Source organism: Spermophilus citellus, assembly GCF_964194105.1.
Source record: "Spermophilus citellus genome assembly, chromosome: 16".
In the NCBI taxonomy this organism is placed as follows: domain Eukaryota; kingdom Metazoa; phylum Chordata; class Mammalia; order Rodentia; family Sciuridae; genus Spermophilus; species Spermophilus citellus.
Genome location: NC_138196.1, coordinates 66,912,933 through 66,985,021, shown reverse-complemented (window position 1 = coordinate 66,985,021; position 72,089 = coordinate 66,912,933).

The window sequence follows — 72,089 nt, the reverse complement described above, 5'->3', positions numbered from 1 at the left end:
ATGGAAGGAGACCCTCATTGTTACACAAAATTACATATAAGAGTTTGTGAGGGGAAAGGGGAAAAAAACCAAGGGAGAGAATTAAACAATAGCAGATGGGGTAGAGAGGGAAAATGAGAGGGAAAGGGAGGGGGGATAGTAGGGGATAGGAAAGGTAGCAAAATACAACAGTCATTAATATGGTACTATGTAAAAATGTGGATGTGTAACCGATGTGATTCTGCAACTTGTATTTGGGGTAAAAAATGGGAGTTCATAACCCACTTGAATCAAATGTATGGAAGATGATATGTCATGAGCTTTGTAATGTTTTGAACAACCAATAATAAAACGAAAAAAAAGAAAAGAAAAAAAAGATAAAAAAACAAAAAACAAAACTGTTGAATCCATCTTAAATGGGAATGTCAGAGGAGCTGAAATGGCATCTTATTTAATGACTGAAAGACTAAAGAAAAATGTTGTGCAAGATGAAAAAAAAATGACATGAAAAGATGATAGAAAAGAGAAAAACATTTGGAGAATGAATCTACAAACGTAACACTCAAAATAATAAGCTTTGCCCAGGTTTCAAGAAAGACCAATGTTAAAAATGAAAAGACTGAAATGACTAATTCACCTAGTTAAAAAGGCACAAAGGAGATAAGCAATAAAGATTTGCATTTTCTGTTCCCACACTGGCTTAATTTATCATTTTGACTTCTAAATATAATGTGTTCTTCAGGTTGTAACAGAGGTACTTTACAGAAATCACAAGAAAGTATTGTCTACAATTCTAGACAGATAAATTTTAAAACCGACATGAAATTAATAAACCTCTAAGAAAATAATGTTTACCCAAACTGATTACAGTAGAGAGAAAATACCTAAAGAGTGCAGTTTCTGTAGATAAATTATAATTCATAAAAAGCTGCTAAAACTCCATCCTGTATTTGAAGGATTGGAGTAGGAAATGGTAAAAAAGTACCAGGTTGGAATGTATTCTCAAATGATTTCTACCAGATTTTAAAGTCACTGATGTTATGCTTGCTTTAGAAAATTAATTGAATTCTTTTTCAGAGAGATGAAATAAAATAATATCACTAAAGCACATAAAGGTGAAGAAAACCTTTACAATTACTATCACTTATGAATAGTGACACAAATATTCTTAATTAAACAACAGCAATACCAATCTGAAGGTACTGGGTGCAGGACTCTTTAGATTCCATTTAGATCAAGTTCTTCAACATTGGTGACCAATTCCAGACATAAATGATATATTTGGACTGCTTGTTTTCTAATTTGATGAGTGTAAAATTCTGCTCTAGTGATTGTAGTTGTGTTCATTTATTTTTATTTCATGAATTTAAAAGCTCTGTTATATGAATACAAATAACTCATTGTTTGTCTTCTTGAGAAAGTGATTCTTTTTGCCCCATGATATACCCCTCTTGTTTTATTTGAACACTGTGTGTTGAACTCTATTTTCCTTATGTTAACGTAGGCACACCAGCTTGCTGCTTATTGTCTGCTTTGTCTGCTTTCCCATTCATTTATTTTTAAGATTCTCCATAGGAGAACAATGATTGTTTGTCTCTGAAATTCTAATCATAAAATCGAGTGGAAGAATGATTATACATATATATCTGACAAACTTCAATATATTTTCCATACACAGCTGAGGCTTTAATGTATGCATCACCCTAGACTTATCCTAATGAATAATGAAATTACTGACTGCCAAGAATTATTTGAAGAAAAGAAGCTTACAAGTTTCCAGATAAAAGGTTCAGATTTTGGGTTACAGATTGGTATTACAAATTACACATTATATCAAAATATACCCCAAATTCATTTAATAAAATTTAGCATCCTTTTATTGAAAACCCTTTAAATAGAAAAACTAATAAAATAAAGTATCCTCCAAACCAACAGGGGAATGTTGAAATCATTTTCAATGAATGCCCATCAGTAAATAGGAAGTATTGATAAGAGGTGAGGATTTATTTATAGTAGCAGAAAATGGGAATCACTGTTAGAGAAAGAATCAAATTATAAAATTTAGGAGACAGAGTGGCAATCTGCCATGGTGTTCTGGGTAGAAACAATGCATGCTGCTACTGCTTGCATTTCATCCCTGCACTAATATTATTTTGGAAGTATGATCACAAATGCAGAGTGTGGTAGCAGAGACAGCATACGAAGGGAGTTAATATCACCATCATGGGTCAATGCTACTTGGAGATTCTAGTTAAAAAGAGGACATGATTATAAGCAAAATTAAAAAGAAGAGAAAACTCACTGCAAATAGAATTACATATATAAAAAAGGTCTTTGCAATTATAAAATAATATTGAAGAATGGCTGAGTAATATAAATTCATGGAAATCAAAAAACATGTATGCCAGCTATAGAAATTAAATTAGAAATAAAAATAACTTTAATTTTTTAAAAAAAAGATTTGTAAAAATATTTTTTGGTATGTCAAGCTAAAATGTGAAAAGAGGAAAAAAATATATAAGGCTGTTTCAGCATGATTTCCACTCCAGATTCACCTTTGTTTTCATTGGTGGATCCCACCTGGTCTCTGAGGATTTGGTGGTCCCCACAACTTATTGCCAGGTGCTCTTCATTCTAACCAAGGGATCACTGACAGGGCTTCCAGGGCCCTGAAACGTGTTTTAGGGAAATGTCTGACCTTCTGAATTTGAGAATGTTTAACTTTCTGCTACATCTCTTATTTTGGCATAAATTTCACAATTTGCCAGATACTCTTTGGTAATTATGGTTTGTATTTGTTACCGGTTGTTCCTTTCCATTCATTTATAAAGATACTTTCATTGCATTTCAATTTGGGAATGTTACAATGAAATTATTGAGGAATCTTTTGCTTTTATTTTGATTCAAAGGCAGATATATTATAGAATTAAAATAATGTTGGTGTTTTTGCTGTTTTGTTTAGTTTCTACACTAACTTTCAGTGTCTTCTGCTCCATTTGGCTGCTTGATTAATAAGAAATATGTGGTTTAATGAGCCTTATGATTTTAATCACCGTGGTTTAGTGTTAAATGCAAGTATTCAGAGAACGTTCAAGAGATATGTGCTATTTGACTTCATAATGGCTGCCAATCTTACTGGAGTGAGATGGTATCTTAGGGTGGTTTTGATTTGCATTTCTCTGATTGCTAGAGATGGTGAGCATTTTTTCATGTACTTGTTGATTGATTGTATGTCCTCCTCTGAGAAGTGTCTGTTGAGGTCCTTGGCCCATTTGTTAATTGGGTTATTTGTTATCTTATTGTTTAATTTTTTGAGTTCTTTGTACATTCTGGATATTAGGGCTCTATCGGAGGTGTGGGGGGTAAAGATTTGTTCCCAGGATGTAGGCTCTCTATTTACCTCTTTTATTGTTTCTCTTGCTGAGAAAAAACTTTTTAGTTTAATTAAGTCCCATTTGTTTATTCTTGTTGTTAACTCTTGGGCTATGGGTGTCCTATTGAGGAATTTGGAGCCTGACCCCACAATTTGTAGATCGTAGCCAACTTTTTCTTCTATCAGACGCAGTGTCTCTGATTTGATACCTAGCTCCCTGATCCATTTTGAGTTAATTTTTGTGGATGGCGAGAGAAAGGGATTCAATTTCATTTTGTTGCATATGGATTTCCAATTTTCCCAGCACCAAGTGTTGGCGGGGATGTGGGGAAAAGGGTACACTTGTACACTGCTGGTGGGACTGCAAAATGGTGAGGCCAATTTGGAAAGCAGTATGGAGATTCCTGGGAAAGCTGGGAATGGAACCACCATTTGACCCAGCTATCGCACTTCTCGGACTATTCCCTGAGGACCTTAAAAGAGCGCACTATAGGGATACGGCTGCATCAATGATTATAGCGGCACAATTCACAATAGCTAGACTGTGGAACCAACCTAGATGCCCTTCAATTGATGAATGGATAAAAAAAATGTGGCATCTATACACAATGGAGTATTATGCAGCACTAAGAAATGACAAAATCATAGAATTTGCGGGGAAATGGATGGCATTAGAGCAGATTATGCTAAGCGAAGCTAGCCAAGCCCTAAAAAACAAATGCCAAATGTCTGCTTTGATATAAAGAGAAAAACTAAGAACAGAACAGGAAGAAAGAGCATGAGGAAAAGACTACAGTAAACAAAGACGAATGGGGGGAGAGAAACGGAGAGAGAAGGGAAAGCATATGGAAATGGTAGGAGACCTTCAAGGATACATAAAATTATAAGAGGTTATGAGGGGCAAGGGGGAGGGAAAAAAAAAAGGGAGAGAATTGAACAACAGCAGGGGAGGTAGAGAGGGAAGATGGGAGGGGAGGGGAGGGGAGGGGGGATAGTAGGGGATAGGAAAGGTAGCAGAATACAACAGTCACTAATATGGCATTATGTAAAAATGCGAATATGTAACAGATGTGATTCTGCAATCTGTATTTGGGGTGAAAATGGGAGTTCAAAGCACAATTTGAGTCTAATGTATGAAAGATGATATATCATGAACTATGTAATGCGATAAATAATCAATAAAAAAAAAAAGAGATATGTGCTACAATTTTGATCCAGCAAATGGAGCACTTTAAATACAAAGATACTGATAAGAGTAAAAAGAAAACAAAATGTTTATATAAATATCAAAGTCGTTGTGAAAAATAAAGAAGCACTTGTGATAATGATGACGTCAATTGATGAAAATGACATAGCAACCCTAGTATACCTAATTAATAATGATCCAATATACCTAAAAACTGGTAGGAATGAGAAGCAGACAACTCACAATTATGGTTTGATTATTACTTCTCTTCAGTTAATTAGTACAATGTAGAAATAGTAAAGTAATAGGAATGCAAAACACTTACAGAAGTGAATTAACTTGCCTTAACTCATAACTTCCTAAATTATTATATCCATTTCTCTGCTCATAGCCAATTTCTCTACTTCTATTCCAGTCCCCTGAAGTTTCCTGGGAAGGGGTGAAACCATCATTGTCATACACATTTGGAATTCACATTGTCTAATCTCAGCCATGAATTCAGTACTTTTTGGAAATCTATTAATTTAACTTTTAATTTTTCTATATCCCATCTCTTGGAGCAACATCCTCAAACTTTGTTCATACCATTTTAGGCTGGCTTTATTATGGTGCATGAACAGAAAGGGCTGGGGACTTAGCTCAGGAACAGAGCACTTGCCTACCATGCATGATACAGGTATTCTTATTTAATTTGCCACTTTATTGCAAGTTCGTCAAAGATAGAGAATTTGTATGCTATCCTTTTTTTTTTTTTGTAATAGTCACAATGTCTCACACAAAAGAAGCACTGAGATTAGATGCTAATTTGAATTTATTTGCACTTAAGCCAATCCAAATTGTTCTGAATGGATCTGTGGAACTTCACTAATTTAAGGGCCTCTTTACCTATATATTCTTTCCAATCAAAAATTATCTCTCAAGAATATAGGAAAACCATACTCATGTCCACAAAGTTGAAATTTTATGTACAGAATTTATAGCAAAAAAAGCAATGTTTCTATCCACTGACTGTGTGTGTGTGTGTGTTTGTTAACCATGAGGATTCAAAATAATATACATATGCCCTACTACATCATCCATCTCATCATTTAAATTAAGAGGAATGAGAGTCAGTAACTCAAAATCATGTGTACAATGTGTCAAAATGAATCCTACTGTTATGTACTATTTAGAAAAAAAATTTAAAATAAAAAAATAAGTTAAAAAAGAGTATAGTCTTTGGAACCTAGTTACTTGGTTACCAACCCCAGATGTACTATCTACTACATGTGTTGACTTGGATAAATTTCTTACCTATTTTCCAATGAGTCAATTTCTTTGTTAAAAGAACAAACAACAGTACCTACCTAGGAATTATTAGAATTAAATATGATATTTGGAATATAGGCTGAGGTGAACATTACAAAGATGATAAAATTAATAACAATGTACTGTGTCATGACATGCAACTGAATCAGTCAGGGTCACTCCAGGTGAATTGGGCTGGCTAATAAATAGCCATACAGAGAGAGAAAATACTTTTTTGGGGAGTTCAATCTTGGCTCCTCAAACTCATATCCCACAAGGGATACCAGAGAAGCAGGCAAAAGAGAGAGAACACGCCCTGGACCCTGTTTTTTTATTGGGGAGAGCTGTTCAAAAGAACTTTCCATTAAAATAGAAAGGTTTGGGTTTCAGAGGATGGAGTCGTGCTTGGTGATATCTTGTGGTCAGCAATTTGATTGACATCTTGGATAGCCACACCTGTCTCAGGTGCTGTGTGGGGATCATAAGCAGAGCAGAGCCAGGGAAAAGGACACATAGGTTGCACAACCAGTCAGAGCAGCAATGTCAATATAGTCCCCTCACGTGCTCAAATGCACATGGCTCACACACACAGCCAGTGGCTGGCTGGCTACAATACTGCTTTTTACTTCCCACACATGTATCTTTAATTAATTTTAATTTTCTTTTATCTATCTAAAGTAGAGAAGTACAAAGGGCATTTTGTTTACAATATGTATTTATATTTGCTATCATCACAAAAGGGAAGCAATAAAATCCAATTACTTTTTGAAGTACTTCCAAGGTGATTATCCAATCTAAAAATGAAAGCACTGTAGGCAATTGAACAAGAATGTTTTCTTTCTTTTTTTATGACACCTCAGTTCACGAGATTCTCAGAAAATGTTTCCAAACTTGTGTCAAGGTTTTCTTTATTGGTGCCATAATTAACAGGTGTCCTTGCCTTTAATTTATTTTCTATTCAATCTCTTCTGCTCGTTAAACATTATATTAATCTTCCCAAATCTGGGCATCTCTGTTCTTCTGCCTTCTCTTTCAGTTTATTAATTTTGGGGTTTGTAAAGTTGAGGATGGTAAGAATCTCACTTTCTGATTGATGTAAGTCCCCTCAACCAGAAATAAGCTCGTCTCAGTGTTACAGCTTTATTTCCTGTCTTCTTTTAGGCAGTATTTATTAGTTCCAATCTCTTGAGTTGAATAATTTACAATCTATTTATATTCATTTTGTCAACATTTTGCTTTTGATAAATTAATTTAAAGCTATGTACTTTGCTTTAACTTCCATTTTGTTTATTGATTTTTCTAGTTGATTTTGGTCTGCCTAATATCAATCTTGTGGAATCCATTTATAATCTAATCAATGCTCATCTTTTAAAAATATTAATCTTATGTTTGAGATTATCATCAATCTATCCATTTATATGCAGATTCCAATACACAGCTACAACCTCTATTTGTTATTTATATTGTTCAAATTCTACTATTATAATTGCTTTTACATTTATAATCAATTTTTTAGAGGGGTATGTTAAAATTTCTAGTTACAATTATTGATTGATCTTATTTATTTTCCATGAAGTTCTGCCAGTTGTTTCTTGACATCCTTTAAATCTCTATCATATGTTATATAATTGTTATGGCTTCTTGTTTTATTTTAACATTTCTGAGTAGGTGATCTCTACCTTTGCCAATATGCTTCTGTTTTTTCTTCATTATTAACCCATGAGAATCAAAGTTTTCAATTCTGAAAACATGTTCACAAAATAAACACAGGTGCTTTTAAATAGATTTTAAATAATAATCTAGAGAGAGCTTAGATATATATTATTATAGCATTAAAATTATTGCATCATAGTATAATTATTCTGTTTTTTATTTCTTATTTGTTCTTTGTAATTATACTCTATGTATAATTACTCATATAAGAATCATTATAGCTAGAACTGATAATTACAATGATTCTTATATTATTATATTACCATGTTATATACTATATTGAACTCTTTATATGTGTTCCATATCTGGGACATGGGGAAAAAAGAGGATTATGTCATTTTACTTGGTTAATATCACTATTTCTGTGTCCCCATGATTGTACTTCTCATGAATGTTTTCTTCTTACTATCATTTTCCATTTTTGTGAATTCTTATTTGTCTCAGGTGGGAGATACATTTTTGGATTTTGTTTTCTACTCCAGTTTTAGAAATTCAATCTTTTTGGGGGGAATTTAATCTATTTGCATTGCTTTTTTATTAGCATTACTTTTTAAGTTTATCTAACAGTTCTTAAAGTCAACCAACTATAAGATTTTTATAATATATTTTTGTTTTTCCTCTTCATGCAACAGTAGATAATACAAGCAGCATGCTTTTGATACAATGAGTTTCTTCTTTGATGATTCTATTACGTACTTTATTTTACTATGGGAGATAGTTTCCTTTAACTGTTCAATGATACCGAAGTGTATTCACCCTGATTCATTTTGAAGTTGTTTCCCTGAGAAGGCAAGCTCTGGAATACACTCTCAGGTTTCTTTTTTTTCCCTTTTCTCCACTCCCATTGCTACAGTATAAAGTTTTAGATAATGTGTTCAGTTTTAAGTGTTTTTAATTTTTTAACGTATAACTTGATCTATAAACCTGAAATTTCTTTAGAATAAAAATTAATATTTACAATATATTTTATTATACTTATTGCCCAATCTCTTGCAACAAATGTGGATTTATCTATTTTTTACTTGTTTACATACTTTTTTACAAAACCATTGTCAATGTAAGGTTTGATATGACAAATCTAAATCCAGACAGGCCTCACAATGTTCTTATTATACTCTCACATTTTTATGATAATGTGATGAATAAAAAGTATTGTTAATTTCCTCTCATTTTTAAAAATGTCACTCTACTACCCCTCTGCTTCCAAAGCTACTACTGAAATTCTCACCCCAATCTTACTGTTATTTCTTTATGAGTAAACACATTTTCCTTATAAGCTTCTATTATTCAATCTTTTTATTTAACCATGTTAAATTTATTGAAAGTGTGGGTATTACCCCCAAATAATAGAACTCTTTCAATCTGAGAACTTTAAAATGTCTTTAGATCTAGGAAATTTATCTTCATTACTTGTTCAAATTAATTCATTGATATCTTTGTTTCTTCTATTTTCCTAAGACATCTATTTTTATAAAGCTAACAATACTGCTTCTATTGTTTAAAATTGCCTGGTTTTCATTTTACATACTTCATCTCTATTTTCATTTTGGACACTATCTGAAAGAACTTTTCAACTGCTTTTTCCAAATGCCAGTTGACTATTCAGCTGTTTCAATTTTAGTGTTATCTATTAGGTAGTTTCTAGAACTATTATGAATTTTTATGTCTAATATTTACATTCAGCCCTTTGTTATCTTTCCTGTGTTGTTTCATATTACTAATATCTTCCTTTATATATATCCTGGCTTACTTTAAATTATTTTTTCTTCTTTCTCTAAGTCTGCTTCTGATGATATGTTACTCAGGTTGTTTTCATTCTGAGAGATCTAGTTATTCTGACCTGTGAGCTCATGTCACAAGGTCGTCAGCCAACTGTCTGGTAACTTGTATCAAAGAAGTGTTCAAAAAGGCAGGCATAGTTTCAGTCCTGAGGAACTAAGAGAAAATAGGATGAATACAGAGGAGGTCAACCCAAGCCCATTCCACAACTGACCACTTTCATTTTGTGACTCTGTCAAGCGACTCACCTGGTGAAGATTTCACTTTTAAACATTTAAGTAGAATCAGTATTTGGAGGAGCTAAAACCCACATGCGCAAAGATTTAAGGGAAAGGAATAAATACAGAAATTGTGCAAGTCAGGGCAATTAATCCACACTGGTTTTCATCATCACCTTTCCCTCCAGTGGCTCCAAAGACCCGGGCCCTGTCCACTAGTTTTCCTCCTGGTCCCACCCCTTGTTACCTCTGGCCCAGCACATTCGCCTAGTTCTTCACTATGTACCATGTGCTCGTGTGCATGTTGATATGCAGAGTGTCCACACTCACTCTTTCTGCCTAAAATTTGATCCTCCTATATCTTTGCAGGACTATTTCCTTCTTGGGTGCCCTTTCTTCACCGAGATCTCTCTTGCTGTACAGCTAATATAGCCCCTTAAAACCCTCATCTTATTTTCTCATTTGTACCCAAAATGGTTTTGTTTACAACTTTGTGTATAGGTATTGCCTACATGCTCTGGAGAGAAAGAAAGATCATTATGTAAGATAGACTGAATGTCACCAGTTCACTATATTATATTCTTTGTATGTACAACACAAATTCTAATATAATACACTTTAAAAAATACGTTGATCGATCTGTGGACACTTGGAAGATCTTACTTGGACTATTAATTTTTGTTGTTATCTTCTCTGCTGGATCTTATAGCACAAAATGTGTCAAATAGAAAAAATTGATATTATTAATTAGACCCATAGGATTACATTTCTTTGAAACTGGATGTAGGATAAGAATCTATTATTAAAAAGTATCTAAACATATGAATTCGGTGTTTTTTTGTGTTTGTGGACATGTATATGTGGAGTTATGACTACAATGATTGTGACAGAATGACTTGAATTTATGTCATGAGTTAACGGGACAGTGACTATAACTGGTTCATGTTTTAAATTCCAGAAGAGATGAACTAGACCATAGTTTTCTTGCTCAACTGTGAAACAGAATTATTTTTATGCAACTAAAAGCTGTCATCCCAGAGACAGAGACTGGGTGATTGTAGGAATGAAGTATGCGATAGGGTTGATGTGAAAAGTATCTTATCACTCAAGGGAAATTAAACAGTGGTGAGTAGTATAACCAAATAATCTCTTAAAAAAACAAAACCTCTGACTACAGGTAGAGAGATCATATCTGTTGCTTTCAATTTTGCAGAAAGGAACTTATCATTAATCCATAAAAAAATACATTCGTCTGATTTACTTTTTTTGTTGAATGTTGGTATTCATGACTTGTATGTCTGTTCCTTGGTCTTAAATTTTAAACTTAACAGGGCAAAGATAGTTTTCATGAAATCCTGTTCTACAGGTACATACCCTCGGGCCATTAGGACATAATTAGCATTAGCTAACAAGACAACTTCCAGCTCTAGCAAGGCTTATTGTTCTGGAAGCTCAGTACTTGGGCAGTATGGATCAAAGACAAATGCCATTTTCATCATTTTATGGGCAGTCAGCAGATAAAAAGAGTCTTATAGGAGATATTTTCATGGTACTCGGCTTGATCTCTGACTCATTACATTTCTAGAGTCCTAGGGCCTAAACACTTGCCCAGTGACTTGGCTGACAGAAAGAATGCTATTGCCAGTAGAAATTAACAAACTGCTGGAGAGCTATTTGCTAAGAATCATGGTCTGTATTTCCTATGTTCATTTGGGCAAGGTGTAGGAGCAGCTGATATACTTCCTAACCCTGGATCAAACGACATTCTTAATAGAGAATGTGTGAAGCCCAAATCACTTGACTATTTGGGTTAATAGACTTTTGCAAAAGCTAAACTGTTTTTAATATTAAGTACTATGAGAAATTTTCTGATTATAACAAAATGGACTTTGTTACTAAAACTGCTTGAATGATTATTAAATCCTTATCTACTCTATTCACTTCTAGAAAACAACCAGGAGACAGTGATGCTTGAAGCTCTGGCATTATTATTGCATTATAACTTGGGGTAAAAAAAAAAGTAAATAAAATGTGAGTAAATGTACGATATGTGTGCAATTATGTTATCTTAGTTTTTATTTTGATGAGAACTATTAAAGGTATTTTTAAGTAGATTGTTTTCAGTTATAACTATGATCAATAGAGTGATAATAGAGACACAGGTAAATATGGTATCTGCTTTAAAAATATTTTCTTCTGCCCAGGTAAAATCAATTTCATTAATGGAAGTAGTGTGATTTTTGAAAATTAGGGAGTTATACTAAATTGAAATCTTCCCAAATGAATAGGTCATGATTACCCTTCCAAAGAATTGCCTGAATGGGTAACATACATACTCTTTTGAGGCCTTAAACCTATGGAACATTATCCCTAAGTCCTAGGTTTTTATCTTCTGTTTAACAATAGAACTCAAAGAAATGTCATCATTGATTTTATTTTAGATCCCTACCCTAACTGATTTCATGACACATTAACTATGATAAGCAGAAGATGCATAGTGCTAATTACTATACTGATGTGATCCATTTGCTAAATGGTGAGAATATCAATAATTCATAAGAATTAGCTACTCAAACATTTAATGTCAGACAATCCAAGACTGGCAATTCAGATTGTAATCTTTTGTGTGTTCTAGTTGGCATTCAGATACTTCCTTTTCATTATAAAATATAAATACATTTTCCTTCTCCCAGCAGTTTGGATTATAGAAGATGGCAGATGTATAATATGTCTAGACTGATTATTTGAGGTACTAAGAAGACCCAGCAGACAGTCAGCAGATGTCTCAGAGTGAGAGAAAATCAGTCTTGTAATTTTATAAATAAAAATAGAGGGTCATCTGCCAATATGAATCAATTATAATCATCAAAAATATAATAGCATACATATAAAAATACGTAATAATAATTATTTTTTTCCTTGGAAGAGAGGAACTTTGGCTCCTAATATTAAATTGTGTTACTGGACTTAGTTCAGTTCTTATTTTAGAGTTTTTCTAAAGCTGTACGTGTCATCAAACCATTAAATCTAACATTTAAATTTTATCTTGACTTATTGCCTTAACATCTAATATATGCTAACATTCATTAAAAAATATTTTTGCCATTTCTCTAAAAATCTCATTTTTAAGAATGAAGCATTTAATAGGCTCTTAAAACACAAGAAAATGTCAGCAAATGAAAAGGTGTTTAATTGTTATCAATTTTAAAAGTAAGACTAGCAATAAATACACATAATAAATATACCTAATAACTGTGACAAAAAAATCTTAGTGTGCATGTTATTGCAGTTGTGTGGAATAAAACTATACCCTAAGTAACTACAAAAATCATTGCATCAGTAGCTTCAACATTAAAAAAAAAGGACAGATGTTTACTGAGATGAATACTCTTTCAGTTACAATAAGAGGAAGTAGAGATTTCTAATCTGCAAAATCAAAGGGAAAATCCATACTTAACCACACAACATTAAAATATTGTTTGGGAAATGATTTCTTAATGCCTCAAATAAAATTTAATAATGGTCTTATAAAACAATCTTAATACACACAAGAAACTAAATAGCTTAAATCCCCCAATCCTTAAATCATCAATGTTTCATTCTAAATAATTTTGCTCGGGCTAAATCCATGTAGAGTTCTTTATTTTTCATAAATCCCAATTGTAATCCTTCATTAAAATTTCGATTAAGTACAAAAAATGTAAACTTCCTTTAGATGAATCTTACTACTGGCACTTTTTGCTTTGAGTAGAATTAATTTTTATCTTCTATCATACCTTGATGGCATAACCGGGGGAGGCATCTTTAAATTGATCATAACATTATATAATTCTAACATTTTTTCCTGGCTTTCTAATGAGATCAATGTTCTGAATAATGCCAGTTTTCACCATTGTTTGTTTCTTATACCACTTAATAGTTTTTTTTCATTTAAATTTTCATGATGTTAAGGAAAATTTTGGATAGAAAGAATTTTATATCTATCAAGCGCTGCTCCTGGTATCATCACAAACTATCATGTATCACTAAGATTTACAGTTTCATCTCCTAGGAATTTAAAGAGATTATATTGTCTCACAATAAAGAAACTTTTTGCCTCTTTTTTTTTTCCTATGGGAACCAAGCTGAGGAAAACTGAGATCAAATCAAGTAAGAATACATTCAGGTGTTGGCTTCAATTTTATTTTATTAGAAAGTATCAGTGATTATTTAATCATACTAGAAAATGTATCAAGACAAGGAATGTGATTTACCCTGTTTCTAGTCTTGTCCCTGAATTAACATGAGAACAGGATTTCTTAAATCAGGATCATAGAGGGAAGAGGTGGCCATGCCCATGGCACCCATAGATTTTGGTCAAGTTATAAACATCCTCTCTCTTTTCTTTCTCTCTCTCCCTCCCTCTCTCTCTCCTTCTCTCCTTTTCCCTCCCTCCCTCCCTGCTTTCCTCCCTCCCTCCTTTTCACTCGATATCAGCTTTTAATAAAAATAATTGAATATTTTTCAGCATCACAATTAGGCAGATGGAAAAAGGAAAACCCCCTCTCATTACTTCCTACAGGGTCCTTTTGAGACCTTTTTATAAGATTCTGCCACTAAAGATGCAGCTGGAGGGAGGTTGAAAGCTGGGAAGAGGGGAGATGTAACTTTCTTCCTATGTTCTAAGAAACAGCAACAGCTCTAGACTCCAATCACAAGCTTCTGCTCTCACTCTTTGCACCAGTTGCATGAAATTTCCTCTTGATTAAGAGTCCAGCAAGAGCCCTCTGACCCTCAGAGTCTTGCAGCACTGTTTTCTTCTATTACCAGTCCTAGTGGTATTAGCTGTTTCTTGTAGCCATTCAACTCTGCATTAACTCTAGTTTTGCTCTTAGTCTTTCAACACTGCAATAATTAATTTCTAGTATTAAATAATTTTTCTTGAAACAACAATTATAATTTTCAGTTTTCCCTACTGAAAAGCCACTGGGGATATTAAACAAGGTGCTGGCATTATTGTACCTGTGTTCCAGATTTATTATACTGGTTGCATTGTAGATAACAGATTGGAAGAAGGAGCAGCACAGATACTGTGCATTTAACAGTCATTACCAGTTTGAGGGCTCTTTTAATAGATCAGAAGAGAGACTGTCTAAATGATCATGACAGTAATGAAAAGAGATAGATACAAGATACAGAATGATGAACCAATATGGATAATTAGAAAGAGGAATAAAAGATGTCACAGGATAAGATTCAGTGTGATATCATTTTACAGAGATGAATATTACTGAAAATAATGAGATAAATGGAAGTAAGTTTGTATGCATAAGAGTAACTCAAAAAGAAATGTCCAATAAGAAGTTTTAATATTTAATATGAGTTGTTATGTGAGTCTAATAATAAGAAAGGTCTGGGTTAGGGATATGCATTTATGTATGGTGCTTTGAAACATAGATGCTGATGTCAGGGGTCAAGATTAACTAGATCCAAACTTGAGGAAACCCAGTATTTAGAGACCTGGTAAAGAGTAATAGTTCAAAGGAAAAAGAGAAGTATCTAGAGTGGTAAGAGAAAGCCACCATGGTGCTGTGTCCTAAAAGATAATGAAGGGAAATGCTTAGAGGAGGAGTAAGTAGCCAGCATTTTCAATGGAGGGTAAAACTAGACTTAAATTAGTAGCTCAACCAGTTTGAGTTAGTGTATAGTGGTAATATTGGAAAAGAGGGAGTTTCTAATTGGTAAGGAAAACCTCACCCTAGTTCTAATGAAATCATGAATAACAGGCTTAACTTTAGAATCTGGTCACTACTTCTATGTAGCAAATGTTTCAAAGCAAGGCAAATGGTTACAATTACTTGTGGCATCTTTCTAACCACAGATGCTCTTCTTCCAGTCTTTGGCTTACATGTCTTACTCTTAGAAATAATTTGAACTGACAAATCACACATAGGCCCCAGTATCTGCTAACACACACACACACCATATAAATTTTGGTGATGGTATCGATAATTGCATTTCACAATGAGTCAGGAAAAAAAAAAAAAAAACTCTTCCTGACTCAGGTCACATGAAAGCATGACCAGGAATATAATCAGGTTCTCCAGGCCCATGGCATTTTGAATATTGACATCTCTGTTCCTTAAATAGGAACATGGCTTATTATTATCATAAGGCTTTAACAGTCCATTAGCTCCAATTCACAATCTCCCATTTCTACAGCCCTACCTTCAAAAGACAACGGAGCTTGTAACAATTCTCAGTGATCACAGACATTATGAAAATACATCATTACTGAGTAAATTTCCATTGCAATTTTGTCCACAATTACCACTTTATTGAAAATCTATGATGTAGTGCTCCATGGTCTAAAGCTTGATGTTTAAACTGAAGCAATAATCATTGATTTTTAAAGGCTTTCAATACCTGGGACACAGGTTATTAATAGCAGAAATCTACTGCTCAGGCAAATGAACCAGCAATTTAGTGATGGTTTTGCTAATTTCTTGTTAAAATACATTACTTAGAGGATATAAAGAACTTTATTTAGTTACTAATTAGCTAATATATATAACTCTTTGATCTAGCAGTAAGTGGGTCAGTATTATTAGTGTTCTTTGTAGTATTCTTTTGTACTGTTCTTTTTATCTTTCTGCTACCAAATGGTACCATTGAGCCATCATAGAACTTCAAATGGCAGGGTGTAGACTATATATGTGATGTAGTTTCTGTCTGTATATTTATGATATGATATTAGACACAAAGTATTATTTCTGGTTTTACTTCTCAGCTCACTAGCTGGGCAAGTTATTTAACTTCTCTAAGCCTCACTTTGTTCTTGGCAAGATGGGAATCTAAGCATTACTCACTTTACTGGGCCATTATTAAGTAAGTTAACACATTCAATTTGTCACACAAAACGTATCCTCTCTTTACTAGTAAACGAATGTTTGTCATGTTCACTTACAAAGAACTCTGTACCATAATTATATACGCTGCAGAAGATTTGCCTTCACTAAAGTTTTACCTTTGAATAAAGCAGAGTGACACAATATATTTTTTCAATAATATGTATTCATCCATTCATTCAACAGATGTTTTTGTAGTACCTATTTGGTAAAAGATAGTTTTCTATTCCTTAGAATCATGACATTGAACAAGGAAAACAATCACTTCTTTCAGAATTTATAAACTAGGAAAAGAAATTAAATCAAGAAAAAAGTTTCAGTAATCAGATAGAAACAAACCAGCCAAGAGGTCAGGTAAGTAAAATCATCTTTGAAATAAAGGATGTATAAGTGTATGTGTATATACGTGTATATGTGTGTGTGTGTTTTTGTGTGTGTGTGGATATGTGTGCACGCATGCATGTGTGTGCATGTGTATAATTCCAAAGATTCTCTATATATCAGTGTATGGCCAAGTACAAGTGTATGTGTGTGCGTATATATAATTTTTCTCTTTCAAAGATTCTAACATACAGTACAGGCAAAATGTAAAGGGCAATGTTTTTGAGGGCAGCTGCTATGGTGGAGGATAGTGGATTGTGGTGATATGTGCAGAAAGTAGATGGGAAATTTGTTCTAAAATACAGTATCAACCTTTAATGGGTTGAATGGTGTGCTTTCCTCTTCAAAGGCAGAGACTCACAATGCACTTAAAGGGCAAGAATGTCTTGTAACTCGTTCTCCTCATCAGAGACTCCAGAAGAAAATAACCCTGAGGACACCTCAGTTTTGAACTTCTAGCCTTCAGAATTGTGAGAGAATACATTTTTGTTGTTTTAAACTACAGTACAGTTTTTTGTTGTTTTTTTTTTTTGTGTGTGTGTGTGTGTGTGTTTTCTTATGCAATCCTTTGGAAACTAACATAGAACCCTTCTACCTTTTTTATATATAAATATTGAACATTAGTTTTGGTGTTTGGGATACCTCACTGCCAACTTATTATACACATGACTATCAATTATTTGACTGCATAATAAATTATGACACATCACGTGTATTTTTTTTCTTTATACCTTTATTTTATTTATTTATTTTTATGTGGTGCTGAGACTTGAACCAAGTGTCTTTCACATGCTAGGTGAGTGCTTCACCAGGGAGCCACAACCCCAGCCCCACATCATGTATATTTTAACTCTTCTGTTTCCATGTTTCTTTTCAGTATTTGGCAGTCATTTCTAAAATAGTGTTCTGCTTCCAACAGCCGTCTATCTCTGCTAGGCTCATGGTCTGAGAAAGTACAACTGCTTGATTTATGTGTGTTAAGACAGAAGAAAAGCTCTGCATGAAGATGACAGGTTTTGCACATTTTTGTCACTTGTATTGGACGGATGCCCACATGTTTTTACATTCATGTCTATATAAATGTTTGTTCATGAGAATCACAGTTACCATACTCTTGTCATTCAGTAAGAGTATTTTTGAACGATAGAAACTATATTAAGTTCAGACACTTCCAAGTGAATCATTACAATATTTATTTTTAATTTTACAATCTCCTCTTCTTGAGACTCATTTTTTTTTCAGATGGAGCACACTAAGCCATAGAGAATATGTTACTATTTATACACAAAAAGAAGGTGCTACATTTTTTCTTAAACAGTTTTGGAATAAAGTGAGCTATCAACGATTTAATAGCACTTTCTTCTAGGTAAAATTTTGATGTTTCCATTTTTTCTATTTGAGCCTGGTAAAAAATTTCTCCTGACAAATTTCCAGAAATTCAGTAATGTAGAATTTGTCCATATCAATTTTTAAAGCAGCACCATTTGGGGGATATTGTAAATATCTAGCATTTAGCTTGGTGACAGACCATCTTTCTTTTCACTGGTATTTTAGAAATGTCTGAGATTATACTAGAGAAATCATGAAGAGAATTTTGCATGATTAATTTAAAACTGTAGAAAAGACAGATGAACAGATGTTACTGCTAATTATTAATTAGGAAAAGGATTTAATTTCCATTGTTCCTTACAAATGTTCATGGCCTTATGTTATATTTATGTTTTTTCCTATATGTTTTTTTCTGTGATAATAATATTAAAGATTGTAGTTGATTATGTTAACAGTTAAAATTTCACCTTAATCTTTTATTTGCTTAACTTTTAAAGAATTTATTGCAATTAGCTCAGACTATACAAGAAACTTATCTATATACATATTGTACATAATTATTTATTTTATTCACTTGATATATTTATATTTTTCCAAGCCATAAATAATAAATGAAAAACCAGTCTTTTCCTATCTAAATCAATCAATGAGAAACATTGTATTTTTATTATTATAAAAGTTTATACTTCAATTATTTTCAAATTAATGACATTTTAAAACATGCTAAATTACCTAAACACTTTTTTTAAAGAAATTTACCTTACATTAACTGCTTGATTCTGGGTCAGGGTAGGAGAAGGAGTATGGGCCAGGGGTTGTTGGTCCCCTCATTTTCTATAATTCTGTTACACTGGCACTGGGCAGTATATTAACATCTGGAACTTTTGTGGTAGAAGTCAGTTTCCCATTACAACTCCACATTTTAAGTGATGAAGAAAAAATCAGTTCAGTCTGTTTATTAAATGTTACTATATGTTCTGAGATATTATAGGGAATTTTTCCAAAGAAAACAGGATCTCTGTGGACAAACTTTGGTAAAAAATAAATATTCTCCAGTGAACAGTATAGAAAACCTAAGAATGAGAGTTAGAAATTATTAAGAAGTATCTAAAATTTTTAATTTAAAAGTGTTATTTAGTAATTCTACATGATATTACGTTTATGGATGAAATATATTGTTCAATTCCCCAGGATTATAATTGGACTTTTTTCCTACATTAAGGGTGGTATCTGGATATTAAATGAAGTCAGAAATAAATTGAGATACATTTAAACTGTTTTTAAAAGTTTGATTTTTAATCATAATGTCTCTCCTCACAAGTATTTTTAAGACATTTCCAGCTATTTGGAGAAATTTCTTTTGAAATTTGTACATATAGATTTAAAAAAAAATACATATCATTTGATGTTGCAGATGGCTCAACAGGAGACTAATAAGTGATTTAGGTCTGTAATAGCTAATAAATAAGAAAATCTTTGTTAGCAACATTCCAGGTGGAAGTAGAGCATAAGGTGTCACAATTGAGTAAATCCCAAGCTTCAAAGAATTGGCAGATTATGTAAGATCTGTCATCATTCTACAAAATGAATATCAGTATATTGATTTAGAATGCATCTTCTCTAAATATGATGAAATTTGACAAAAATTTTGAATAAACATTGAGGAAAATGAATTTAAAGTTCAGATGGATAAATAGTTTATAAGAAAATCCCTTGGAATTTTCAATGAGTTCTGTCTGCTCTCCAGGTTTAGACAAGGCCTTGCAGGACAGGAAGACATTTCAATAAGGAAATTACTGGCAGGGGCTCTGAGAGGTATGGTGCTGGAAGATGGTTGCTCTGATCTTCCAAGAGGAAAAGGAGGTGCATTATGTAAACCACATGTCTGTGACCTTGACATCAATTCTCCAAAGGATTCTAAATCCAATTATTAAGCGCATGATTTGTGAGCACCTAGGAGAGGAAGGCTGAATCATTAAGACCCAGCATGGGCCCTCTCTGCCTACTTTATGTCACACCAATCTGATTCCTTTTTCAGGCAGGGTTACTAGCCTAGCAGATCAGGGAAACAGATATAGCATGCCAATAGAATGCAAATACCTGCAGCAAAGGACCATGACATATTGGATATTTCAAGAGCTATGTTCTGTAGTTTGGGAATTTAGTAGGGGCTTTGCTCAGAACCTGAGTTAGCTCAGGGGTAGAACTGGCTGATGAAAGCCCTGATTTCCAGAGGTTTCCTTCCTGATAAAACACCTGTGTGACTGGCTAGAATGATTCTACTGTTTATGGTGGTATAGAAGGTCTTCCCATTGCCAAGTAAGTATGAAGAGCCCTGGGCAGAGTGGGGAGAGTGTTCCTGTAAAGTAGATTATGGTGCAACCTCTCAGTTCTGCCTAGTCCAGTCTGTAGTTCCAGTGCTCCAGAACTGTGTACATCCCCACCTGACTACATTTATGATTTCTTTCAAAAAGTCCTAACACATACTCACTACTGGAGCTAGAGCTATTTGACCATAATCCCTTTGCAGAGATCAGAACTTGAGAGAAATTCAGAGAAAATCCATTGTTAAGATTACATGTGTGATCTGCCTTAGCTCTTTCATGCTTTTATTTATTTTAGTAACTGTCTCTTGATCTTTCCTTGATTCTTTAAAAAAAAAACTCCCCCAGCATCCCAGCTCTCAGTTCTATATCTTGTCACTTAGTTTTTTTTAGAATTGTTCAAATCTCAATGTTTAATTCTTAGGCTTGTTCACATCTATCTTTGGCTGCACATTGACTGCAGAACTGATTTCACCCCCTCCCCAGGGCAAACTATGTGGCTACAGCTGCTTGCAGTAGAATAAAGCAGCTGTAGCCACATAGTTCAGACTCCAAGGCTTAGGATCCTCCTCTGTCAGGTTGAGGGTAGAGATGAGAAATGGGAGATGTTTCACATATGATGATCTGGAAGCCCACTGTGAGATCCTGACTGGCTCAGTCAGTATCTGTATAATGTTGGTAGCTCTGAATTTACTTTTTGGCTGTGAATTTGTGTGCTTGAGTGCTTTAGCTTAAGGATGTTTTGCCTTTCCTTTTTCTAGCCTGAGAACCCATCCACCCAAAGAGATATCCCATATGACCCCTTGTACATTTTAGGTTTTTATACCTCATTCTTTCTCTGGGATGGACACAGCAGTCCCCTGGCCTCCTAGTTGCCTATATGGATGTGCTACTCTGCCTCATGACCAACTTCCAGGATCCTTAGGGGAGAGCCAAAGTAACAGGCTCTCCAGGTGCCACCTGAGTAGGCTGAAACTTGGAACAGTGTGGAGCTCTTCAGGGCAGGCTAGCATGAGGATGTGCCACCTGCCTTCAGAAACCTCTAGACTAGAAGATGGCACTAAGCCCTACCCTCATTTGTGCCCCTGAAATTCATCCCACTTTGCATCCCACTTTTTTTTCAATAACATGTCAGGTGAGTCCAGAAAGTCACATTCCAGCACCCTGAGGTTCTTAGGTCCCCACAGGTTCCTCCCATGAGCTTTTTTACCATATTGCATTCTCATGGGGGCAGTAGGAGAGATCTATATACAAATTCTGCATGTTGGTAACACCCATCAGGAAAAGGAGCTATCGCTATATCCCTCTAGGAAAATGATTTTCTTGAAATCCCTGATGCACATGAGTTGAGGATGCAGAAAGACACTTTCCTGCATCCCCATTAAGAAGTAAGAGAATAACACAATATTGTGTATTTTATCCACAAAGCTAGAAATAATCCTCCTTTCCACCCTCTTTATTGACTAGTCAAGGGATAAATTTGGTGGAGTAGAGGTTCCTAGAGGTCAGTGCTGCCACTTGCAGGGCACTTACTAGCTCCAAATGCAAGCTATTCGAAGATACCATTCTGAAGCTCAAGAACCTTGCAAAATTTACAGAATCACTTTGTGTATAAACCCTCTCTTACACTCATCTGGGCTTTTCTTCACCTCTCACACTAACAAAGGTAGTTCATAGAGCTTCTCATGAGAAATGTCGTCTCATTGGGCTGCCTGACTCTTTTGTTTCTTCTTTTTGGTCTTCTGGTATCCAGGATTGGTCAATTAAATTTACCAAGTAACTGGGATTTTGGCTTTTCAGAAACACTATGGAGATGTAGAGTTGCATCAGTATTTTATAAAGGATTTGGAGAAAATAATCCCAATTCTGGATTTGAAGAAAACTTATAGAGTGAAGAGACAGAAGGAAATAAATGAATTAAGCACTACAGAAAGAGAAAGAAAATTCTTAGGGTCATTCATAACCATTCTAGTTAATGTTAACTATTAACCATTCTACTTAATAGTTTTTTCTGAAATTATAAAGGCATGTGGGAAATACTGTTATAAATGTTTTAAGGTGAATTGATCTGTAAGCATATTATTTCAGCAAAATTGCCAAACACTCTTTTCATTAGAGCTATGAGCAAGGAAAAAAAAAAGATTGTGATTTGTAACAATGTCATAGGCCACTTACTAATGTCAAAACAAGTTCTGGGACATTCTATGGATATTATTGCCTGTCTGCTATGGATATTATTGCCTGTCTGCTCAGATGAATGCAGGCTGATGAGGTCAGAAAATGTATTTGATGTTATAAGAAATTTTTTGAAAATATTTTAATATACTTTATGAAGAATATAATATCTGAAAATATTTTTAAGTTCAAATATAGGAATCAACTTAGGCAGAGCTTATTTGTGTATGTAGTAGTGGTTTCTTACTTGTAGTTAATGCATTTATGCAAACAAAAGTCTGACTTTAAAGAATCTTTCAGATATATTGTTAGGATGATTATTCTACAGTTGTTTTCAGAAAGTATCTTAATATTACATTTTATTAAATAAAATGCTTCTGATCCTAAGATTTTTCTTTCTCTTCTTCCACTACTGTATTACAATTATGAAAACTGTAACAAAAAAAATAATGGTTCACAAAGCAAGTGAGCTTGCAGAGGTGTTTACACCAGACACAAGGTCCTGGGCGTATTGAAAACTAACAAATATCTTCTTTCAATTTGGATGAGACCTGAATCTTTTCACACGCAGTAGATGCTGGCAGACAGGGTTGAAATTATTATTTGTCAAATGATGTATGAAAAACAACATTTTGTATAAATATGGAAATTTTAGGCATCAAAGTTGAATATATAAAAATCTGGGTTATATGAAAGTCAAATGTTTGAAAGTCAGGGACATTTCCCTTAAGATGACAATTGTAATTTAAAATGTAGTAAGAGGTTTTCTTTCAAGATGTATTTCTTTAGACATTTAATGTCTTACTTATTTCTAAATGTTGCCATTCAAACAAGTTGTCCTGCAGTTATCCAGTATTCCTTGAGATTCATCATTTTACGTCATTTCCATTAGTCTTTGCTTCTTAATCACCCCTTTGCTTTACCTTTTCCCACAAATTGATCATTCTCCAGTAAAGAACTATGCAATAAATAAACTTAATGAGAACATTTTGAGATGTTTTCAAGAGCTCACTTTTCTTAATGGAACCAGTCAAGGTAACACCACACTTTGCCACTGTTTCTCATGTATATGGGCAGAAGCATACGCATATGTAACATTATCCCTTACTTCTAAGCATGTAAAGACAGTTTTACACACTTTAAGGTCACCTTAGTATTAAAGAAAAGCATCTTTCATAGATGTTTTGTCTCCATGCATAACTATGTATCCTCCAGCATGTAATGTGTATTTGCTACCTTTGAGAGCTTCTATCATTTACCTGTCTTCAGTAAAAATTCAAGGTGCTGGATCAAAGAAGTGAACATGGATGGTTTAGGCCCATTTATAGTTTGGGGCCCACAGTTGTGGGGAAATGGGATTGTATGCCCTTAGGAAAAATCAGGTTCTGTTTCTTAACTATTGTACATTTTGATTATATGTTAGGTGGTGTTTTTCTCTGGCTTTTATTCAGAGAAATTAGGTCAGTTTGAAAAGTGGTTGAAATGAAACATTATGAGCATATGGAGATGTATAGAGAAACAGGGTAACTAATGCAAGAACTTTAAACCTTGATTAATATCTTACTATAAACCTATTGCTAACATAGCATGAACAAGACTAACCTGGCATTGGCCTTACTTGCCAGCTTAATGAATAAATAACTAATTAACTTAGGTGTTCTTACATATTAAAAATAACTCTATTCTTGGTGACCATTAAAATATTATTTCCAGGCCAGGAACAGTGGTGCACACCTGTAATTTCAGCACTGGAGGCTGAAACAGGAGGATCACAAGTTCAATGCCAATCTTAGCAATTTAGCAAAGCCCTAGGCAATTTAGTGAGACCCTCAAAATAAAAAAAATAAAAGGGCTGGGGATGTGGCTCAGTGGTAGAGCACCACTGGGTTAAATCCCCACTACTCTTACAAATATTACTTCCAATATGAAATCTCTTAATTATGGGCTGAGTATGATATGGGAAACCGAATTACATTCAAGGCTATTGCATGAATTATCAACATCTGTACTTATGCCTCATGATCTGTAATAAGTTCAGAGCCACAAAATTTCAAAAAGAGTAAGAAGAGGTCAAAAATAACATTTTAAATATTATTCTTCACTACAATTTATTACCAGCCTTCTGTCTTTATAAGTAAAATCTTGAATCTACAAAGAAATGTAAAAACACATATATGCATAAAATTCAGTGCAAATATACATATTTCTGTTGATTTCCTCCAAAATCAGAAAATAAGAAGTCACGGATCATGGTATAAAATCTTGAGTGGACAATGTATTTGCTTCACATTTTCATGAAAATTAATGCTATTCTTTTAAGAAAGCTCTAGAGATACCAAATGGTAAGTGTTTATGAAAATAAGTTTGATCCTACTCATAGTTAAAATTCTAGGTTGTATGCTAAAAAAGAAAAAAAAAGCCCTGTAATATAAAAATTAAGATGTCAGCAATGACAGTATTTATCTGAAGGAAAAATCCCAGCTTAGAAAGCTATAATTAATTCTTAACTGTTGAAAATACTGTAGAAGACCTATGACATAAATTATTATAAACCTGAGATAATTGGTCTGCATATCAAGCAATAGTTCCTAGCAATCTATAACATTTCCATTTAAAATTCTGGATAAGATATTTTTCTCAATAATGTACAGATTAACTTGTGTAAATTCCTTCAAACACTGCAAAGTATGGTAAAAAGCATAGAAACTACTATGTAAATACATAACATATTCTCAATACCATTAAAACTGTTACCCAATTGAACATGAAGTGTCATTTACAGCATATACTTATACATAAGGGAGAAAATATTTTATTAATATTTACAAAGAGCCATAAAAGTGAGAACTCAGTCTTCATTGCCCTCTTTAATTCAATTTTGAGCATACCAATAATACTTTCTCCCTACAAAATCCATTTGTGATTGGAACTCTCCCACTGATTCTGGGACAAGAAAGAATTAAAATGTAATTTTGTTCAGTTTTGTTAATAAGTATCTAGAGAAGTTGTTATAAACTGAAAAATGAAGTCATGACCTCATTCAATCTTGGTCTACTCTCGGCACTAAATGGTGATGAACAGGAAAAGTACTCACAGGTTTGGTATAAAAAGGGAATTCATAAGTAGAAGACAGTGAATGCTCTTGATTGCTAAACTCTAGCAAGTATTTGTTGTTGCTGTCATTTTACTACATTGTAAAATTCCTCAGAGTGAAGTAAACAAGAAGGCAGAATAGGAATCTTATACCACAATCTCCCTAAGTTGTGCTGATTTAGTAGGCAACTGTTATGGTTTGAATATGAAGTGTCCCCCAAAAGCTCATGTGTGAGAAAATTCAAGAAGGTTCAGAGGAGAAATGATTGGGTTGTGTGAGGCTTAACACCATCAGTGAATTAAAACCCCAATAGGGATTAACTGAGTGGTAACTCAAGTGACAGGCTATGTCTGAAGGAGGTGGGAATTGGGGCATGGCATATGGGATAGATATTTGTATCTGGCCAGTGGAAACCTCTCTCTCTGCTTCCTGATAATGATGTGAACTGCTTCCCTCTACCACACTCTTCCACCATGATGTTCATCCTCATTTTGGGCCTCAAGGAACAGAGCCTGCTGTCTGTGGATTGAGACCTCTGAAACTGTGAGACCCCCAAATAAACTTTTCCTCCTCTATAATTGTACTGGTTGGGCCTGTTAGTTGCAGCAGTGTGGAAAAGCTGTCGAAAACAGCAACCATAAATAAAAGTATTTTGTGGGAGTCCAAGCAGCTAATGGGCAAATTTAGCACATGTTTGGAGGAAAACATCTGAAGAGAGATACACTGAAGAGGGCAAAAGTATTTATCATTTTGCCCAGGTCACCCTTTCTGAAAGACAGCATAGCTCAGTGACAAGAGCCTTCTCTTTGGCCCATGATTCCTCCCACAGGAGTTGAATGCAATGAATGAGAATCCAGCTTTTGCAGCTGGGTAGGAAGCTGCCCAAGAAGCTTTCCTTTCTTATTCTATCAGGAATATTAAAGGCATCATTATGGTTGAATCTGGGAGAGGCTGGGATCAGGGAACAGAGGCAACTAAGGTTTAAGCTCAACAAGGAAACATGGATCTTCCTGACCACTTTGCAGAGTTCACCAGGAAACCTGCCCATGAGCCACTCCAGAGGCCCTTCCCGTGGGCCACTCATACCTCTAATGATCTGCACACTTTACCTACCTCCTTCCCTGTAGCTGGCTGCTGGAATATGGCCTCAGAACACTGAGTTCTTTTACAGGTGGCTCATGAGCAATGCAACGAGACAGCTCAACTCTGTGGACTGGGAGAAAGCATAAAAAGTTGAGAATTTCAGGACACCATCCTACAGAAAACAATCAGGAGACTCTCAGCACCCCACCTGTTTTTGACGGACAGGAAAATGGCATATAACCTTCAGAATTTTTTACTCCCAAGGCAGGAATGAGGAGGTACACATCTACAGAAAAATCCTGGAAGAGCCTAGAGTTGCTAATCTCACTGACTGATGAGATTAGCTAGTCATTAGAGTCTGGAGGTGCTGTCTGCTTCTTCAAAACACTAAGAATTTTGTGATGCAAAACTTTAAGGAACAAGAAAAACCAAGGAAACATGAGCCTACCAAAGGAATATAATAATTTTCCAATAACTAACTTCAAAGAAACATATCTGTGAATTTGCCTGTTAAATGCAAGGTAAAGTGTATCTGTTAATCTACTATACATGGACTATGTAAGAAACCGTAAAGGCCAAGAGGGAGTGTGATGATTATCCAAAGTTCTGAAAACAAATCACTGCCACCAAGATTATTTTACCAAAAGAGGTATTCTTCAGAAACAACTGACAGAAAAAGAATTTCCCAGGAAAACAAAATCCGAGGAACCCCTTCACCGACCTGCCTTACAAGAAATGCTAAAGAGATTTCATCACTCTAAAACAAAATCACAGTTATTAGTGACATGAAAACATGGTAAAGTACACATTCATATTCAGAACTACTCTAATACTGTAATGATGGTGTATAAATCAGTTTTGACTCTACTATAAAGGTTAAAAATAAAAGCATTAAAATAACTATAGGAACAATAACTTGTTGATTGATATAAAATATACAAGATAATTATATTCACTCTTGCCACTCTATTCAACACAGAACTGGAAGTCCTAGCCAGAGTAATTTGGTAAGCCTAAGAAATAAAAGGCATCTAATTTGAAAAGAAAGAAAATGAAAAATTCAAAAATGAAATTAGTAAAGCAATCCCATTTACAATATGATCAGAAAATTAAATACTGCGGAATAAATTTAACCAAGGAGGTGAAATAACTGTACACTGAAAGCTAAAATGCATCAATGAAAATACATATACATAAATGAGACAAAAATAAATGGAAATAAAATTAATATTGCTAAAAAATCCGTAGTACCCAAAGCAACATACAGATTCAATGTAATCCCTATGACAATTCCTATGGCATATTTTTTATACAATGGAAAAAAATAATCTTAAAATTTTAAAGCGCCACAAAACCCTGAAAGCAATTTTGAGAAAGAACAACAAAGGTGGAGGCATGGTATTTCCTGATTCAAAGGAAGAGAGAGCTCAGAAATGAACTGAAACATATTGTCAACTAACTGTCATCAAAGGTCCATATTTACGGACATGTTATGGGAAAACCAGAGATCCTCATGCAAGGTGATGACACTGAGCTCTTAACTTTCACCACACACAAAAATAAACTTGAAATGGATTAAATCTTCATATTAAATTCTCCTTGCCTGTATTTACATACTCATATCTGATGATGGAAAAGACCAAATATTAGGCCCAAAACTTAAATATGAGAATAAAGAGCTCAAGAGAAGATTGATTTTGATATTACCTATTTTATTTTTATGATTTATTTGAAAACAACCAATGCCCTTGAACAAAGAAATAGGAGAACACAGGGGGAAAACAAAGTGGAAATCTGTGGCTCAGCTTTCCCATGGTAAAGAGATTTAGTGTCATGACAGACTTCAGGAAAAGAGACTATTAGGGGGGGCTGGAAGATGGCGGCGAAGGGAGTGCATCACCCCAGTGCGCCACGTCACTGTGCGGGAGAAAGACGAGGTGAAACAGCTGAAGGCTATCTTGTTGGGAATTTCCAGTGAAATTGAGGTGCTCCAGAATCTAGTGGACGGATTTCCATCGCGCGAGGTTCGGCTGCGGGGGCTCGGACGCAGGCGATTTCTCCGCACGGAGGGTCGCGCCCTGCACCTGGAGTCTGCGGCGCGCGCTGGGAAGCTGCGAGGTGCCGGAGCCAGGGTGCAGCGATGCGGATTCTGGGGGCTCCTGCCAGTGGTGCAATGGCCGTGCTTAGTGCTGAATTCCGGCTTTGAGACAGAGGAGAGAAGCGGTCCAGTTCGGTTCTCGACACCGGTCGGACCACGGAGGAGGACAGCAGCCGCCATCTTGGAGAGCTGATGTAATCATCCCTGTTTTCTACTGATCTCAGCTCATTCAGCTATGGAACAGGTGATTTCAGGCTGGTATTTGCTTGCGTCTCGCAGACAGATCGCTCAGGTTCGGGGCTGGAGAACCAGTGGAGAATACTCCTAGGGGCTCGCTCCTGGCAAGGAGTGCGCCGGGCTCTGAGTGGCCGGATTCTGGTTCCAGGGGCTGCTTTGGCCCATGGCTGGGGAACCTGCGGAGACTGCGTGTTGAGGCCAGCTCCAAGTGGAGCGTGCGCTGAGCTCGAGGCGGCTGTGTTCTGACTCCCGGAACAGTTTTGGCCTGGGGCTGGGAAGCCCGCGGGGACTGCGTCTTTGAGCCTGCTCCCAGCGGAGCGTGCACCCAGCTCTGAGAGCTTGGAGCGGCCGGGCTCTGGCTCCCGGAATTGCTTTGGCCTGGGGCAGGGGAACCTGCGGGGGTCGCTCCTTGGAGCCTGCTCCGAGCGGGGCGTGAGCCGGGATCAGAGAGGCCAGGTTCTGGCTCCCGAAGCCGCTTTGGCCCAGGGTTGGGGAACCTGTGGTGACTGCTTCTCGGTCCGGGTCCTGCTGGGTGCTGTGGGGGCCAGGGGGGCAGAGTGGAGCTGCCGCCTACGCCCAGAGCAGGCCAAGTGACCCGCCGACGTGGTATCACGACACCCCAACTGCAGCTGGGGCCGAAGAGAGTAGCCGCTCACGCCTAGAACAGGACCAGCGACCTGATGGCGTGGTAGCCAAGTCACCCCATTTGGAGTAGGGGCTGTGCAGAGCCACCGTCTGAGCCTGCAAGGTAGGCAGACCTATGATCCACTGGCAGGACAGGCCCGGTAGCCTGCCAGCGTGGTGGACACGTAGCACTGAGGCAGCCACGTCACACTGGTTGGAGTGGGGGTGGAGCAGAGCCGCCGCCCGTGTCCGGAAAAGGCCCAGCGACCCATTGGAGAGGCAATCAGGTACCCCCATTGGGAGTGGGGGCTGAGCAGAACTACAGCCCGAGCCGGCAAGGTAGGCAGACCTGCGACCCACCGGCGGAACAGGCCTAGAGGCCTGCCAGCGTGGTAGACACGTCACACCAATTGGAGTAGGGGCCGAGCAGAGCCGCCGCCCACATCCGGATCAGGACCAACGACCCGAGGGCGCGGTAGTTACGTCACCACAATTGGAGTGCAGGCAGAGCAGAGCCGCCACCCGCGCCCGCAGGGTGGGCAGACCTGCAACCGACCAGCGTGGTAGACAGATCACCCTAATTAGAGGAGGAGCACAGCCACTACCCGCCCTGCAAGGGAGATTTTCCAACTATACAAGAGCAATATAAATAATTAGGGGGAAAATTTCAAAAACACAACAGTTTCACCAAGCAGAAAGAAACGCAAGCAGGATGAAAAGACAAGGAAAGAAAGGACCACAAGCAATGCAGGTCAACTCAACTTTAGAAGAGGTAATAGCTGCAACAGATGGAATGTCAGATAAAGAGTTCAGGATGCTTCAGATGATCTGGAGTCTCAAGGAAGACATGAGACAGCAAAATCAGACAATGAAAGATCACTTTGACAAGGAACTACATAAACAAATCCAGGAAGTAAAAGATCAATTACACAGGGAGATAGAGGTAATAAAAAACAAACAAATAGAAATCCTAGAAATGCAGGATGCAATAAACCAACTTAAAAACTCAATTGAGAATACTACCAGCAGAGTAGATCACTTAGAAGATAGAACATCAGACAATGAAGACAAAGTATTTCAACTTGAAAAGAACATAGACAGCTCAGCAAGACTGCTAAGAAACCATGAGCAGAACATCCAAGAAATATGGGACAACATTAAAAGACCAAACTTAAGAGTCATTGGGATACAGGAAGGCACAGATCTCCAAACCAAAGGAATAAACAATCTATTCAATGAAATAATATGAGAAAACTTCCCAGACTTGAAGAATGAGACAGAATCCCAAATCCTAGAAGCCTATAGGACGCCGAATGTGCAAAATCATAAGAGATCCACACCTAGACACATTATAATGAAGATGCCCAACATACAGAATAAGGAGAGAATTTTAAAAGCTTCAAGAGAAAGGAAGCAGATTACATTTAGGGGTAAACCAATCAGGATAACAGCTGATCTCTCAACACAGACTCTGAAAGCTAGAAGATCCTGGAATAACATATTTCAAACACTGAAAGAAAATGGGTTCCAACCAAGAATCGTGTATCTGGCGAAATTAAGCTTCAGGATGGAAGATGAAATTAAAACCTTCCACGATAAACAAAAGTTAAAAGAATTCGCAGCTAGAAAACCATCTCTTCAAAAAATCCTTGGCAAAACATTACAGGAAGAGGAAATGGAAAATAACAATGAAAACCAACAGTGGGAGGTAGGACAGTAAAGGGGGGAAAGTAATCAAAGAGGAAAACAAATCAGGTTTAGTAACATTAATAAACAAATATGGCTGGAAGAACAAACCATATCTCAATAATAACCCTAAATGTTAATGGCTTAAACTCACCAATTAAGAGACACAGGCTAGTAGAATGGATCACAAAACAAGACCCAACAATATGCTGCCTACAGGAGACACATTTGATAGGAAAAGATATACATAGACTGAAGGTGAAAGGTTGGGAAAAATCATACCACTCATATGGACTGTGGAAACAAGCAGGAGTGTCCATACTCATATCTAATAAAATAGATTTCAAGCCAAAGTTAATCAAAAGGGATAAAGAGGGACACTGCATACTGCTCAAGGGAACCATACACCAACAAGACATAACAATCATAAATATATATGCCCCAAACAATGGTGCAGCTATGTTCGTCAAGCAAACTCTTCTCAAGTTCAAGAGTCTAATAGACCATGATACAATAATCATGGGAGACTTCAACACACCTCTCTCACCACTGGACAGATCTTCCAAACAAAAGTTGAATAAGGAAACTATAGAACTCAATAACACAATTAATAACCTAGACTTAATTGACATATATAGAATATACCACCCAACATCAAGCAGTTACACTTTTTTCTCATCAGCACATGGATCCTTCCCAAAAATAGATCATATATTATGTCACAGGGCAACTCTTAGACAATATAAAGGAGTAGAGATAATACCATGCATCCTATCTGATCATAATGGAATGAAACTGAAAATCAACGATAAAAGAAGGAAGGAAAAATCATGCATCACTTGGAGAATGAACAATAGGTTACTGAATGACCAATGGGTTTTAGAAGACATCAAGGAGGAAATTAAAAACTTCTTAGAGTTAAATGAAAACACAGACACAACATATCGGAATCTATGGGACACATTGAAAGCAGTTCTAAGAGGAAAATTCATTGCTTGGAGTTCATTCCTTAAAAAAAGAAAAAACCAACAAATAAATGATCTCATACTTCATCTCAAAATCCTAAAAAAGAAGAGCAAAACAACAGCAAAAGAAGTAGAAGGCAAGAAATAATTAAAATCAGAGCTGAAATTAATGAAATTGAAACAAAAGAAACAATTGAAAAAATTGACAAAACTAAAAGTTGGTTCTTTAAAAAATAAATAAAATCGACAGACCCTTAGCCATGCTAACGAAGAGAAGAAGAGAGAGAACTCAAATTACTAGCATACGGGATGGAAAAGGCAATATCACAACAGACACTTCAGAAATACAGAAGATAATCAGAAATTATTTTGAATCCTTATACTCCAATAAAATAGAAGATAGTGAAGGCATAGATAAATTTCTTAAGTCATATGATCTGCCCAGATTGAGTCAGGAGGATATAGACAACCTAAACAGACCAATAACATTAGAGGAAATAGAAGAAACCATCAAAAGACTACCAACTAAGAAAAGCCCAGGACCGGATGGGTATACAGCAGAGTTTTACAAAACCTTTAAAGAGGAACTAACACCAATACTTTTCAAGCTATTTCAGGAAATAGAAAAAGAGGGAGAACTTCCAAATACATTCTACGAGGCCAACATCACCCTGATGCCTAAACCAGACAAAGACACTTCAAAGAAAGAAAACTAGAGACCAATATCTCTAATGAACCTAGATGCAAAAATCCTCAATAAAATTCTGGCGAATCAGATTCAAAAACATATCAAAAAAATTATACACCATGATCAAGTAGGATTCATCCCTGAGATGCAAGGATAGTTCAATATACGGAAATCAATAAATGTTATTCACCACATCAATAGACTTAAAGATAAGAACCATATGATCATCTCGATAGATGCAGAAAAAGCATTCGACAAAGTACAGCATCCCTTTATGTTCAAAACTCTAGAAAAATTAGGGATAACAGGATCATACCTCAACATTATAAAAGCAATCTATGATAAGCCACAGGCCAGCATCATTCTGAATGGAGAAAAATTGAAGGCATTCCCTCTAAGATCTGGTACAAGACAGGGATGCCCTCTCTCACCACTTCTGTTCAACATAGTCCTCGAAACACTGGCCAGAGCAATTAGACAGACAAAAGAAATTACAGGCATAAAAATAGGAAAAGAAGAACTTAAATTATCACTATTTGCAGATGACATGATTCTATACCTAGCAGACCCAAAAGGGTCTACAAAGAAACTATTAGAGCTAATAAATGAATTCAGCAAAGTGGCAGGATATAAAATCAACACGCATAAATCAAATGCATTCCTGTATATCAGCAACAAATCCTCTGAAACGGAAATGAGGACAACTACTCCATTCACAATATCCCCCCCAAAAATAAAATACTTGGGAATCAACCTAACAAAAGAGGTGAAAGACTTATACAATGAAAACTACAGAACCCTAAAGAGAGATATAGAAGAAGACTTAGAAGATGGAAAAATATACCCTGTTCATGGATAGGCAGAACTAACATCATCAAAATGGCGATATTACCAAAAGTTCTCTATAAGTTCAATGCAATGCCAATCAAAATCCCAACAGCATTTCTTGTAGAAATAGATAAAGCAATCATGAAATTCATATGGAATAATAAAAGACCCAGAATAGCAAAAACAATGCTAAGCAGGAAGTGTGAATCAGGCGGTATAGCGATACCAGACTTCAAACTATACTACAGAGCAATAGTAACAAAAACAGCATGGTACTGGTACCAAAACAGGCAGGTGGACCAATGGTACAGAATAGAGGACACAGTAACCAATCCACAAAACTACAACTATCTTATATTTGATAAAGTGGCTAAAAGCTTGGAATGAAGGAAGGATAGCATCTTCAACAAATGGTGCTGGGAAAACTGGAAATCTATTTGCATCAAAATGAAACTGAATCCCTTGCTCTCGCCATGCACAAAAGTTAACTCAAAATGGATCAAAGAGCTTGATATTAAATCAGAGACATGGCGTCTGATAGAAGAAAAAGTTGGCTATGATCTACATACTGTGGGGTTGGGCTACAAATTCCTCAATAGGACACCCATAGCGCAAGAGTTAACAACTAGAATCAATAAATGGGACTTACTCAAACAAAAAAGTTTTTTCTCAGCAAAAGAAACAATAAGAGAGGTAAACAGGTAGCCTACATCCTGGGAACAAATCTTTACTCCACACACTTCAGATAGAGCCCTAATATCCAGAGTATACAAAGAACTCAAAAAATTAGACAATAAGATAACAAATAACCCAATCAACAAATGGGCCAAGGACCTGAACAGATGCTTCTCAGAGGAGGACATACAATCAATTAATAAGTACATGAAAAAATGCTCACCATCTCTAGCAGTCAGAGAAATGCAAATCAAAACCACCCTAAGATACCATCTCACTCCAGAAAGATTGGGAGCCATTATGAAGTCCAACAACAACAAGTGCTGGAGAGGATTCGGGGAAAAGGGTACACTGTTCATTGTTGGTGGGACTGCAAATTGGTGCAGCCAATTTGGAAAGCAGTATGGAGATTTCTTGGAAAGCTGGGAATGGAACCACCATTTGACCCAGCTATTCCCCTTCTCGGTCTATTCCCTAAAGACCTAAAAAGAGCATGCTACAGGGACACTGCTACATTGATGTTCATAGCAGCACAATTCACGATAGCAAGATTGTGGAACCAACCTAGATGCCCTTCAATAAATGAATGGATAAAAAAAATGTGGCATTTACACACAATGGAGTATTACTCTACATTAAAAAATGACAAAATCATAGAATTTGGAGGGAAATGGATGGCATTAGAGCAGATTATGCTAAGTGAAGCTAGCCAATCCTTAAAAAACAAATGCCAAATGACTGCTTTGATATAAGGAGAGTAACCAAGGACAGGGTAGGGACGAAGAGCTTGAGAAGAAGATTAACATTAAACAAGGATGAGAGCTGGGAGGGAAAGGGAGTGAGAAGGGAAATCGCATGGAAATGGAAGGTGATCCTCAGGGTTTTACAAAATTACATATAAGAGGAAATGAGGGGTAAGAGAAGAATAATACAAGTGGAAGAAATGATTTACAGTAGAGGGGGTAGAGAGAGAAATGGGCAGGGGAGGGGAGGGGAGGGGAGGGGAGGGGAGGGGGGATAGTAGAGAATAGGATAGACAGCAGAATACATCAGACACTAGAATGGCAATATGTAAATCAATGGAAGTGTAACTGATGTGATACAGCAATCTGTATACGGGGTAAAAATGGGAGTTCATAACCCACTTGAATCAAACTGTGAAATATGATATATTAAGAACTATGTAATGTTTTGAACGACCAACAATAAAAAAAATTTAAAAAAAATAGAGACTATTAGGATTCTTGTTTAGCTCTTCAAATTTAAGATAGCACCCCATCTCCCAGGCTCTGGGGTTCCCTAGGAGCCTAACTTCTGTGGGTGCCATACTCTGACTATAAAACTGCCTCTTGTTTTTTTTTTTAATCTTTTACTGATTTTATTTTTTTAATACACGATCGCAGTGGAATGCATTACTATTCCTATTACACATATAAAGCACAATTTTTCGTATCTCTGTGTATAAAGTATGTTCATGCCAGTTTATGCCTTAATACATGTAACTTTGTTTTCTTTTTGCATTACAATTCACATATATACCAACATTTTTCATAAATGTATATAAAGTATGTTGACACCCAATCAAGTCTTCATACATGTACTTTGTATAATGATGTCCATCACATTCCACCATCCTTGCTAATCCCCTGCCCCTTCCCTCCCACCCCTCTTCCTTATCTAGAATTTATCAAATCCTCCCATGCTCTCCCTCCCTATGTCACTAAGAGTCAACCTCCTTATATCAGAGAAAACATTTGGAAAACTGCTTCTTGTTCAAAAGATAAGAGTTAACTTTTCTTTGGTGTAAGGCTGGTTAGCAAGCCAGGTGCCCAACCCCACCTTTCCCTCACTGTGTTCTTCAAAACTCTCACACTTTGGCTCAGCAGCGATGAGTTCAGACTGAGTTGTGTCCTCTCCCTGCTGATGTAGTAACTTGAATCCTCTTCCCTGCCTGTTCAACTTGGTCCTGTGCAGCATTCGTTTTGGCAGTGCTCTGAGTAGAAGAATCAGGATTTTTACCCACATGGTCTTCTCAATATTATAGTACATGAGAAGGCCTTGCACCTCAGATAACAAAACTTGTGTATAGACCATTTTGTGCTAATTCTACAAGAGTTACATTACTGATGAATAATACAGTATTTTTTCCTATTTCACTTCAGGGAAGGCTGATAAACTTTAGTATTATGCTTTAAATATTTTCATAACTATTTCCTGAATATGGGAGACAACATAGAAACATTCACTGAAAGCTAATTTGTTTTTCCATTCTCTTTTCCCTAAATGAATCTAGAGGTGTTTATCCCCACACAACACATATTCAAAGCTTTTTCATAATTTATACCCTGCTCAGGAGATTTCATTATGAATGTAATATTAAGTATGCACTTAAGGAAATGCACTGTTTTCATTTTCATATGATTTCTGTGTATTGAAGTTAATTGTTTTGATTTAAAAGACAATCAACCAAACTGCTACAATTGTAATTTGATGACAGTGCAGAATAAGCATAAGCAGTGGTTGTTTATTTACTGTTTTGATCTAGAGTCTTTAATCAACTTGAATATTATTAAAATTTGACTGCTAAACTTCTTTTGTAGATCATGAATCATAAGCACATTATCCTGTTAAACGAAGTTAGGAACAAAATTAATAACTAAATTATGGAAGATAGCATCTTAAGAATCCTTATAAAGGAATTAGGTAACAGGATCCCTAATATATAATCATAATTATTTTGCCTATACTTCTCAAGCTAGAAGGATCTGTATTTGCCTATATATATTATTTGCCTATACTTCTCAAACCAGAGGGATCTGGTTTTCCAAACATGTAAGCGATAATATTTTCCAAACCTTCTTAGATAAATCCTGAAACTTTTATGTCTCAAGAGTCCTTCTCTGGCTTTATAGATATCCGTCTGCTAGTTCTCCACATTCTCACATCCCAACCCAGGAAGAGGTGGAGACTATTGTTTCAACAATTAAAAAAACTGCAGCTGAGCCTTCTTCCTCTGAATAATTATTTTATAGTCTAGGTTAACAAAGAAGGCTACATTACATAACAATGGGAGGGTAATCACATCCCCTTATCATAAGATTGTGTTGGTAATATACACAAGAATATTCTTTCCATGACAGGGACCAAAATTGCCTCATTGTATTCAAGACAACATGATAATAGACACCATTTAAGTAAATTTTTCTTGAATATATTAAAATTTCAAAGAACATGAAAATTCAAACTTTCTGTGGATTATAATAGTAATAGAATAATTTTAATTCAGTATCATTTCAAAAATGGATTCTTGTTTTTTGTCTATCTTTTCATTATTATAAAAACTTGTTCTAATGATATTCAGAGAATTTTGTAAAATGTTTTGAAACTATCCTTATCCTTTCTCATAAATTTTATTTCACCATCATTTTTAAGTGCTAGTAATATCAATTCTCTTTTCTAAGAGCAATTTTGGTTTAAAGCAGCATCAGAAATTTATAGATGCTTTCCTAAAAATTTATGGTAAGAATTAGAAACAGCCTCTTCAATTAACATTATCAATCATAAAAGGAATAAAAGTGATAAAAGAAGTAAAATGTACATCAGATCCAGATAAAGCTAAGCATTGTAACATTTTCTAACACCCATCAGTATGTATGATACCTTTGGAACATTGTTTTACAGTAGAACTGTGCACAGATTAATTTAGACTAATATTAATTTTCCTGATTTAAATATTTCTTGGCAATGCAATGTTCAAAATAACTAGTGTCTGATACTAAAAGCTTTATAGCTGCAATTTTTAATGTTATAATTTTTAGAAAAAATAAAGCATGAAGGATGCAACAAAATGAAAAATGGCTGTATTTTTGTGAAAAATGTCCTTGATATTGAGGTTTAATCAGAAGAAAGAAAAAAAAAAACAGAAAATGTAATGCCTCAGAAGGAATTGCAGCTCTAAGATATACAGATTCTTAAATTATTTTTACTACTAAGGTTACAGTGATCATTTATTTCCATAAAATGACCTAATGCTCAACAGACAAACTCAGATGCCTTTAAGAACAAACTGGATGGAACTGATATAGAAAGGTAGGTTGTTGGCTTTGGATAAGTTTATACAAGGGTTTGAGGGAAAACAAGAGCAAGAAGCAATGTAATAGGTGAACTGGAGAAGCAGAGATGGATTGTAAATTTCAGTGAGAGATTGTGGTTTTTAAGACCAAATATCAATCAGTTAAATCAGTTAAATACTGATGTGAAAATCTTGAGAAGCTTTTACCTTGAAAGTATTTTTTAGACATAAATACATGCAATTCTGAGAATAATTGAGCAATTAATTTTGATGAGTACAAATTTTGAAAATGTTTGTATTTTACCCTTATCCATGACCCTAAAATGAATGTTATGCACGCCTTATTAATTATGAAAAAGTTATTTGGACATGAAAAAAATATTTTTATTAAAACCTTTTAATATCAAAAAGAAAAATCTATTTGACATAAAAATTAAATTTAAGGTGCCCAACTATTTATAAGATTAGTTTTGCTATAATGACATAATAGCATTTTATTTTTCTTCATATTGATTTTGATTTGAAAACTCCAAATAAAATTTTTCATGAGTTTTAGAACCAGAAGTGCCTTCCATTACCATAAAATTGTGTGCCTGGTTTTGTGTAAATATCATGTTAGAAATGTCAAGTGACTTACCCAAGTTAACACAATACTAACAGCAAACATATGACTAAAATTAAGGTAGCTCTTTTATTCTTTAAAAATCGAGTTTTTCCAGTGTTCCATAACCTCTGGACTCTATGTCCAGGACAAATGCAAATTTCTTTTTGTGGTCTACAAGATGCTACATAGTCTGATCTTGGAATAATTCTTTGAGCTTATCTCTCACCATTGCAGCAGCTGAGTAGGCCTGTTCCCAGGCCATTATACCTATCTATCATTCTGATTGATAGATATTCTATGAGGCAGGTGCACTAATATTCTCAAATGACAGATTAAAACACAGAGGCTGCAGGTCAGTCAACTGCCCAACATTGTGTCATGGTAGGACCAGGATTGAACTGTAGTCTCTGATTCTGTACTCCATGCTTAAGACCTGATGCTCCAGCTATTTTCTGGCTTCTGCTTCTATAGCCAGACTGGATCTTTGCTTTCATCAGTATCTAAGATCTTGGTCCTATGTGAGCCTTTCAATTCATTTTTCCCTTTGCCTAGAATCCTTTTCTCCCAGGTATTTGAATGCCCTTGTTTTATACATTTCTCTAAAGTGTGTTCAAATATTTTTTACCTTAGGCTTCAGTGATAATCTGACTAGGCTGTGTCTGGCCCCCACCTATGCACAACTGCTGATCTGTACTCCGATTACATATTCATTAATCCTGTGCCAGAAGTTTCAGTTCACTTCTTTCTCTCAGCTCCTAAGCACTTCCTGAAATCCTATTGTTCCTTCATTTATATGTTTCTCTACGTCCCTTACTAGAATATACTTTAAAGATAACAGGCCTTTGGTTTCATTGATTATTCTAAAACTGTTATAAGAGATATCCAGTACAGAGTTCTTTAGTTAATTAAATAATTTCTATATTCATAATACCTTCTGGAGAGATTTTAGATATACTTTAGGAACTGAAAGAAGGATAATGAAAGATTATGATTATAGAATATTACTCATGTTTTATTCTAATTGTACTTGTTCTTTAAGTCATCTATACTTAGGTAAATATTTATTCAATAATCATGATATTTAATTAGCCATCTATGTTTTAACAAAATAATTTCTGTGTCCTTTCATACTATGACATTTTCTTGTTTTATTCATGGATTCTTTACAGAATATAGTAAAATAGAGATAAAAGGGTGCTCCTGATTTAATGCAAATTTGTTTTGTCCTAAACATGGTGCTCATTTAGAAGGTAGAGCAAATATGTGATTTAAATAAATTGCATTCATGTAAAACTTTAAAATATAATTGCAAGAATTGAAGAATAATAGGGAGTGAATGTGTAAAGAATTGAAAAAAATAAAACAATATTGTACTTTTTCAGTGCTGTGATTCTTAGATCAAGAAACCCAATAGGTCTAATGAAACCTTGTATTATATCAACTTCATAGCAGATTATCCTAGAGCTTTGGGACTACAGAAGAGAAAATAAAATTTATAAGGAAGTATCTGTGTTTGAAATGCTGTCTGTGAGTTGAAATTGGATTTCAGAAGCATGGCTTAGGGTCCTTTGATTTTAGTAGATTTATGGACTCAGTATCTGTAAACCGACATACCAAGGCTACTTAATAAGTAAACTTAAATTAAGATTGAAAACAGGACAGTAAATATCATCTTATTGGCATCACTGTGACTTTGTAAAATGGAAATCAAGATTGGAAAAGTAACAATGCGCGGTGGGTATTCCATAGTTGAAATAAATATTCATCTTTTGGGGAAAGGCAGAGTGAAAAGTGTCATTCTTCAAAGCATGTGTCTTATTGTAAAAATATAAATGTGAAGGTGGAAATTTGCTGATAACTCAAGGAGAATAAGACTGTAATGATATCTATGAAATTTTATACAGATGAAAACAGTTGATTTTTAAAGTTATTTTTAAAAGCTTTACTAAACTATTCATTTGAAAAATACACAGTGAGAAATTATTGAATTTAGTAATTATCAAATTATTTTGAACACATTTTTCTTGAGAAATTAATAAGTTAGGGTAACTTTTTGCCCATTATTAATTCTGACTTGGCAAAAAAATATGAAAAAATATGTGTGCATGTGCAGATACTTGTGTGTGCATTTTTGGTGCAAATGAAGTGATAGGTCATTTGGAAGAATAGAGTATTTTTATACTAAAATTCTAGAAAATCTTGAAAGAAAATGTTAACTGTATTATGATGTATATACTCTATATAGTACTCACTAAAAGTTATTTAAAAATTTATTTTAAAAATTTCAGAGAAATTTTTCATCTTTTCTGAAAAAACACATACTAAGCATTCCCCCAAACAGACCCTACAATACTGCCTCCTGTGTGTCGTCATAGAGAAAGGATCAATGAGAAAACAATTTGAGAAATGATTATGTAGTTTCTTTAACAATACTGTATCATTAGCTTGTGGAAGTTTATTCTAGTATCTATTGCTAAATAACAAACCGCTCCAGAATTCAATGCTTCCAACAATTTTATTCATTTAATGCATGCATCTGCAATGTAAGAAAGACATATAAGACAGTTTGTGTGGCATCAGCTGGTGTTGGGTAAGGCTAGGGCTGGAAACATCTTCACCTTTACCTTCACTGTCTCAGTGCCTCTGGATGTCAGCTGGAACTTCAGTTGGAGATGGTGCTGGAATGCCAACATGGGGGCTTTCTTTGTGATTGCTTGACTTGTACATAGCATGGTGACTGCATTTCCAAGATGATCCCACCTGCATTAGCAGATGCAGCAAAGACTGCATGATCTGCTCCACTGCTTTTACATCAGATTGTTGCCTAGAGTTGAGTTGCTAACCCCATTTCACCTTTAGTGAGAAGAAAATGAGACAAGTTCTTTTGATAAGAAGACTACCAAAGAAGGTGCATAAGGGTTTAAAATCCATCATAGAAACTCTGAAATTGTATAAAACAATGAAATTGGTTTTGCATTGTCTGATTATCTTTCTCATGGAACATTGTTTTTCAGATGCCATTAATTGCCATTTATAAAGTTCTTCTTAAAGAATGAATTTAGAGTGGCCTACAACACATTACTAGGAAAAAAGTGACCACACCAAAATGAAAATCTATGCCCACTTATTTTCAATCCCAATAACAACAGTTGATATGCCAGGTTTGGTCTTTTCTTTACCTTTGTTTTTTCAAGTTACAATTCACTCATCTTTGATCCATTAAGAAACCTTTGGTATAGTTCAGCGAAAGAGACCAGACACACATGCAACTACTAGTATGGTTTTAAACAGAAAATCAAATTTATTAGATAAAACATAGAATCAAAGAATCTTTAAATCATTTGTGGGATTTCCCTTCTTTGATCATTATACAAATTGATACATTTAGGGCAAAGATAGCTTCATTTGACACACTATACAAAGAACAATAGAAAGGAGATGTTGCCTCACATCTTTATAAAAAAAAAGGAAAAAAGAGTGCATACTTAAACCTCAAAGCACTCATCAACTCATTAGGAAGAGCAGGTTGCTTCCTTCTTTGCACTTTTGTGTTTATTTTGAACCATTTCCCAAATCCTCAGTGGATCATTTCCTATCCATTCTTGTTCCTATCTTTATCTTCAAAGTATATATTGACTTTTGGTATTTCAAGACTATCCTATTTAAATAAAAATTGAATATCTAGAATATACATCTGCTGCTTCCTATTAAAACAATTTTGCTAAAAAGGTATGCCTATTTTGTAGTTCTTTATTCTTATATTTGCTACAATTTTAAACCTTCATTCACCACTCTGTTGATTTTTTTTTCCTCCTAATTCACCAAAACCATGCCAGTTAGGAAATGCAGTGGCACATTTCAAAGCTTCTTATTAGCCCTCTTTTCACTTATGTTTGACGTGGTGGTTCACACTTCCTTCTTCTCTCTTGCCTTCTCTAATGTTCAGTTGTCACCAATCTCCTAGTTTCCACACATAGTATCACCAAAATCTGTGCTATTTCAAACTTAACATCTCAAGAAAATATATTTTAATGCTTCCAATTGTCCCCAGGGTAATGGCTCCTGAAAACTAGAGCTTTCTTGACGACCTTTTTTATCAATCATTTCCTAAAAATCACCAAGTATAAATAATTTTGTCAGCTTTTTCTTTGGCTGCAAAGACCTGACAAAAACAATTTCAGAGGACGAAAGTTTGTTTTTCACTTACTATTTCAGTGGTCTCGTCCATAGACAGCTGGCTCCATTCCTCTGGGTCCAAAGTGAGACAGAAGAGCATGGTAGAGGAAGAGTCCTCAGTCACCAGAGACAAAATATAGACCCCCCAAAGGCAACGTAGAATTGATTGCTATATAAGTAGAAAGACTTACTTATGTGGATAAGCACACTAATGGCAATATAAGTAAAATACTTTGTAGGATGTTTTAGGAAACAGAATAAAAACACCTTCTACAACTTAGAATGGGTCTGTACATGAAAATATTTCTTCTTATTCAAATGATGTGCCATTTTATTAAATGATATTTTATATTACTACCCACATAGAAAAAGAAAAGGAATCATATATCTTTTAACTCCTGAAACAGTTAAAACTGTCCTACTTTTCTATTTTATGCTCCAAATCAATATCAATAAATCAGCAAAAGTCTGTTATCATTTTGCAAAAGAATTTCCCATCAAACCTAAAATCTTTTAAAGACCTAAAAGCACAAAACAGAGAATTACCTCACAGGAAATGGACTCTTTCCCATATTCTGTTTCCCCAATATGTCCCTAGTGTCCTGAACAGTACATGACATATAACAAATATTTGTTCAACCACAAAATCTGGTTTGAATACACAGTGACATCCAAATTGGAGACCATCTATCTACTCACCACTTTCCAGGAGATAAATATATTGATACATATATATGAGTATATATGTATGTATATGTATACATACACAAACATTATATATACTTATCTTCCTATTATTTGTAAATCACTTAGATCTCCATGATACCACATATATACACATCCAAAGGGACTGAAAAGGCCAATATTTTCAGTATGTCACAGGAGTGATTCAGACTTAATAGAAATATATTATATTTAGTTTTTAATAATCAGAACCACTTTCTTGGGACATGATAGCTTTTTCTCACTCACAAAGAGATTTGATATAAAAGAATATTTTAGAGAAATGAGGTGGGGATAATTAGTGAGCTACAAGTATATGGGCTCACAGCATTTACGTGATGCCCCAACTTATGGGTAAAGCTCCTTCTGGGAATGATGGATGGTATCTGTGAATAACCATAGTGCAGAAACATTTTTGTGCCTGTGTTTTCTATTGTTAGAGGTGTAATAGGCATCACTAAAATGAGAGCATGAGGAGCAATTGCTTTCCTATGTGCACTAAACTCACTGTTCTGTGAACACACCAAGCAGCCAGTTGCCACAGGTCCTTTGCTTTCATTCCTATCTCTATGCTATGGTTTAGAGATGAGGTGTTCCCCCAAAAGCTCATGTTGGACAATTAAAGAATATTCAGAGGTGAAGTGATTGGGTTTTGAGATCCTTAACCTAACCAGTGTATTAATCCACTGATAAGGATTAACTATGTGGTAATGGTAGGCACATAGGGTATGGCTAGAGGAGATAGGTCAATGGGGTGTGCCTTTGGTGTTTCTATTTTGTCTCTGGTGAGCGGAGCTTTCTCTCTGCTTCCTGGTATTCATGTCCTGAGCAGCTTTCATCCACCACACCCTCCTGCCACGACATTCTGCCTCATCTTAGGACCAGAGCTATCAAATCAGCCAGCCATGAACTGAAACTTTGAAACTATAAGCCTCAAATAAACTTTCTCTTCTCTACATTGTTCTTGTCAATTCTTTTGTTCACAATGATGAAAAAGTTGATAAAAAATACTCTGGAATGTCTTCTTTCTCCAATGCTCATTCAGCCTACTCCCTTAATTTATCTAGGTCTGTGGTCAAAGACCTTAATATCTCTAGAGTATTTTTATAATCCCCTGATATTTTCTAATATCTTCCCTCATCAACAAATCTCTCCTCTCCCTTTGGTTCATTTTTCTTCACAGTACTTGCTAACTGTTATTACTACAAAAATATGGATGTAGTCATTAGTTTTGTTCGTTTTATTTTTTGATGTTAGAATATAAGATCCCTGAGAGTAGAAACTGTATTACTTTTTCTTAGTATCCCCCTGAATAGTAATGAATATATATTAGGTGTTTAATACATATTTTAAATTAAAAAAAACAATAATGAGAGCAATGAATTTGATTTGGGGAAAATGGTAAGACATATTTATTAATAAAATAAATGGGATAGTCTTCATCAAATTAGGGCACTTTTTTTTTTAAGAAATAACATCTTATTAGATCTTATCCCAGAAAGCATAGCCAATTGCTTGGTTTCCTTGTATATCTTTTGGAAGGCCATATCAGGTACTAGGTCTTAAAAGTGCCTTTCATGGGGAAAAGAAGAAGAATTTTTCCAAAAGTTCTTGGTTAAAAATCTGTCTTGTACTGGTCAATGTCCCTACCGGGCATCAGTACATAACATTTTGTGTTGTGTATCAGCACATCTTCCTGTTGTCACTGGGGAGGCCATATCCTCTCTGCAGGTCCACTCTGGTCAGGGCAACTGCAATAGTCTCTGTCTATTAGCCTCACCAATATAGGGTTTCTCAATCTGTGGCAGTCACGACAGCAGCCGCAGGGGGCTGGCTGCTTGGTCATGTTGGACTTGCTTAGGAATCAAAACAAAATGTTTAAGTTCTCATGAGCTTCCGGTGAAGAAAATGTAACTTTTTTCATGCAACCTCTCATTATAATAATTAGAAATTAGAGTAACTATTAAAGAAAATGTTCTGAGCAGTTTATTTGCCCATTGATTGATTTAATTATTTGTTTTATTAATGTTGAGCCTTTTGGTTCTTCATACATTCTGGAAGTATGAGTGATGGGGCCTTATCCAAACAATGAACAGATTTTTATTTTAATTATTATGCTTGCAGTCCAAGTGTTCTTAACAGGTTAAAAGTATGTGCTAGACTGAACCTTTAAAATAATTTGGAACAGACAGGTATTTAAGTTATGAATTGATCGATTGCATAGACTTGGTCATTAAACATCCATTATATAGATACACCATAAAAAATTACTTTTGCCTACTAAGGGAATATTCTGTCCTTGTAACCTAAAATTGCTCTTAATAAAAAAGGTAATAAGAGGTAAATAGCTTAATGTGTTGGATTGAGTTAGGCAAGTGTAATTACACTTGTTTGTTTGAAGCAGAAGGGTAATTAATTACCTCTGCTTATTGGCATGAGTTAAGAAGTAGGAACTATCTACTAGAAATCCAGCCCAAAATTCTTCTTATCACTATTCATAAAGCAGACGTCCCATTAACACAGGAAATGCATATATTGTATTCACCTATTACATAATAGATGATTAAAATATTCCTGTGGTCAAAAAAAATATTCATTGCCCCAATAAACACCTCTCTCCTGCACATTTTACCATCTAAATCATTTTCTCCTTTCATTCCTATATTCAAGTCCTTTGTGCAAATGCATCTTCATACATATGTATAATTTATTATATGCATTTAATAAATACACGTAGGTTGTTATGTATATGTATATATGTTTTATATATGTATGTTCATTCACACATGTATGTTCATTTTCCATGTATATTTGTGCATACATACATACACCTATACAGGTACATGAATGTATGCATTACATATATCACTTCTCTATAATATTTATGAATTTACGTCATATATATATATATATATATATATATATATATATATATATATATATCCTTTGGGTTTTACAAATTAAAATAAATGAAAATTGTTATTTAATTTTGTATTGTGTATTTATTAATATTGATATTCCTTCTATTATAATCCAAAGAATATTCTTGGAGACATTCTTCAATTTTGCTAGTATTTTTTCAATACAAGTATATTATATTGCTTAAAGAAAATCTACATCTAATAAAATGTTAGTGATATAATTGAAGTTACCTTAAAATGAAAAAAAAAATCTAGAACTATAAATTAATGTAAGCAGATTAATGAGGGACTTTTAATTCTACCTGGGCACTGTTGATCATACATAACTACTGACTGGAAAAATGTTCTTGGACGATTTCGGGCTCTGGACTCTGATAGAACTGAATTTGAAACATGATTCACCATATACTAGTGGTAACACAAATAAAATCATGGAGACTTTAATTTCCTCATCTAAAAGAAAACAGGTATTTATAGGATCACAGGTATAATTTGGGCTTAGAAAGAACAAATTACATACAATATAGTAGACATTCTGCATTTCTTATGCCCTTGAAAGTTTTGTGGTACTATCAAACTATTTATATGTGATCGATATTTGAATTATTTACTTCTTTTGACATTTTCTCTTCATTAAATCCTAAGCCTTTTTCTTCTGCTAACTTTACCTTCCCTCTTCTGCAGATGAACAATGTGAGTATTGTGAGGTATGTCCCAGGCCCAGAGAAATTACTCTGATTACACAGTGTGTTAAATGAGACTTTGCCTGTTGTAAAATTTTGGCAGAGTCCTCATAGATGCAGAAAGGTAGAGTGAGTGTTATAGCACCTATGTGAGACTAGGTAAAATATTTTGAAACTCATTTGTGACCTTTAATGTATTACCCAACTCAGGAGCATAAATGAGATTTGTTTGAGAGTTGTAGAAATTGGAGAGGGTGAATTTATTTCAGAGGAATTGCCAGTTTGCGATGCTTGTGAAGATAAACCTTTATCACGGTAAGCTATGTGAGAGAAAGTTCAAGATAACCATTTGTGGACTGTGGTATGTGTGCTTCAGAAATGGAATAGTTCAGGGAATGACATCTGACTTACCAATGAAGGGTCTAGCTTGGCATCTGCTTTACAACTGGAGATTTACAAAGGATGCATAAGGATTCAGTGGACCAGATAGGAAAATGAAGTCCACTCTGAGCCATTTCAAAAGGACTTCACATTAAGAGGGTCTTGTTTCAGAGGCAAGGCGATATCAGCAGAACAATGTTGGCACATATATATTCAGTTACAGAGACAAGAGTCCAGGTTGTATCCATTAGGTAGAAAGGGAATTTTCTGTAGCCGACTGAATGTGCTTCTACACTTCTATGTATGATATGAAGAAGAAATATATCACGTACATCTCTACTCCCAGGTTCCACAAAGAAGTAAGATCAAACTAAGGGTATAGGGAGGATGTAGTCAACTGAGGAATATAAGAGGCTTATTTTGCATAGGACTGGATTATGTAATGCCTGAAAAAGATATAATGCATATATGTAATTATATACATGTATGTGTGTGTGTATATACATATACACATGTATATATTTACTGTGACTGTGTATACATACATATATTTCCTAAGAGTGCTGGGTGAAGATATTTTTCTTTTTGAATCCCAATGAATATAATTCATTCAATAAATATTTCCATAAAATAGGTGCCTTGTAACGTTTTAGTTGAATGGATTCAGCTGAGTTCTCTCTCCTTTAGAAATGAACTAAACTATATTTTAAGTTAGCTAGGATTCCATAAATATGATGTTGAGAAAGATCCATGAACCCAAATTGCACTTATGGTAAACACAGATATACTACCCAGATCCTTTTTCAACGAAGCACTTTCTGCCTATCTGTGAAAAATAGTCAAGAGACAGTTACTTTGTGGTTCCCAGGGAAGAATGACTCTTGAATTTGTATCAGAACAAGGTGGGGGTAAAAAGAAACCCAGACATTTTGGCCTAACATAGAACAATCTGAAGGCAGTATGCATTCTTGAACTCTCCATCATGTTAGCAAAGTTAATCAAGTTCTACATTGCTGTTCTTCTTCTTCCTTTACTTATCCTGCTCATTTCCCTTCTTTATACAGTTATTAACAATGCACATCCAAATCTGTCTCAACATGCTTCTGGAAAAAGCTTATAAGATGGGGTTTTGGAACTACATATTCATTTCTTGACTGCAAATGTGGACCCCATCAATGAATAAAATGTGATATTTCAGCTGTAAAATTATTCACCAGAGTGACTATAAACTAATGCAAACCCATCCAAACAGTTGTTACCAGTTTAGCTGTTATGCTAGTTCTGATAGTTTAGCTATAGTGTTTTTTTCTAACCCTGGGTATGTGGTATGCAGACATTGATTTGGTGAATATGTTATTTTCTATCCCAATTAGTAAATATAACAAGAAACACTTAAGATTCAAATGAAATGAATAAACAATACTTCTAGTTATCTCCCCAATAAGTTCTCTACCTGGTGACACAATATAGTCCCAGGAAACAGGGACAATCCCAGAATCCTTCAAAGTATAACATCAATCCATTACATAGATAACATTCTCCCTAGATGAACAAGAGATACCCTAGAGGTGTTAATAAGACACGTGTGCTCCAGAGGGCAAGCACAAGTACATGGTTTGAATATTCTACAGATTCATGACCTGAATATTCCAGATATATGTCCTGGATCCATCTAAAATTTTAGGAGTTTAAGAGTCCAGTGGTCAGAAGCATGGCTAAATCTACCCGCTAAAAACTAATTATTACATTTTGGACCTCCTACCATGAAAAGGAAGCACATTGCTTGAAGAGATTCTGAGTTCTGAATGCAGAAAATTCCACATTTAGGAATATAGCAATGACCCAGTTACAGAGCAACATGAAAGACTTTCTTCTCTGAGTGGAGTACAGAACAGGAACAGAAACTGCAGCAAGCATGAGCTGTGTTCTAAGAAGCACTGCTGCATCAGTCATGTGAATTAGCCCAACCAGGATTGGAATTATTAACAGAATTATTTTGGAGGAGAAAACCTAAATCCCTTTTAAAAATCAGAAAGCTTCATCACTCAAGAGAAATATTGGAAAGTTTTACTTTGACCTCAAACTTACTTGAATTATGCTTTACAAGATGCACAGAAAATGGGGAGAATCCTTAATGCTCCAACAGACACAGTGTCTATTAGCCCAATAGACCTAGTTACCTGAGAAGTTCATGGGCTGCACAGATGGTGGTTTGAAACACAGAAGCACTAGATATAAAACTGACTGTTTGAATCAGTACTACTGTCCTTTTGGGAAAAGACTACTACATTTACATTCCTATACACTTTACTGATTTTAAGTGTTACACCAAAGATATAAGAATTAAATAAAGAAATTATGAAATTGGATGATCAGCTAATGTCCACATACCTGATTCTAATAGTTCATTGCTTTTTAAAATATTTCTATTAGTTCCTTTCTATTATACATAATTCTAGAATTTATTTTGACATTATTATAAAAGTTTGGAATATAATTTGCTCTGATTCAGTCCCCAGGACTTCCCTTTCCTCCCCTCTTCCCCCACCTTATTCCTTTCCCTCTATTCTACTGGTATTTCTGCTGTTTACTTTTTAAAAAAATTAGTGCCTTATTTTGGATTAGTTGTTGCATATCAGAGAAAACATTTGGTCTTTGGCTTTTGGTTATGGCTTATTTTATATAGCATAATGGTCTCCTCCAGTTCTAGCCATTTACCAGCAAGTGCCACAACTTCATTCTTCTTTATGGCTGAGTAATACTCCCTTCTGTTTATATGTGTGTATAGACATATATATGTATATGTGTGTGTGTGTGTGTGTGTGTGTGTGTGTGTTTTACATTGACTTTATTCATCTGTTGACTGGGACCTTTTGGCTCCATTGCTTGGATATTGTGTTTTGCTACTACAAACTTTGATGTAGCTAAATCTCTGTTGGATGCTAATTTTAAATCTTTGGGGTATATACCAAGAAGTGGGCTGGCTGGATCACATGGTGGGTCTATTCCTAGTTTTTTAAGGAATTGCCATAATGCTTTCCAGAGGGGTTGGACTAATTTGCACTCCAACCAACAATGAGTGGGTGTACCTTTCTTCCCATATCCTAACATTTATTATTATTTGGACTCATGATAATTGTTATTCTGACTGGAGTAGGAAGAAATGGCAATGTCAATGTAGTTTTGATTTGCATTTTCCTGACTGCTAGAAATGTTGAGCATTTTTTTTCTTCGATTTTTTGGCCATTTTGTATTTCTTCTTTTGAAAAGTGTCTGTTTAGTCCCTTTGCTGATTTATTACTTGTACTATTTGTTGTTTTGCTGTTAAGTTTTCTGAACTTACCACTGCCTCAGGTTGTGAACCTAGGGTGCTGCTACCTATGCCGATGTGACTAAGGCAGCATCCATCCAAACACTTGCCAGCTGTATCTGTGAGTCAGTGGCAATAGCTCTCCGCTGCCCTGGACCCAGGAACTTTCCACTTTGACCAAACTCCTGGTCACTGTCTCCTTAGGCTTCCTCTACACAGGCAACTTCTCACCATGATTCAGCTTCCTACTGGTTGCTGCCAAGATCCAGCAGTGGATAGGGATGAAAGAAGAGGAAAAAAAATGGGCAAAAGAGAAAAAGAACAAAAGAAAGAAAAGTTAGAAAAGGAGAATAGGCACCAAGGTAAAAAGAAGAAAAATATGGATGGGGAGTATTCGTGGCAGTAGCAGACAATGTAAGAGGGGTTAAGAGGTCCGTCCCCTCTCTGCTGCTGGAGCTTCTTACCGTGAAGGGCCACCCACCAGCCACCCACCAGCCACCCACCACCCAGTTTTGGTTCCTGGAAAGAGGAAAAGGAATCATTGCCATGGCTGCCCAAAACTGCCTTCCCATTTGGATTTGAGTTCTCACTTCCTGTCACTGCAAATTGAGGGCATCTGGGCATCGCTCCAACTCTGCCCTGGCTCCTGAGTAAGCTGTGATGAGCTCTGGTCCAAGCTCCCAATTGCCAGTCCAGGTCTCTCCACCCACTCCCCTTGTTCAGGGGGAGGGGAAAGGGTTTCAGCCCTCCCTCTACAAGTTTTTTCTAAATGGACACTTTAAAAGATCTAACTGCTGAGGGTACTCCCTCTGGTTTAATTTATTGCTCTCTGGAGGTGAGGAGATGCCACAGTGATTTAATTTCTTTCCAGGTGACTGGTCAGGTCAGATGTGGGCTTCACAAAATGGCTACCATGCCCAGAGGGGTTTTTTATCCAAGGTGTGGGTTCAACTGTCTGATTTCCTTCATTGACTCAGCTGCTCCCATTGAGTTTTAATGTTGTCTGCTGCTCTTTCCAGCTGTCGTTAGGGCGAGCTTCTGTGATTTTCTGCTCCCTCTTTCTCTCTCTTTTGCCCCTTCAGCACTCCCTCCTTGGTCCTGGTTCAGGGCTAGGGAACTCTGTCCTTATTTTCTACTCTGGCCACCAAACTTCCAGTGTCCCCAGGTCCCAGACTATGTAATACAGGTTCTTAGAGCATTTATTCCGTCACCCACTTCTCAGGTCAGCTGTTCCTTCACTGCCCCTTTCTGTGTCGTGATCAGGGAGCCCTGCCTGGCTCCACCCCACCACGGATCTCCAGTCCTGAGAGTTCTTAACACTGGGGTGAGACTATGTTCTCTAGGTTTGATCCTGATTCTGTTGGCTCTTAATTTAGAAGTAGACCAAAAACTCCAAACAGAATCCTCCTCTTAGTATTTTTCTTCACTTCAGTATTCAATGTGTTATCTCTGTCATGGTTATCTCTGTCAGAGGATGACACAGATTCCAAAATAAGAGAAAAACATAATATGTGTGGCAATTAAAACAAGTGCCACCAGAAACTTGATATTTACATATGACTCTTGGAATAGTGATATACATCAGGATTGATCATGTCTCCAAATTATAATGGATTGTATTATAATATTCAAAATATCACAATCCAGACGCGATTGCAGAAGGAAAACAAGGCAGAGCCTGAGAACTGGGAAAGTCTCTCTAAATGCAACTGAGAAATAATAGACAATCTGTGCCAGTGTTATTTATTTGTGTCTTCCAGAAAAATTTACAAGGGAAATATGAGACTCAGTCAGTAAATAACGGTAATGTTCTTTTCCAGAAATCCCTTACAGATCAATTTATCAAAGGCTACAGTAGACTTACTTGAGCAAAATCTTTGCCTATTAAGCAATAAGCTCCCATCAGAACCCATGATTTGCTGCCTTTGCCTTTCTTAAACTATTGTATCACAGACTGGACCCATTCTACATCAGCACACCATTAAAAAAATGCTAAAACCCACCTACCAAAGTCCAATAAATAACCCACATCTGTCTTTTGACTTCTGGACTTCTGAAACTTCCCTTACCTCTATTATTTTCCCTAACTACAATGAGTTAAAATATTTCAGAGAGTTCAGTGATATAGTCAATTGGCTAAGGATGGGTTTCTGTTACATTCTTTGCCAATCAGAGTTCTTTATGTGGGATTTAGTTTGAAAAATATTTTGATTTTATACCATTATCTTTTTGAAAGAAAGAAAATTAAAAGCTGTTAACTATCATCTATGCTGTACTATGTTCCATAGGATGAAAAACAAGCAGAACTGAAGTTATAAAAAACAGTTCAACAAATACTTAAAATGTGTAAATGAGAGTGGGAAAGAGAATTTATAACATTATACCCGACTCATGTCCTAATCTATTCTTAAATTTTGTGTATTTTTTTATCTTGAGGCTCATTAAAGTTTCCTATTTTTGCTTAGAAGCATTTCAACAGGATTTTACTCAATATGATCCATGAAATCTAAACACATAGGAAAGAGATAGAGCATAGAGAATTTTGAAATTATGCTTATAAACTAGTACTCTATCTGTAAATCAGTAAATTAATTTAAGTGATAAATTGGCAAGATTTGGACATTAAAAGATTCCGGTTTTTTTAGCATACTGAATTTATAGTAGAAGATAATAATAGATGTAGAGAGGTCTATTAATAACCTATTATGATAACCCAGAGAAAATATATTGGATATCTTGGAATGAACATGATAATGGAATTAGAGCTATGCATATAAGTTCAAAAGGTTTTTTGGAAGGTAAGCTAAAAACTTTTCTCATATATTTGAATATAATTCAGGTTGTATATAAGAACAAAATAGGAATCAGCAATGGTTCCAAAGGTTATGTTTGAACCAAAAGAATTATTTTCCCATAACTAAAAATAGAGTATTAAATGAGGAGCAAATTTTGCCAGTGAGGGGGGATTCTTAGAAATGATGATATTATCCCTGGACATGGTGACTGTATTATCTATAGATGGCAAAACCAAATGTCCAGTAAAAGATTGGGTATATAGTTCTTCAAGCCTTGAACATCTCTTGCACTGTATGTACAAGTTAGATGTATCAGCATTATCCTAGTAACCAAAGAAAATGATAAGATCATCCAAGGAATTAGAACAATCCAAAGAGAGAAGCTGAGAACTAATGCTCAAATCTTCCTAAAAAAATATTTTAAATAGTCTAATAAACATAAATTGATGGAATGGCCAGAGAAATAGAAAAAGTTAAGAAGTATATTTGCTATAAAAATTAATCTGGGAAAGAATCTATATGGAAAAGAAATAAATCTCAAAAATTGCTAAGTAGTCAACAAGGGTAAGGACTGAAAAGAATCTCATTTACATTTGGGTAATCAGTATGATATAGAAGTTAGCAAGGAGATTCTCAGGAAAGTTTCTAGCTAAGTAAATAATATACTTAAATGATTCAATCCACAAATAAAGAAAAGCCACCACGTTTATTTTTCTTTTCCTTCTTCTTTGTTTTTAAACTGGGTATTGAACCAAGGGACAATTTACTACTAAGATACAACCTCAGTACTTTTTATTTTTTATCTTTTTGAGTCAGGGTCTTGCTAAATTGCTGAGGGTCTTTCTAAGTTATTGAGGATGGACTTAAACTTGTGATCCTCCCTCCCGGGGAGCCTCCCAAGTTGTTGAGATTATAGGCATGGGCTTAGTTACCAAGTTTCTGAAAATTCAAATACTCAACTAATGAAATAAAATATTTTTTAAAATATTATTTCTTGGGGCTGGGGATGTGGCTCAAGCGGTAGCGCGCTCGCCTGGTATGCGTGCGGCCCAGGTTCGATCCTCAGCACCACATACAAACAAAGATGTTGTGTCCGCCGAAAACTAAAAAATAAATATTAAAATTCCCTCACTCTCTTTAAAAAATATTATTTCTTTTATTTCATCTTCTGTTTCCTTAAATGAGACAAAATATGCAAAACTTTTAAAGAGAAAAAAAAAACAAAGATGAAGGGCTAATAGAGTAGATGAGGGCAGTGAAGAGAAGGAGGAGAGAAAAGCGGTAGAGAGGAAAGAAGAGAAGGGTAATTTTAGGGGGAAAAGTATATTATTTTGACGATTTTCTTCCCTTTCACAAATAATTTCTTCTTTCAAACGATTTACGTCACTTTATTTAGAATTGCTCATGGTGGTGCTCAGTTGTGCACAGATCAAAAGAAGAAAGCCAATCATTCAAATCCTGTGAGTATGTGCTATCTTTTCTTTGTTTTCTAACATTCAATTTTTGAAAGACTGTTTCAGAATATTTATTTTATGTTCATGATTTGGAAAATAGTGCTCAATGAAAAATGTCCTGATCTCTGTATCTAATTTTACTTAGCCATTTGTCCATTTTCTCCTTTTGATGGGGCTTATCATAAACACATGAACAATGTAATTCGTATTTATTTAAGAAAATGCACTACTCGTACTGCCTTCCACAGAAGTTTAGTAATAGATATTAAAATTTACTTCTTCCAGATATCTTTGTATGATTGACTACAAAGCACTCCTGATCACAGGTGTACTATCTGAGAATACCTTTCTAGGCTGAGAGCCATGGAAGAAAGTACAATAAATTGTTCCTTCAGTGTAATGGTGAGGAACTTGAGAATACAGGTGGGATATAGAATTTTCCTTTCTCCGGTTGGTTCACTCAGACTAAATCAAATGAATGAAACTGTAGCAAACATTTTCTAAAGTCTAGAGACTAAGGGAAGGAAACAGAATCTCCATTAAAAAGTTAATCGTCAAGAACTTTTATTTAAAGCAAACTTTGTGCAATGTGCTATGATGAGAATTAATATAATTTTTGAATATATGAAAAGCAGCTCTCTTGCAGTTTTGTGTGATCCATAAGCATATCAGCAGAACCTCTAAAAAGTTCTCCCAGCCTGGGATACATTTTTTTTTTTTAATGACACTGGTTAAAAGTACAATTTATAGAACATGCCTCCCCCTTGGTTAGTTATCATTTGTTTAAACAATGATATGCAGTTTCCTTTCTTCTTATAGCTCATTGATTTTCAAGTAAATTAATATCTTTAAATTTTTTTCAAAAAATGCTAAGTAAAATTGACCATCCAGATATGGTTTAGGATAGACTGTGTAGGTTGTTATAATCTAGATTCTGATGTCAAACATAACACAGTCATAAGTACCAATATGCCATTCTTGTTAGCCCTGTCTCGCAGGTCGATGTTCATCTATGTGATATCTCTAAATTTGGATATTTAATTCTAGAAATAAAAAATAGATTTAAAAGGAATCTAGCATTCTGTTACCCAGAAAGGATAGCCCTTAATTATTTCAATTTTATGATAATGTACTTTACTCTATGTGTGTCTATATGAATAATTGAGCAACTCTTTACCTATAGTCTAATCCCAGGGACTCTCTTTGATCACATCTGCTGTTTTAGTACCTATGTAAACAATCTTCTTCTAACCTGCACTTAGTTCCCCATCTTAATCCAAATGTATTAAACTACCTAATATAAATTCATAGCCTTTTTTTTTTATTAAGCAGGCTTAAGCAATGATGTTAGAAAGATATTCTTGGGGATTATTTTTTCCCAACTTTTGTCACCTATGAATTTCATTCCTTACTACATGTTATCAAGGATTGACTTCAGGGGTGCTTTAACCATGGCCCTATTTATGTATTTATTTAGAGATAAGGTCTCACAAAGTTACTTAGGGCCTCGCTAAATTGCTGAGGTTAGCTTTGAACTTGTCATTCTCCTGCCTCAGCCTCCCAAGCCACTGGGATTACAGGCATGTGCCACAATGCCCTGCCCTTCTTTCTTTACTATATCTTGACTAGAAGTTTATTCTTGACAATATATTTCCAGGAGTGTAAAATACACTCCACTTTACAAACAAACAAACAAACAAAAAACTAATGTTTAAAACTGAATTGTCTATTGAATTAACACTGTAATTATTCTTAGATTAAGTCAAAATATAGAAATCACATGAGGTTCAGACTCTCTAATTTTAAAATCCCAAATGCAAAATGCTCCAAATTCTGCGGTTTTCTATGTGCTGACACAACACCACAATTAGAAAATTCACACTTGACCTCAACATATAGTAAATATGTTGTATAATATTACCTTCAGACTTTGTGATAAGGATATATTGAGTTTTAAGTAAATTTTTATGTTTGAGTGCTATCCCTAATATATCTCTTTTTGTAAATGCAAATATTCCAAGATCCATAAATGTATGAAATCTGAAGCACTTATGTTCTCAATCATTCCAAATAAATTCACAGCCTGTACAAAAATATTAGAAAGAGGGGACAACTGTAGGTTTAAGGACATTTTTCATGTGTGTAATACTTCAGCATTGAATATTAAGAATCATGTGGACTACACATCACTGATTTTTCATCCCCATCTTTATCGACAAGCTCTTGTAATCTACTTATTTTTAATCATAAGCATACATTCCCACATGCTGATTTTAAATTGTTATCCAGAGCCATCATGGTTTATTTTATAGATATGTAAAAGTTTATTATTTTTAATTTATATGTTAGTAAAGATAATGGGATTATCTTTCTGGACAAGGAGATAATAAACCTTAAGATGCAGTCTTAAATTCTAGTATCTGTTATTTAATTAAATTTAGAGTACTGATCTTGTCTCTCAGGTGTCAATTATTGTGCAGGGGTTAGGTGGGATCAAACATTGTAATTTCTTCCACACAGAAGTCTTTCCACAACAAAGGTGGACAGGAGCATGAAGATTTTTACTCTTTCACTTATGTCACAAAGCACAATAACACTCTGCATTGCTTTCACAGCCTCAAGTTTGGAAATGCAGCTCTAATTTTTGAGATAAGTAGGTGGCCCAGACCTCAAGTACAATTTGATAAAAATTAAAAAAAAAATAGGTCAATGAGTCTTGGTAGTCCAGGAAAATTCTTTACTAAGAATTTAAAACTGAAACTATTAGGGCTGGGGATGTGGCTCAAGCGGTAGTGTGCTCGCCTGGCATGCGTGCGGCCCGGGTTTGATCCTCAGCACCACATACAAAGATGTTGTGTCCTCCAATAACTAAAAAATAAATATTAAAAAATTCTCTCTCTCCCTCTCTCTCACTCTCTCTTTAAAAAATAAATAAATAAAATAAAACTGAAACTACTAAGTTTTATATACATTTACTCTTCTACAAATATACAAATATACAAAACAAATATAAACTTAGGATGTATCTTGTGGCCATGCTCTGCACATAGTGACTGTAGAGCAACAGAGAAGTATGGTTTTCAATTGAATTGTCAAATTAGAAGAGAAAAACACTTATCAAATTATGACATGTTACTCATTAATAGAAACTGAAGTAAAGATTGTTATTAAAAAGAAGAAACATGGGCCGGGATTGTGGCTCATTGGTAGAGTGCTTACCTAGCATGCTTGAGGCACTGGGTTCAATCCATGTGTGCACATGTGTCATTTAATGGGAATGTATTTCCATCAAGTAAGTTTCTTCTTTTTTTTTAAGTCCAATTTTCTTTACCTTTATTTTATTTGCTTATATAAAACTTAGATAAGATAGACATATTTTCAGAAAGAAGCAAACTACTGAAACTGACTCAGGAAAGAATAGAAATATGTAAAGATCTATGAGAAATAAGCAAATTGAATAGAGAAAAAAATAACTAGTGAGAAAGAAATGCCTAGACCTAAGTGTCTACAGTGTTAAATTTTTCCAAAAGGAAAGGAAGGACTAACATTAATCCTTATTAAAGCTCCAAAAAATAGAACCAGGGATGGGGGAATACATCCATTTATCCTATAAGAACAGTATATCTGATATCAAAACCAAAAAGACTTAAAGGAAAACAACAGTCTATTGACATCTTAAGAATATGGATACATTCATATTCAACAAATGCTACAAGCTTGAATTTAGCCAAATGTAAAAAGGATATTATAACAGGACCAAGTGGGATTTTTACAAAAAGAAACACTGGCTCAATACATAAAAAATACATCAATGTAATAAGCCACACTGAAATGCAAGATCAATGTAAAAAATTCAAAGTTGTATATCTCAACAGTGGCAATGAACAAATTGAAAATGGAAATAAAAAGATGATTTTATCTATAATAGCATGAAAAGAATTGAATCTGTAGGAATATTTTTTAAATTTTTAAAATTTGTTTTAATTAGTTATACATGACAGTAGAATGCATTTATGCACTTTGATATATCATACATAAATGGGAAATAATTTCATTTTTCTAAGTTTACATGTTGCAGAATCATATTGGTCATGTAGTCAAATATATACATACAGTAATAATGTCTGTTTCATTCTACCAACTTGCCTATCCCCACAACTCCTCCTCCCATGAATAATTTTTAAAGTGTACACTTTATACTGTCTTAACTACAAAATAGTGGTTAAAGAAATTAAACATCTAACTAAATGAAATTCATCACATGTCATCACATGTTCATAGATCAGAGAAATAGTATCACTAAAAATCTCTGTGTTTCTGAAATTGATATTCAAAAGCAATGTACATTTGATAAATTTTCAGTTGGCTACTTTGCAAAAATTGACATGCTGATATTAAAATTAATATGAACATTTCAGGCAACCAGAAGAGTAACCAATCTTTAAAACATAAATAAAATAAAATGGAGATTTCACACTTGCATGACTTTGATAATATGTGTGAAACTTTTCCAACAGTGTATTCTATTATAAGGATAGATGTAGAGATTAATAGAATAGATTGAAGACTTCAGAAGTAAGCCTGCATGTTGAGTTGATGGTTATCTGAGTTTTGACAAGTGTGCCAAGACCATCCCAGGGTAAACAATAGTCTTTCAAAAAATAGCATTCAAATAAATGGCTATTTCTAAGCAAAAAAATAAATGAATAAATTTGAACCCTTACTCAGATGGAATACCAATTTATTGCAAAATGAATCAAAGACTTGACTGTAGAAGCTAATATTTTAAAACTCTCAAAGAAATAATAACATGAGTCTTTGTGACCTTGAATAAGACAATGATATCTTAGACATGACATTATAAATTTTAGTAACACAAAGTAAAAAAAGTTATATCCGATACCATCAACATTAAAATATCACTTTTGTCCTTTCAAGAACACAATTGTACAGTTAAAAGGCAAACCAGTTTGCATATCATATAGAGACAATTTGAAAGCATCATTAAGCAAAAAAGAATCAGATCTTGAAGATTCTCACACTATCCATATCACTAAAGTTAGGAAATGTGTTCTGGAAAGAACACCAGGGTGTGGCTGAACAAGGGCTCCACAGTGAATTGAGCTGTAAATTTCATCAGCCATCTGTGGAAGCCAGGGACAGGGATAGGTTCACACCAGCTGACACTGCCAGTTTGAACTAAGAGGAACAGAGCTGGAATGAAATAAGACCTTCAGATTTATGGGAATCTACAGGACGAGATAACAGAGCTATTAGTTTCACATATGCTTTATCCTTTAACGAAAGGGAAGAGTGACCTTAGTGATGCTTCCAAGGCCATCAGAGCTGCCAGAGTCATGACAGGCCCAGGGCATACTGGCTATGATCGAAGCCTATTATTTCACCTGAAGAGGGTAGGGCTGCAGCCCAAGGTCATAGGGAAAACAGCTTTACCTCTGTAGCATTAGGAAGAACAGAGGACCCAGTACACAGCCAAAGATGATTATTTACAAAACTTATGATCTAATGGAATTAACTTTGCTCTGTTTTGGCTTTGAAGGACCCATCTCCCTTCCTTATTTTTGATTTCTCCCTTTTGGAATGGGAATGTCTAAATGCCAGTTGCACCTTTACATTTAGGAGGTACATAAATTGTCTAGTTTCTAGACAATCTAGTTTGGGACTGATGCTGAGCTAGGTTACGACTTTTGGGGCTGCTTGGATGGGGTAAATACATTTTTCATGCAAAGGACATGAATATTGGGGAAGAAATAGCCAGAACACTATGAAATAAATTATGTCCTCCTAACCTCCAAACACTGAAATCCTAGCTCAAGATCTCCTGTTAAGGAGGTAATTTAGGTTAAAGTCATAAGTTTTGGACCCTAATACAATGGGATTAGTGTCTTTATAAGAATAGGAAAAGACCCAGAAATTTTTCCAAATGGATAAAATTTATTTGAAGATGCCTAGAGAATGTGTCAGCCTTCAACAAGCCAGGAATTGGGGCTTCACCACATTCCAATCCTGCTGACACCTTCATTTTGTATTTCTTGGCTCCAGAACTGTGTGAAAATAATATTTCATTTCGTTAGTTAAGTCACAGCATTTTATTATAGCAAAAAAGAGGCAAACTATAGAGTTGTTTGTGATACAAGTTCTTAAAAGGTTAGATGATAAATGGAGCTAACTTCACCTGATAAAAGCTATTACATCCCTAAACTTATAATTAACAATACTAAAAATGATTTTAAAAAAATACCATTTATTTTATAATCATTATTGGGATAAGAACTTCTTTTTTGTCATTATTTCTAATTAAAATACTACTGAAATTATTACACGATATACTAGATAATTTTTTTAATTAACTAGGGATTAAAGAAAGGATTCTGAGTTTAATATCAGTACATAAAATTCATCACATTTTAGTCAATCAGCATGAAATGCTGGAATATGTAATCAAACTAAAACAGCAAGTTACATGGACCGAAATCTGAAAATATAAGCAAGAATATTACAGAGAAAAATCACATAGCTTTATTTAAAGATGCTAAAGAATTTTTAAATTAATTGGAAGCTATTCCTTACTCTTGGATTTGACAATCAAATATCAAATACTGTCAATTTCCTAACTGATCAATAGATTCAATGCAACACCAATTTAAAATCTGCAGCAATAATATATAGACAAGGTGATTCTACAGTCTATATGGAAAAAGTAAAAGTCTAAGGCATAGCAAGCTTTTTGCACTAATGGTTCTCAAACCACTCTTCCTCTATATAGCTTTCACCAGAATGGTTCTTTAGTGTGCATCTCAATCACCTGAGGTAGGGGGGAAGTTATCCAGTGGTTGTAGGAGCTGAGGGCCCCAACCCCAGAGATTCTGATTCAGTCTGTTTGGGTGGAAGCCAAGAATATACCTTTCTGACATGTTCCCAGGATGAGCTGATGCCCCTAGAGCCAGGACCATCCTTTTGTAATAAATCATTTGTGTGTACACTGACTCTCTAGAACTTCCAATAATTTCGTTATGGTACAATAATTATAAAATCTTAGGCTTTCTGCAAAAGTACATGAATTCCTATAGTTAATGTGCCAATTTCTTACAATGTGCTCTAGCTCTCAGTTTATTCATCTATGAAATTCAGGGATGGGATCAGGTAACCTTGATGCTCAGACATTCTTGGTACTATTTTATAATCAAGAGCTTAGATAACATGATCAGGTATAATTTGTTCATGAATAAATACTAAGATGCATGAAAGTAAGTTAGATACTACTATTTATTTGTCTGTTTCTATTTCAACCTAGATTGATCTGTTTTGACTTAAGTCATGTATACTGTTGGAAATCTAAATATAATTAGAGGGGAAGACATTTCTAAAGATGCCAAGATTTATTGATATCAAAGGTTAATTTTTTTGTTGAGGTTTTGGGAAACAAAAATTATTTCCTAGACCGTGTTTGGAAAATCTAATAGACATAAAAGAAAGTAGCTTAAAAACTTCAAGTCCCCTTTTATTTATTGACAGCATTAGAATTCCACTCTGCACCCAAGCCAAAGCAAGCTGCTCCCCAGCCTGAGAGCATATTTTCCTCCTGCTCTCTCAATAGAATCACAATCCCTGGGGACCATTTTCTTCTCACTGAGCTACATCTCAATCAGTAGACAATTCACCGAGGAGACTCAGTTTGAATTCTTGCTTCATCTAGTCACACTCAATTGAACATACAGGCCTGTGATCATTAAAGGGCCCGCTTTCTCCTGACAGTTTCATGGAAGCGATCCAGAGCTACTCAGTGCCTGAATTTCATATTCCCTTGAAATTGGATCTGCACACCATGCAGTATGTGACCTTTTCCTGTAGGCTTTTTTTTTTTTCCTCTCTGCAGTTTGAAAGGGATAGGCACATCAGAGAAATTTCACTGAGGACAATCATGTAATAAAATGTGATAGGAAAGGTCACAATATACACCAGATATTAATTTAGTTCTGATAAGTAGTGCTACTCTATATACTGTTAAATATTTAGGACTACAGATAAGATGCAGGTTTTCCTGTGAGTGATTTAAGTAGATCTGTCACTTGAATGTTTAAACTGTTTAATTCTTCTCCAAGAAAATGTTAATTCAAATTCCTTTATTGGTTGTTTGGTTTGCTTTTTGAGGATCAAAATAATGGGCCTAAGCTATAAAGTGATTATTCTTAATTTATTTCAAATTGTGACTCAACCTACCCATTTCAAATTATACTTTCCTTTTTATCCTTTCATGAATCATGACCTTGATTTTTTTATATTGTTAGGTTTTTTCCATTCTAAAATTATTACCAATGACATAAATACTAATGATACTCATTTCATTGAGTCTTGCCATCGAATATTATCACACAAGCAAAGTAACACTTTCTAAATACATTAGAATTTCTTCCCAATAATATATTAGTCAGATTTTTTTTGTCACTCCAAAATAACTGACACTTAGAGGAGAAGTTTATTTTGGCTTATAGGTTCAGAGGTTCAGTTCATAGCCAGCTGACTCCATGGTGCTGGACATGAGAAGAGGCAGAAAATCATGGTGGAAGAGTATAGCAGAGGAAACTATTCACCTCAGCAGAAAGAGAGCAAGAGGAACCATGGGCAAAATATATACTCTCTAAGGAATGTCCCCAGTGACCCACTTCTTCCAACCACACCCCACCGCTCTCCAGTGACCATTCAAAATTAGTCCACCAAATGGATTAATCCACCGATTGATTAGGTTACAGCTCTCATAATCTAATCATTTCACCCCCTACATTAAGCCAGGAGGTTTTGGAGAACACCTTATAGCCAAACCATGACACATAATTTCGCTCCCTTGAAGACTGCAGAGTAGTTGCAGTTTGGGGCACCACTGAGGGGTCAGGGTGAGGAAAAGATATAGATCAATGTGTCCCTGGAAAGATATTTAAGAGAATTTAGAAAGCTAATGCCTTAGCCTTGCATAAGTCAGCATGTAATACTTCATTTACATAATTATTTTTCTGCCTAGATAGAAATGAGTGGGTTCACATACTTGCATATGAGTTTCCTGTCCAAGAGGAAAGGCAGGAAAAAAGGAAAAAGCAAGAGAAAGAATAAAACACAGGGGCCTATTACCTCCAACACCTGCTTCTCATACAAACTATTTACTGCTGGCAAAGTCAGTAAGAGAAGTAATGGGTTAGGATTTTGTGTGATCTTTGTTGAGACCACTGTTGAGCCAGATTTCGTACTGTAAAATTCAAGTGATGATAATATCTACCCCTGAGAAGGATTGTCAGAACTTGCATTTGTCATTCAGCTTACATTGTGTTAAGGAAGTGTTACATAAAATGTACAGACAATGTGTAGGAAACTAAAGGATAAAGTAAAAGATACATTTCTTGACCTTTACCCCACATCATTGATGGGGTCATTTGAATGTTAGTGTGTGTTTGTATGTATGTATACAAGAGTGAGTTTGTATGTATGTATACAAGAGTGAGTTTGTATCTATGTATACAAGAGTGAGTTTATATGTATGTATACAAGTATTCATAGCAAGAAAATTAACTTCACATGAATATGATGCAATATGTAAACACTGACCACCTAGTTCATACCATAGCAAAGGAAACTGTAGCAAAACCCAACTACATGTTAAAAAAAAGAACTCTGATTCTTGAGATAATAGGTAACATTTTCTTAAAATTCAACTTCCATTTAATGAAACACCAAGGAAACATTTGGTAAATAACAGCTTCACACATAATGGGTCTAAGTCAGATAAAAAGAAAAGATAAAATTAGAGAAAGAAACACTTACATTATGATGCTATCTGAGTCAGGTCCCTTAGGAAGACAAAGTGCTTAAAGAAAATTTCACAAAGTGCTATAGGAATTGCATGAAGATAACTAGGTTTTATAACTGACCTAGATCCATAAATTGAGTTGTAAATAAATTTTATGCCTATTTTTATGAACATACTAAGTCTAGACTCCAAGATGACTATAATGGGATTCTGCTTCCTGGTACATCTACTGGCTGCATCAGAATCATCAAGGAGCAGATCAATATTAAAACATTCCTGTTTTCTACCCAGAATTTGCTTTATTCACATCTCCAGTAGTGGAATATAAAAATCTGTATTTTTAACAAGTTTTGCAGTTTCCCCAGGGTAAAACCAGCTAAAGGTCACTCTGAAAGAAAGGACCAAAGACAGTGAAGGTAATGATATGCAAAAATTGCTTCTACCTTGCAGGCATAGAGTAAGCTCAGGGCATGTCTAATGTGTCATTGTGCTATGATGACCTTCAAAATATCACATCAAGATAGATAAATCCAGTTCTTGAACCATGGTCTTTTGCTTGTCTGACTGATCCTTTTTCTGGTACTTTAAAATCATATGCTAACATTATCCCTGAAGGTGTAATTTATACTGAGAGATAAATGTGATGCTTTATTGATTAGCTGGAAAGATAACAGAATTCAAAGGAAAGGCAAGGAATGTGGTGCTAGAAATACCTAATATTTCTGTGCCATTTTTTTTTTCAGTTTACAAACAGTAGAAAGGACATGAATTGATGGTGACAACAGCCTTATGAAGATAAAGAACAACCATTGTTTTACTCTGTGGGCTGCTAAACTGGGTCTCAAGTGTCATAACTTTTTATTACAGAAATATGATTGATGTCCCTAAACTATCTGTCATAAACATAGAAAACTTTTTGAATGTATACAAATGCAAATAGATAGAAACATCTCTTTTAAAAAAGAAAAATTATATACATACTTCTTCACTCAGTACACTAACTTTAAAAATATATGGAATTACTAGATTTAGAAGCTTCAACAAATGTATTAGTCCCGTAGAATTAAGCACAAAAGAAAAGATATATCTAGTTATTCTGAGCATGAAAGCACTCAGATTTAGTCCAAATGGAAAATAAAAGTATGTATCTATTTTGTTAAAGACTGAAAGCAAAAAGTCCACAAGAGGAAAATAATAAAGAAAATGAGGTAGAATTTCACTTTGTTTAAAGGCAGAAAGTAGGTATTGATTTTCCTCTTGGTACCAAGGTCTTCAATGCCCTCTGCAAAAGTCTCTCATTCAGGAGAATTAGCATAAAAAAGACTTGTGTCTGAAAGCTTTTTCACTGCTTTTCTTGGATTGTGGGGGAAGCCTTAAAAAGTCTGGGGAACTTGCAGGCCACGTGGTGCAATGAAGAAAACAGGTGGGGAATCAGCCAGATTGTGTTCTGGACATGCTTCTGTCCCTGTTAGGCTTGAGTGTGTACATGATCCTCTAGAGAGTCCTCTGGAAAGTTGGCTTTAATGACTTGCAAAACGGTGGATTTGAGCAAAACTGTCTCTAAGTACTTTTATAATTAGTGGGTTAATGACATTTGAAAGTATAGATCCAAGCCGACTGAGGTTGCTAGCAGGTCAATATTCATGTTTACATACAAAGCACTGTGTAGAATATACAAAACTCTATTTCTTATCAATAGATAGGATAAATCATGAAACAAAGTTGCCCCCAAATTTGTTCACATCCGCATCTCTGGAACCCATGAGTTTGTTACCCTCCCTGTAACAGGGACTTTACAGATGTCTTTAGGGATTTCGAGATGTTTCACCTGAATTATCTAGTGGGTTAATATAAGTGCAAAGGTTCTTATAACTGGGATAAGAGAAGGTCAGTGTAGAAGGATATGTGACCATGGACAGGAAGTCAGGATGAGGTGACCAAGAGTCAAGGAATGCAGACTGCTTCTAGAAAGGAGAAAATTATGGAATTAATTATCTCACAGAGCTCCTGAAAAGAACACAAACTCTGATCATAGTCCCATAAGACATATTTTAGACTTTCAACCTTGAGAACAGTAAGACAATACATTTGTATTGTTTTAGACCACCAAGATTGTGGTGATTTGTTACAACAGTAATAAGAAACTAAGACAGGAGAGCCATGAGGATGTTCTACTTGTGATGGAAGCTTGCCAGTTTAAAAACTATCTGCAAAGTCTGGACATTCTCCACACAGACGAGGGACATTATGTCATCTTTGATTATGTTTGGGATGCAATTTTCGATTTATTTATGGTAACGAAATGCAAAGGAAGTGAGACTGCATGAAGTCTGCATCTAAGTCAGAAAAAGAAATTAGCTGGGACTCTGATTTGTGTTGATAGAATTACTCTTGGGCTCTTTAGCTATTTTCTGGGCCTCACATGGAAATGAGCAAGCATTTTGATCAACTGCCCAGTCAAGCTTCCAGCCAGCAGCCATGGGAGTGGGCTATCTTTGACATCAGTGCAGGCTCAAGATGACTGTAACTTTGGTCAACAATTGACTGAGATTTCCGGAGAGACCCCCAAGCAAGAACTGCTCATGCAAGCCCTCCCCAAATACCTGATACACAAGCTCCTTAAGCATATTCAAAGGGTAGTGGTTTTAATCCAAGAAGTTAGAAATAATAATGGGAACATTAGTCAATAACATCTCTATCACTACAGACTCACTGTGCATCAATAGCTGTATTACAGTTTTAAAGAATATATCACTAAGTTTGGTGGATTTAACCATCAATAAACAAATACTGGTAACATCTTAGTCTATAGGTTAAACTTCTATTCTCTGCTTTAACCCCACATAACTGATAGAACTTTCATAACACTTCAAACTAGGAATATTAAACAAATTGAATGCTTTCCCCCTTTCACCCTGCTTCAGATGTTTTTGGTATTATATGCCCCCCCCCTTTTTTTTTGCAAAGGACACTATTAGTAAACCAATTCCTAAAACATGACATCTGAGCAGCATATTCAATACCTCTCTTTCTTTTCATAATTAATCAGTCACAAAGTCAAGCTATTCTTTGTCTTAACAATTCTCGATTTAATCTAATTTTTTCAGCTATTATTGCCAGGGCCTTCATTATGCACCTTAACATTTTCTACTGAGACTAACTAAATGAATTCTTAAATATTTTCTTTCTCTTTTTTTTCCAGTTCTGTCACTATAATGATCTTCCTAATTTGTCAACATACCTTTTCCCTGATTATACCTTTAATGATTTGCTTCACAGATGCAAAAGTTTGGAATTCTGCTGCTGGATCAAATTTTCCAAATCCCCTGGAGATACAAAGAAATAAATGTCTATAGAGATGTATCAATCCCGTAGAACAAAGTGTCCTTTAACTCACCTATATGTCCCAGCAGGTGTTATGGAGTTTGAAGTGTCCATGGTCAGTTTGGACACTGACTAGTGTTAATGACAGTCAGCAATAGAGAATCTCAAGACAATGATGCTAAGTTTTGAAGCATAACCATTTCTTCTTTAGAAAGTGACCTCTTTGGCAAATCAACTGGTTATTTCACCAGACTCTGATAGATAATGGATGTGTGGCTCTTAGATGTAGTTTAACCATGTGACTAGAGCTGCCCATCATGACTCAAGTGGCTTCACCTACCTCTAGCCGCAGAGTCTTGGGAACACTCCATTATCAGGGGAAATCTAAGGTGTAATACTTAACTCTTGGCACAAGTAAGTTTCAGGATACCAATTTCTTAATAATTCCTTTAGTTGGACTATAGGACGAGTACAGCACCTGTCTCGATAGACATCTATGTATCTGGAGTTTTGGCCATTACTTAAATTAATGGCAAAACACAGTTGAGCCTCTCCTACAGAAACTTCTGCAAAATATGTTTGTATGGATTGAAAATTATAACCCCATTTGGGACAGCCAGAGAGGACATTGGAGAAGGTAACTCTTACATGTGAAAAATTTTGTAACTCCCTTATTGTCCCTTTACCTAGAAATAAAGATGACTAGACACAAAGAACCAATAGTTTCTCAGATGACTAATAACTTGGAATAGCAAATAAGAAGATTGATATGAAGGAGGTTTTCTGTTAATCTGGAATTTGTATTCTTGAGAACCAAATAGCCAACCAATGGAATGCTAAGTTGACCCAAATTCTATTGCATTTTATCAGAATTTGAATTACATTGTATAAAATTTCTTAGAAGATATATAGCTTCTATGTGTTCTATTTATGAAGACTTATCTTTTGTGTTTCTAAATGTCAAATCCAAGGTTAAAGTATGTTTTTTGGAACATGTCACTGTTTTAGTGTTTTTTTTTAATTATTAATAGAAGGATGTGTAATAGTGTCAAACAGATAAAATGCAAAATATACCGGGTATGATTTTTTAATAGTCTACCATTGTCCCTTGTACTAGAGCAACATGAAGTCTGGAAATTATGGATTCAAGAGTCCTGTGACATGAAATTTCCATTAAAATCCTTTAGAGACAATTGCATAAATTTTGGAAGACAGAAAAGAAAGACAATGTCATTGTGGTGCAGCCAGTCAGCTTGGAGCATTGGGAGACAATGTTAGGAACTTTCCTCTGTGGCTAATAGGTATCCTTCTGACAACTGTCCACATTACATTGCTGAATGTTTGCCTTGTCATCAGCACCATTTTGGAATTCCCGGAAATGTTCTTTAACATTGTCCTTCTGCCTTATCAGTGGCTATGGAAACCACTTAATTTCCCAATGTAACTTTCCACTAAGCGTACTTAGAGTTGCTTCTGTTTTTATAACTGAACCCTACTAAAAAAAAAATACAAAAAAAGTCTGTTGGATGAATATTTAACCGAGTGAAGAGAATACTTACAGAAAAATTAACTAACAGAATAATGATGTAATATTTTATTTAAAAATTCATCAGGATTCTACTGGATAGCAGGAATTTTTCTGCCAGGCTCACTTTCCTTTGGCATAAGGTCGCTATCATCACGAGCAGGTACACAGGTGTTTATCATTCTGGTGCGTGCGCTATTGCAATGACTCTTAGGCTGTGCTCCAGGATAAACAGGTGCTCCTCAGTGTAGACTGACATGTTTTGAAAATAAAATGAATAATGGCATTCTTCCAAATTTCAGAAGAAAACATATAGGCTTTTTTTTCTCTATTTGAAATATCCCCACATAATTGATAAAAATTCCGTGGTATTTTCTAGAAAGGTAACACTAGGATGAAAACAAATACTAAAAATATGAACAGAAAACTTTTCCAAATGGCAATAATTCCTAATTTTACCCTTCGTTTATATTCAATGACATGAATAGATAAAATTAAGTGGGAACGGTTTTGCTTATTTCTAGGTCATTAAAATTTAAAACAATTAAATCAGATATCATTGTTCATAAGAATAGTACCTTAAAAGCAGATTAACCATGAATGACCAAACAATGACACATCCATACAATGAAATATTACTCATCACTAATAAAGAGCTTTAAATTTTTTAATTAATTCTACCAAAACTTTAAAGGGTCTGAGTTTATACCCAATCTAGACATTAACACATAGATTGCCATGGTTTTATGGAGGCTGATAGAAAACACAAGACCTCGGGTTCAGAGAAGGGTGATATGTATTACAACAATAGCAATCAGAATATCTTTATTCTTAGGCATATTCCCTGAGCCCCAATCCCCAAATTAAGAAGATCAGATAAAGCCTGCATGCACAGAAGTTGTGTTATAGAAGATAAACACTGAATTAAAGGAGTACCAAAATTAAGAATTGGCACTAAGTTTACATGTCCTTTGCTTTGGAGGGAGATAGTCTATCTTCTAACGCTGTTTGCTATAAAAATAATTAAAAGGTTAGTCTGGAGCAAAATACTCTGAGTATTTTGCATAGATGTGCAAAATACGCACATATGATAAATATGAAAGATTCATAGAAAATTCCCTAAATAATAAATCTCAAAATAACAACTTGATACTCATAAATATATAACCAGAATACTAATAATAATAGTGTTTGAAGCCTAAATAATTGTATTTGAAATTTAGGTATTTTAACCACCCTTTATTCATGAAAATTTAATATATGAATTATAAAAAAGGGGATCATTTTTCCCAGTAGAAAAAATTATCATAAACAAGTTGTATTTTGACAATTATGTCTTGCCACTAGGGATCCAGAGTAAATGTAATCAGAAATTCATAGTGTGGTGTGGAGGAAAAGCTTCAGATCAAGACATTTTGGAACCCAGTGAATCCCACCTTCTAGTACCCGTGCTCTTTTTTCTCATACCTCAGCTTATGTTCAATCTAGTGTCCAACAATAAAATGTGGCATAAATGGTGAGACTGCGATAAGACCGAGGCATGTGTGTGCTAGGAATTTCTTCCCCTCTTCCTCAATCATTTATGCTAAGGGGACCCCACTGACATGCAGTGTGCTAACCTGTAAAGATACCCATATGGCATGTAACTGAGGGAAATTTCTGGCCAACCACCAGTGAGAGATTAGGGCTCTCAAT